The sequence below is a fragment of the Parasteatoda tepidariorum genome, chromosome 8, assembly GCF_982258835.1.
Source record: "Parasteatoda tepidariorum strain Cologne lab strain chromosome 8, Ptep-v5.0, whole genome shotgun sequence".
In the NCBI taxonomy this organism is placed as follows: Eukaryota; Metazoa; Arthropoda; class Arachnida; order Araneae; family Theridiidae; genus Parasteatoda; species Parasteatoda tepidariorum.
The window spans coordinates 64,306,889-64,378,977 of NC_141762.1; the positions used below are offsets into that span (position 1 = coordinate 64,306,889).

The 72,089-nt window shown below is 30.8% G+C and overlaps 3 protein-coding genes across 3 annotated transcripts; 1 reads left to right on the top strand and 2 right to left on the bottom strand.

Moving 5' to 3' along the window:
* Positions 1-18,201: 18,201 nt before the first annotated feature.
* LOC139427250 (uncharacterized) lies at positions 18,202-19,134 on the bottom strand. Its single transcript, XM_071188300.2, has one exon. It carries the CDS (start codon positions 19,132-19,134, stop codon positions 18,202-18,204), a length of 933 nt encoding a protein of 310 aa, XP_071044401.2.
* A 75-nt stretch (positions 19,135-19,209) lies between these two features.
* Positions 19,210-22,444, bottom strand: LOC147806201 (uncharacterized). The gene is made up of 2 exons (XM_087149587.1): positions 21,086-22,444; positions 19,210-20,991 (listed from the first exon to the last, which is right to left on the bottom strand). Exons 1-2 carry the CDS (start codon positions 22,442-22,444, stop codon positions 19,210-19,212), a joined length of 3,141 nt encoding a protein of 1,046 aa, XP_087005713.1.
* A 10,422-nt stretch (positions 22,445-32,866) lies between these two features.
* LOC147806202 (uncharacterized) lies at positions 32,867-33,400 on the top strand. Its single transcript, XM_087149589.1, has one exon. It carries the CDS (start codon positions 32,867-32,869, stop codon positions 33,398-33,400), a length of 534 nt encoding a protein of 177 aa, XP_087005715.1.
* The last annotated feature ends 38,689 nt before the right edge of the window (positions 33,401-72,089 follow it).

The following is a 72,089-nucleotide window of genomic DNA, read 5'->3' on the forward strand; positions in this document are numbered from 1 at the left end:
TGTAATTTCTTGAGTTATCGCGATTTTTGTGAATTTTCCTTAATATATGATAACCAGTGTATTTTTGTAAAATTCGCATTGGGTCAGCTAAGATGACAAATATTACAAAAAGAATAAATTTTAGAACATCGTATTTTTAAGAACTTTTTAGTAGTAACACTAGTCAATGTTTCACCAAATGTTAAAAAGAGCTTTTCTTTGTACTAAATGACGATTTATTTTGTGTACAATCAACAAAAAAAAAACAACAAAAAAAAACAGTTTGCACTTTTTACTTTTGAATGGTTGGTTTAAATTTTATTCTGTAAGGTGTTATAGTAGCATCTCAAAGAAATCTCTAAAATTGTGTATAATAGTTGACTGTAACTGAGACGAAATATGCTTATTTTGACCAACAGACGCACTTATTCCTTATGAACAAGTTTTTTCATCAAATTTGGGTTTATCACCGTCAAAATAGGGGAAGGGGAAGACGAAGTTTCGAAAAGCTGGATTTTATAGCTTAACCACCATAACGATTTAAAATTTTGTTACTCCTATGTTATTTTAATTTTTTACTTTTTTCATCATATCTTTTGATTGCTATTTTTAAATTGTAATAATTCTTTCAAAAAAAGTTGAACATTATATCTCATATTTATTTTATGACAGATTTATTTATCTGCGTATGTTGACAGGTTTACAAACGGAAACATTAAATTCTTGCAACCACTTTTTATTTATTTTTTTAAATTTGGGGTCACATTTACTTCACTGTATGAAATATCAAACTTAAGTAATGAATTACTTAAAGGTATCGCGATTCCCAAGTCATGCTGTACGTATATCTGTTTGAAACCGATGCTAAAAATTAGCGACATTTCATTTTTTATGCCAAATGCTCAGGTGACTTTTTAGGCAGCAGTCGCAGTCGTATCGGTTGGCCATGGTGCCTGAGGCCGGAGTGGCCCTTTACCCCTTCATCATCAGGTTAGAATCATTGAGGTGGAAACCTTCCAGTCCATGTAGCCTAGAAGTAAAAGTAGGAATTAATAGTGGGCACATTAACCGTGTAATTATCATCATGTGAGATGAACCTTGAAAATACATAAATATAGCAAATAATACACAAATAAAGATAAAAATAAGAATTTATAATACCTAGATATATTAATAGTCACAAATAATCAAAAATTAAACTTCCTAATCCGTGAAATTTTATACCGTAACTATTACAGAAATATTGTTTTTAATTATAGTGATTCATTGATTTTACAGTAAATATTACTCTATAAAAATTATGTGATATCAGGCTTTTTATTTCCCACATTTCTTCGGAAAAAAGTATTAGCACTCAGAATGCCAGTACTTTTTACAGTAATTTGAAATGGAATTCTTTACAGTGGGAAACTATACTGTAACAATTTACGAGTACTGCCTATTTTTATCCGCCTATTCTAACATACAATAAAAAAAATTGTAGTGAATTTGTTGTTATAGTTGTACTTATAGTCAATTTACGTCGCACTAGAGCTGCACAATGGACTATTGGTGACGGTCTGGGAAACATCCCAGAGGATGGTTCGAAGACATGCCATCACAATTTTGATCCTCTGCAGAGGGGATGGCACCCCTGCTTCGGTAGCCCGATGACATGCACGCGAAGTCGAGCACTTTAAGGTAGAACAGTTTAACGAGGGCCAATATAGCACACCCTCGGTCCCTACGCAAACTGATCCAAGTGGTCACTCACCCGCACACTGACCGCAGCCAGTGATGCTTGACTTCGGTGATCTGCTGGGAACCGTGTCTTAATGATCAGTCCACTGCGGGACACGCGAATTTAAAGTTATTATAAAATGTTATTTAAAGTCACCTTTTACCCATATAAATTTTCTAGTTTTTTGTTCTTTTTAAGAGTCCGGACAAGACAATAGTGTTTTTAAAGTTAAGAATGTGACAGTAAAGAAATTGATGGTTCCTTTATTTAGACTACTAATGTCTCCTAATTTAAGGAAAAAATTGTCCAGTTTAGCGGGAAAAAATTCTAAGTGACTTAATCTTACTTAACTCTCAGTTAACTATGCAACATAAATTAATTTTGCCGAGAATTTAAGTTTTGGAGGTCTCGAAGCACTAAGCGACAAAATTGAGTTTATTTTTCCTTTTAGTTGATTAAGGCTCTAAATCCATTTAATAAATAAAAAATAGTCGATGACAACTATAGAAAGCTTTTCTAAAAAATGCATAACTCTAACGAGGGTCTATAGGATTATAGATTGAACCAAATAAAAGTTTTGGAAATAAAAGCAAATTATAATATTTAGTTCCTCACATGTTTTGATTTTTATTTAAATAAACACGAAACTTTTAAAAAATTTCCTTTCACTTATAGAAGAAAATTATAATTCACGGGAAACGATTAGACACCTGATATTAAGAAGAAAATCATGGTCAAAACTACCAGAATATGGTAACATTTTCATGTTTCTGGCTCTATAGGTCGGTATGTCACCGAAGCTCTTTAGCTATGATTTTGGTAACATTAACAATAAAAAATTCAAAATAAAAAATAATATTTTTAAAAACTACGTTTTTGTAAAGGAGAATAATAATTAAAAAAAATTTGAAAAACGTGGGGTGCATGAAGTACATAACAGTAATGTTATATTAGTGTGTGCATGTGTGCTCTTGAGAATATGTGTATGTATATCTGTAATTGTAATTGTATCTGAATGTGGAATATGTTTATGTATATGCATATGTATGTGGATGTATATGTGGCTGTGCATGTGTATGAGTAAGAAAATGTGTATATGTATGTGTATATGTACTGTTATGTATTTTGTGCCCCCCACGTTCTTCGTTTTTCAAATTTTTTTTAATTATTATTCTCCACTACAGGAACGTGGTTTTTAAAAGTATTATTTTTTATTTTGAATTTTTTATTTTGATTTTTTTTATTTTAAATTGTAATTTTTTTAATTTTTAATTTTTATTTCATATTTTTTAAAAATTATTACTTTTTAATTATTATTCTTCGCTACAAAAAACGTGGTTTTTAAGAATATATATTTTTATTTCGATTATTTTTCTTAGTCAAGAGTAGTCAAGACTACTACAAGAACACTACTAAAATAATAGAACTTTCATTTTAAATTAGGGATACAAAAATCTTTATTGAAAAACAATTCGCGATCGCAACACTCGAGTACGCCGTCTAGCGGGAGCCTGTAAATATCAGACATTAATTTATCACGTTTTCATTCAGTTCCAGCAAAATCATTGACTGAATCAGACGCCATTTTTTAGCAGCAAGTAAGAAACAAAATTTCCCTAAGGAAAAGGCCGAAGAACTTGAAAAAAATCTCCAGAATATTAGTAAATCTTTCAGGAACAGAACACGCCAAACATTTGAAGAAAAATTCCTCAATAATTTTAAATTTCTATTATCAACAAACTTGCAACTGATGACTTCCGATTTCGGATAATGTTACAGATGTGTGTATTAAGGTAAAATGCATTTCTTCTGTCTTCAATTCATTACGAATTAAAGTGAAGTCAACATTGCTTTCATCATTCCAGTGAATAAATATGAATTCAGAACATACAGAATTGTAATAGTTATAGCATATTCTTCTTCGTTATAGAATAGTATATATTTCTGTATCCATATAATTCGGAAAACAACAATAAAAAATTATCCAAATTACTTGAAATAGTGCCATTTGTGCTGATTCTTAATTAATTTCAATCGTTTTCTTGGTAAGTATTTTTTAGTTTTGAAAGAATAAGTTCAATATGAATTGAGCTATTCTGTTCTTAGCTACATATTCAAATTCATATCAATTATAAAATTTTGCTGTGTAGTATGTTATCTAAAAGTAATGAAGGGATAAACTATGTATCTATTATTTGAGAATAAAGTTTTCAAACAAGGAACTTATCATTTTGGAATTCTCCGGGAATTATAAATCAGGTAAGTGCAATGATTTTTACAAAAAAATTTTGCTTGTAAATATTTTTTTTTCATTTGATGATGGTTCTCTACAGAATGGTTTTTTACGTCTGATTAAGAACTATAAGAATAATAAAAAAAAGAAACAATATGAAAGTTATTATTTCAATGTAAAGAATTCTTAAAATCGTTTTTTATCCTAAGAATTCTTTATTTTCCGTTTTTTAGTTTATAATTTTTTGATAAAAATTGTTCTCAAAATACTTTTTTTGAAAAATTAAATGGTATAACATTATGTGTTTATGTATACTTCTTGTATATTCCAATGTTTGAAGTAATATGATTCAGAAAAGTATGGAATAAAAATTCGGTACTTACGTATTCACGCCACCGCCGCTACAGATTTGGCGGTTTTTAAGTGCCGCCAATCTACACTTAAAATTTTGCGACAGTTCATAAAATAAAACACTTTATTTCAAAATAGTCAATCGGATTTCGGTGGAAAATGAGCCGATATAGAGTTTAGCATAGATTCAAAACAATCATAGCGCCATATGAACTCTGATAAATAAGATTCCAAATGAAATAACATTTCCAAAACGTATGTTTACCAAGATAAAGTTTTATGTTGTGGGAATTGGTAAATTTTCGTTTTTTCGGTAAAATATTTCCCTCCTGAAAAAATAAAATTGCATCTTGTTTTGTTTTTGGCAAATCCCAAAAACGAATTTTCGTAGCACTAAAAATGGCGACAAAAAAGAATTGTTTTTTTTTTTTTGTTTTTGTTTCGTCAGCATTCTTTATTTTACGTTTCTTAGTTTCTAAATAATGATTTTTATTGAAACTTGAAATTTTTTGATAAAAATTGTTGTCAAAAAACTTTGTTTACAAAATTAAATTTCATAAAATTATGAGGCTTATGTATACTTTTTGTTCATTTTAATTTTTGAAGTAATATGATTCTTAAAACTATAGAATGTAAAGCTTAAATGGGCCTTTCATGTTATATCATTAAATTTAGTAATACTATTTCTCGGGCATTAGGTTTTAACTCTTATAAGAATATACATATTTTTTTCTGTTAATGTACAAATATTTTTCCGGTGTGTTTTGGATATTCCTTCTCTAATAAAAAGAGATACCATTTTGTTTTCGTTTGCAATAGAAAGAATGTCAAGCATTTTTCTTTTTTAAATTTAATTAGCCACAATAAAGAAGGAACGTTGCAATGCTACGTGCTGCATTAACGACGTCTCTAGAGTAACTGAATGACTATTCATATAGAAATCACAGGTATTAGTCTCATACAACAACGCCCCCTATAGTTCGTTGCGATCGCGAATACCTTTACGACTTTCATTAGTTTTATGCTGATGACAACCAAAACAATCTGGAAATGAATGATTAAGAACTGGATCCTACCACGTGATTTTTCAGCCAATAAAAATACTCCGACAATAAAATTCTTTTCACCTGACATGCAATACTAATTTGAAATAATGGAATCGACAACAAAAGACAATCTCGAAAATATTTTTTTTTTTAAATTTTAATTTTATTTTACTTTGTATGTCTTTTTTGTCTTCATTTTCATGCATTGTCATCCAATTCTGAACTATGTTCCAAATTTGAAGTTTGTAGCTAGTCGGGAAGTTAGTTTAAAATCGATTACAAAATTCCACCAGGACAGACATACACGAAGGCAAGTTTATATAAACGTGGTAATAAAATATGGTTTTATAAAATGAGATAAAATATTGTAAATGTGGTAAAATTTGATTATTTTATTGTACCTTACAGCATGGTGTAAAAAGAATTTATTTCAGAAATTTACTTTTCAGTTTCATATTTTTACTGAAAGTGTGGTAATAAGAACAACAACTTTGAAAACCAGAATTTCGAACCCTGACCATATGAACGGAAAAATTACCAAACGAATGGTTTAAATGCCGTACATTTCGGTTTCAATAATAAACATTATGGGGGAAAGTTTAAAAAAAATGACATTATACCACAAAATACAATAATTTTACGACAATTTTTTTTCCTTACAATGAATGGGAGATATAAAGGATGAAGGTATTAAGATGGGAGATTACAATGGGATTTTAAATTTTAATGAATAAAGGTACTAAGTAACAGTATTTGAGTGTTTTTGGGTTAAAGTTCTATGGATAATTTTAGAAAAAGATAGTATAAATATTTCAGAAAATTATTTTATTTTAATTTTATTTAACATTATAATTTATTTAGTCTGCCACGTATAACGGTTATGGAAATCTCAGTAGATGATGGTACTAAATAGAAGGCTAATTATTTTGTGGTTCAAGAAGTTGTAAGAGGAATTTGTAAACCAAATAACATTTTTTCGAAAAAAATCAGATTTGACTTAACAATCTTAATTTTTTTCCCTGAGTTATTAAGTTTTGGAGATCTTATTGCTTGAAAGTTCTTAGTGATAGTCTTTGCTTTTAGTGAAAAAAAGTATTGGTGCATTTGGCAAAAAAAAATTCATTCAGCTTAAACACAAAAGTCGATGACAATCTTAGAAAAAGCCATTATTTATACATCATAATATATCACTAAGATTGTGAATGCCAAGGAAAGATTAACATAAATGAAAGTGAAGAATTACAGATTTTATCAAATGGAAGCTTTCCGATAAGAAATAATGGCAAAGCATAAACGTCATATTCTCAACTATTCTCATTTCTTTAACTAATAGGCTACACCCCATTGATCGATCTACCCATTCATTTTTGCATTCATTCATCTATTTATTCTATTCATTCATCTTCGAAATAGTCTATTTTAAAAAAAAATGATCACTTTTTTTAATTATTTTACATTTTTTAACATCATGTAAGCACATTTTGCAAATATTTTAAACATAACAAAATGAACGATTACTTGGATTTGAAAACAATTATTTTCAGCAATAGTACGACTATACGCTGAAGAAATAATTAGCATCGATTTTGGCTATAGTAAACCACTGTTCATAACGAACTTATGGCTAAGTTCACATTTAGTTCACTATAACGAGATTCAACAGAAAATTTTTCATGCATCTTCAAATTGACACTTTAACAAATTATTAAAAAACTAGTCTCATTTTATTTTATATTTACGTATAAATTATGAAAATAATATTACGTTATATAATTACGTATTATAACTTCATGTAAGTACATTTTGCAAGTATGTTAAACGTAGCAAAATGAATGATTACTTGGGTATGAAAAATAATCAATTGTACCGTAAACCGGGGCGAGTCTACCCATTTTAGTTTTATTTAATTTTCACTATTTTAAATGGCGAATAAAAAAAATTTTACCAACGGAGGACTTAGTTCAGATTCTAAGGAAGATGGCGCTGTAGTAGTTTGATCCGTTTTTATTTATTTGGTGTCTTTTTCACCGACCTGTTCAAACGTCTTTTGAGAGATTTGTATTGAAAATCAGTTGGTGCTCCGTAAGTATATTATTATTATTACTATTTTCACTTTGGTTAAGTGATAAACTTATCTAAAACTAAGATTATATTAATTTTATATGAAAAAAAAACAAAAAGAATGTAAGTTTTGCTGTTGTAAACAAAAAGCCAGATTTCGCGGGGCGAGTCTACCCATTCGTATTTAGTTTTAATAAAGCATAATAATATGATTTAGAACTTTGTTTACATTAAAATAAAGTCATTTTAAATGAATTTGAGTATATTATTTTAATTCTGCATTGATAAATTTATCATTAATAAGAAAATTTATAGGTGAAATATAAATGTAAATGTAAAATATGTTTATTTTACCTATTTTTTCAATTTTTATATTACAAAATTAACTTTTTTTATTTAATGCAAGTTAAATAAATTATTATTTATAAATTATTATTACCTCCCAAAAGAATGGGAAAAGGATTTTTCATGATTCCCAATGTTTGAAATTCGATTTTGTTAATAATCTTTGATTATTATTATTTATTAATTATTTAATTGTAAATTTATATTAATTTTAATTTATTTTTATCAACAATAATCAGAAAAAAATGTTATTTTATAATGTTAATGATTATAAAAACAAAACTGTGATCAAAATGGGATAATCGATCAAATACTCAATTTGTGTTATTTTATGAATAAAAAAATGGAATATATAATAAAGTTATGAATTTTACTTCATAAATATCCTATATAGTAACTAAAATAACAATTTAATAGTAAAATTTGATTATTTACAATGTTAACATTCATTTTAGTAGAATGGGTAGACTCGCCCCATACGAGAGATTTGTCAGCAGTTCTATAAAAATATACAGTAACAGCGTAACTGTTAATATTTTCTAAAATCGATTTCACAGCTTTAAAGAGGGATAAATAGCGATTCCGAAACACCTATTAAAAGCCTTTTTTCTTTAATATTTACAAAAGTTTGACCACTTGAATGTTGACAAACTGAAAAAATGGGTAGACTCGCCCCGGTATACGATACTTGAAATTCACAATAAGAATTATTTTACTGGTCAACAATCTATCTATCTATATTATATAAAACGCTAATACGTATGTATGTATGTATGTATCAATAAAACCGATGATATTTCTTTTTTCGCGCTGGCAACAGTTTTCATTTTTAATTGATTGGATTCGGCGCGCAAGAGCACGTAGTGAGCAACCAGATAACTATAACCAGAGTGAGCATTATCAGGTTGTTCAATTCAGATTCATGCACTAAAAGCATGACAATATTTAATTTGAACTCAATTAGGAATTAATTAAATAATTGAAGTGAGAATGCTTTAAAAGGCCGCTGTTGAATTGATATTTTTCTACTGGGAGCTACCTAAACGTCTAAAAAACGTTTAAGTGTTTGTATTGAATGCATTGAATTTTTTTATATTTCGCGTTTATTTATGCATTGAATTTTCACGCTTTAAAATGCAGAATATTAGTGAAGCAATATTTGATAATTTATTTTGCTAATATGTTTCTTATTTAGCTAATGTTTTGATTTTTTCACCATGTACAATCTAAATAGCTAATATACTTTTTTAAAAGCCAATAAGAACATTGGTAGAATTCTTCTACATAAGTACAATACTATGTCTTTGATGATAAAATACTATGTCTTTGATGATAATATATTATGTCTTTGTGCTAGAACATTGTGTTCATTGGCGAGCGAGCGCAGCGAGCCATGGTTCACGGCGTGAACCACATAGGATTGCGTAGCAATTCTCGGGGGATGGCGAGCGTAAGCGAGCAGGGGGCGGAGCCTCCTAGTATATAATTATAATCTCAGTTCAAATTTAAAAAAGTTTTTTTCTTTCTTGAGTCTTTAATATTTTTTTTAAGTTTAGATATAAACATTAATGATTATATCTGGCAACATTTGATCTCTCTGTTTCATTTTTTATATTTTATTTGCTCCTATTCTGGTTAATTTCGACAGCAATTCAAACACGAGCCTATAAAATGAAGATCTAGTGAAAGATAAATATTTTTCCCTGAAAAGAATAGATAGCCATTCTTTTAAGCAAAGACAATAGGAAACAGTGCTATATGTCCTATAGCAATCATTATTTTCAATAATAATAATACTGCCACATGTTAAAAAAAAGTTTTTCATCGATTTTGGCTATAGTAAACCCCCGCTCATAACGAACTTATTGCTAAATGCTCCTATAATTCACTATAACGAGATCCAACTATATTTAGGACACCCATAAATAATGAAAATATAGATTATTTTATAAAATAATTTTTCGTTAGTTAGTTTTCAATATTTAAGAAGTAAGAAAATTTTTCAAACAATTTCGAATTGACACTTTAAAAATTATTAAACAACAAGGACAATTGACAAATTATTAAACGAAAAAGATTATTTATTGTTCCATCATTTCAGAATGTTTCTGGCACTACAAGCTCGTCAATATTTCTCTTTTACAATATTTTTAAATAAAACAACATAAAATTTAATTAGTTGTTTCAGGGTAGATTTGTTAAGAATTCTCAGATGATTTTCTTCCTATCAATTCGTCTTAAAACTCAGGCACAAATAAGACGTGTCCCAAAAGAGAGCCAAAGCATTAAAAATCTAAACAGAACTAATTAAATCCAGATTTTTTTCCCTCTAAAATTCAATAAACTCTTCTGCTGCATTGTCAGATTCTGTCAGCTATTAAATATAAATAATTAAATTAGCAGTTTCTCAAAAACTTTTTTTTTTCAAACATTCTCCAGAGATATCAATACTTATCATAGTTGTCATAGTATTTATTTTCATTTATTCTTTGAATGAAGGCGTTTGTCGCTTTTTTCTCTTCAATATTAGACTGTTTTGGAAAATTGTTTGATAGAATTTATCAATGTTTTTCATAGTTCAGAGAATATTTACTTTCATTTATTCTTTGTGCAGAAGCTTTTGTAGTCTCCTTTTTTTCTTCAATAATTTGAAATTTTCTGGAAAACAAATATCGAATTTTGTTAAAGTTAGTAAATATTTATTTACTTTCACGGTTTTCTTTTCATGTTATATCGATTTAATTTTCCATAGTTTTTCCTAAATTTTTATGCTAAAATAAAATTTAAAAACGTTGTTGATTCGTAATTTGTGTCTTGGTTTTCGAAAAATTCAAGAATGTTTCGAAGACACTTTGGAAGAAACTGAACAAATTACTAAAAACTTGCTATCTACAAAAATTATTTATTTGATTAATTATAACAATATTTCAAGTTTCTACCCCTGACATCATTGCAAAAACTATTCCACAACGACGTAAAAATGATTTCCGAACTTGAATGAAGATGCCAGGTATGTTTTGTGGCGTAACTACCGCTGTAAATATTGAATACCAATTCACTAGTATATACGACATGTTAACTTGATTCTATCTGGAAGTACCTTTTGATAGATGAAGGTTGATAGTGTCGATAAATAAATCCGCTCATTGGTGACCTGCGGAAATGATATGAACTTGCCGACATTGATGGATGGTCCGCATTAAAAAGTTGATTTGCTTAAAAATATATAGTGCTCAGAAAAGAGAATCCGGTGAAGTAAATAAAGTCTCCCGTTTAATTAAACAGAAAAAATTAAGAAGAAAAACAATTATGAGCGAAATGCTATAAGCAAAAAAAATGAAGAAAATATAATGAGCAAAATTGATATAAATAAATAAGTAACATCGCCGACCAGGTTGCCGAGTGGTTAGCGTGTCTGACTGCGGAACCATTGGCCTCGGGTTCGAGTCCTGCTCAGGGCATGGATGTTTCCTTCTCTCTGTGTTCTACGTCCTTTCCTCTTTGTGTGAATGTGACCCACCTTATGAACGGGTTTGTGGATGCGTGGCGTGGGCGTCGCTGCTCCACCGCCGTGGCTTCGCCACTGGTGCCCACTGGGTAACGAGAAGAGAGTAGCAGTTCTGGCATTTCTGTGGCCAATGGGACAAACCCCAAGTGCCCGCCATTAAAGAAAAAAATAAACAGCATGAATCAACTAGTGGTATTTGTTCATCGAATTTTCTCACAGATAAAATTCTGGAAGGGGAGTAATATGGCGTAACTACCACTATAAATATTGAATACCAATTCACTAGTATATAAGACATGTTAACTTGATTCTATCTGGAGGTACATTTTGATAGATGAAGGTCGATAAATAAATCCCCTCAGTTTTTTATGTTTTCTGAGCGAATCATACGAGAAACAAAGTTATCTGAAGCAGAAAAAACAATCAGAAAAGTAGCTTATGGTCGTATATGTTTTTGTAAAATACTTCGAAATACTACTTTCTTTAAGCGAAAATGCCCTCTGAAACATTTTTTAAAAATATACAAGTTACTACTTTATATGTTAACTATAATGCTTAGTTGCTCTTAGTTTTTAACAAAATTTAAAATATTTTATAAGTACTTAAGCTAGTACGTAATGCCTTTCAATTAAAGTGGACTTGTTTCCTCTACACTGTAAAAAAAAATTCTATGTAAATACGGAGCAAAGCCCCCCGTTGAGATAGCCGACAGAGTCCGTAAAAAACCTTTAAACTTTAACTATTTAACTATTAAGCCATCTGGACATTCTGTGCTTAAAAAAATGAAGAAAAGGGTATCCAAAAGTAGTAAAATGAACAAGTTTTAAATTACATTAAAAAAAAGCAGTATGCTTTTGGGTTTTTCTTCGAGTTTAAATCGGTGAAAGCTAATATCAATTGTAAATAGAATTAATATCTTACTGAGGCTAACACTCAGCAGTTGAGGCTTCACTCTACTCGAAAAGTACTCCAATACTCTACAGTAATACACTAATGGCCATAATTTCACGAAAATTTACCATTTAATTTGAAAAGCGGGTCTTTGTTCGTGAAATTTTACAATAAATGCATTTTAAATAATATATTTTTGACAGTATATATTAATTTTAACAAATTTTTTGTTATAGATTCCTGAAATTTAGAAATTCAGTCTCTTTAAATGTAAAAATTATATTCCAATATGCATGTTTTATATTGTTCTGTAACATGTCCTTAACAAGTATATGAAAATACAAAAAAAAACTCTATTATTTTATCGGATTTCAGACTTCTAATTCAAGTTTCAAGCTAATATCAAAAACTACTGAACGCAAAAGACTTTGCTTTTAAATTTAAGTAAACGAAACTTAAGAATATACACTATTATTTCAACTGTTTGCAGACTTTTATTTCGGTTTGCATGCTATCTAGGAAATCAAAAACTATTGAGCATACTAAAAATTAATTTTTAACTTTGAGCAAAACCTAAAAATCTACTCTATTAATAATTTCTGCTCGCCGACTTCTACTTCGGGTTATGAGCTATCTAAGAAACCAAAAAACTATTTAACACAGAAAAGATCAATGTTTACATTTTTTTATTTTTTTTTAATAACAGTTTTTGAACACCGACCAAATATTGGGTTTATGACCACTAATGTTCACTTCCCTATCCTTGTAATTTTGAACCTAATCCAGAAGACAAGGGAACGCCAGGATAAAACATCGGGTGAAATTCGCCTTCGCTTAAATTTGAGCAAAGCATAATATTATACTTCAACTGCTCTTAGACTTCCATTTCAGGTTATAAGCTATCTAAGAAACCACAAACTTTTATACGCAAGAAAATATGTGTAAGTTTAAGCAAATCACAAGAAAATACTTAATTACTTTAACTCTCGACTTCTAATTCGGGTTTTAAGTTATCGAAATTTCTGGACACAAAAAAATTCTTCATTTAAATTAGAGTAAGCAAAACGAAACACACATAATAAAAATTGCTTAATTTTAGTAGATGCCTGGAAACCTGTTTTATATTCAACAAACTTCTGCTTTTTGTTAGAAATATCTTTTAAATAATCATTCCATCGTTCGAAAATTTTAATATAATCTTTCAAAAATATTTTTTGCCCTTATCTTGCTTATACAGTTTCCACCCAAACAGCTTTTCAAATACTTTAAAAAAGAATTTCAGAAAATTTAATTATTTTTAAACCTTCTTTCAACATCTTTTTAGTTCCCGTAAAATGTCGAGTTTTTCCTTTTTATATTTTTAGGATAATATGCACTTAAATAAAAAAAAGTTCCAGAAATAAACCACATTTTTTTTAAATCTTGATATGAAAAGTAAGTTCAGTTTTTCTTTTATATTTCAATATAAATTGCAAAATTGCTTTTTTCCCTTCAATATTTAAATTTATTTGCTTTTATCAATTATTTTTATCGCAGAAAAACGTGATGCTTTAACGTGTAAAAGCATAGGTTTTAAGAAAAATTTATGTTTTGTTAATAAAATATTATTTTTATACATTAAATTTAATGAGATTTTTGCTGTTTCCTCAAGTTCTAACTTTCTTACAAGTTCAAAAATTCGAAATTTGTAATATTTATTTAGAAGGATGTGGGAAATTATCTCATAAGTGTGTCAGTTTTTATTTTATATATATATATATACATATATCTTTATCTATATATATAAAAATCTCTTGTCACAGTTTTAGTGGTTAAACTCCTCCTAAACGGCTCGACCGATTTTGATGAAATTTTATATGTATATTCAGTAAGTCTGAGAATAGGTTTATAACTATTTTTTTTTCATTTTTTGGACATATTTAACGTATATTTTAAATATATCTTTATTTAAACGATTCCAAACTAGACATAGAAACATAATTAATCAAAAGTAACATTCACGCACGTTGCAACAAGTCATATTAAACTGTAATACTTATGCTCGCCCTTAAAAGAAGAGCATTAAATATATTTGCAAGCATGTGAATAAAGGCAGTATATAATATGGCAGTATTTCGAGTTGAAAATACTAATGTGACTGCTCTTCCAGTGAATAACAACGACGAAATAACGCTGTACCAAATTGGCCGGTCCATCAGCTCCAATGAAGCTGTTTGGCGTAACTTTGGATTCCCAATTCATGATCCAACCGTTAGTCATTTAGCCGTCCATCTTGAAAACGGTCAGAGCGTATATTTCACGAACGAGACAGCGATTGACCGAGCTATAAATCCACCAAAAACTACACTAGTCGAATTTTTTTGAATTGTGTAATCGTGCGGATGCTTTTGGTGCCTTTGCATGGACATTACTCTACTCAGAAGTACCATACTATTTCACATGGGCTCAAACAAAAAAAATGGACACCCCGCAATCAAGGCACACCGGTTGATGCATGTCCCGGTTTATTCAAATCAAAGCCTTGGGGAGAGTACAGTCAACCCAAGGCATATTGAGTGCTTTTATTGTCGACTGTTGTTGGTCAATGTCACCGGCTAATTGTCAATTCAAGATATACGTAAAGTCGATGAACATCAGCATCCATCGTATAAAGATGCATGCCTTGCACTCGGCTTGCTGGAAGACGACAACCAGTGGGAATGTATGCTTGCTGAGACTGTACCGCAAAACAAATTCGTCTACTATTTGCTATAGTATTAACTACATATCCTCCTGTCCGTATAGAAACGTTATGGGATAATCACAAAGATTCGATGACTGATGATATACGGTATCAACATCGCACACGTTGCAACGATCTAACGATAGCATTCAGCGATGCTATGTACAATGAAGCACTGATTGCTATTGAGGATCTTTGCATTATTATTGCCAACGTGCCACTCAGTCATTTCGGTATGCCTTCACCAAATTGAAGTGCATCTGATTTATTAAACAATGACATGAGAACTTCAATACAATACGATAGAAATGACAACGATTGTTACTCGCAATATTTCACTAATGAATGAGGAACAAAGGAACATTTATGACCGCATTATGCTCGCTGTTTCGGCAGGACAAGGAGGATTTTTTTTTTGGATGCACCAGGTGGAACTGGCAAAACACTTATTATATCGCTAATTCTCGCTGAAATACGATCAAATAATGGCATCGAGTTGGCCATTTCATCATCTGGAATTGTGGCAACTTTATTGGATGTAGGCAGAACAGCTCATTCAGTATTTTAGCTGCCACTAAATATTTAAAACAATTCAGATGCAGTGTGCAACTTAAAAAAGCAATTGTCTATGGCCACAGTGTTGAAACACTGTAAAATTATCATCTGGGATCTATCACTATGGCACACAAACATTCGCTTGAGGCGTTGAACAGGACATTGAAAGATATAAAAAAGAATGAAAAATTATTTGGCGGCTCTCTCTGTTACTCCCTTCAGGTGATTTCAGACAAACACTTCCCGTCATTCCGCGTTCAACGTACGCTGATGAGATCAATGCTGGTCTGAAATCATCTCCACTGTGACGTAATGTTGAAAAAGTTCAACTAAAAGTAAATATGCGCGTCCAAATGCTTCAAAATCTATCTGCTCAAACATTCTCAAAACAATTGTTAGATATCTGTGGTGGAAAAGTTGCTAAGGATGAGACTGGATGCATAAAATTACCGGACGATTTCTGCACAATCATTGATTCACAAGATGCTCTCATTATAACCTAATATTTCTCGATGTACACACACAATACATTCATCATGAGTGGCTGGCAGAAAGGGCGATTTCAGCAGCAAAAAACGTGAACGTCAAGGAAATGAATCTACAACAGTTATTGCCAGGTAACTTGGTGGCATATATATATATATCCGTTGATGCAGTTCGCGATCACATTGAAGCTGCAAATTTTTCAACAGTTTTAAACTAATTGGATTTACCAGGCATACCACCGCATAATTTAGTACTCAAAGTTGAATCTCCGGTTATTTAGCTTCGTAATTTGAACCCACCATGGCTGTGCAACGACGCGCAATTAGTCATTAAAAAATTAATGAACAACGCTATCGAAGTTATTATTTTAAGTGACAAATTCCGGGGTGAAAGTATATTACTTCCACGAATCCCTATTATACCCACAGATGTGCCAATTCAATTTAAACGCATTCAGTTCCCCATTACATTGGCCCTTGCAATGACAAGGCCAAACAATGTCCGTTTCTGTCTTAGGTTTGAGCCCACCATGTTTTTCACACGAACATACGTGGCATGCTCTCGAGTGGGCAAACCATCAGGTTTATTTGTGTTAGCTAAAGATGGAATGACAAAAAATATTATACACTAAATTGCACTAAAAGATTAATATTGTTGACTAATATTTTCGGAATTCGTTGTATATATAATTCATAAAAAAAAGTTACAATAAATTAAAAAAAACTATTATTTGGTGTATTGTTATTTTCACATTCTGTCATCGTTCACAGCGCTCCATGCCTCTTCCACTCATATACCACTCATATAAGATATATTTTCATACTCTAGAAATAAGAAATAATTCATATGGCAAAACAACGTTTGCCGGGTCAGCTAGTCTATACATAATAATAAGCGCAGCTGTGTGTGTGTCTGTTTGTCTGTCTGTCTGTAATCACAATATCTCGCCCCAGGAGCCTCGCCCAGACACGAAACTCGGCACATAATTGTGTTTTGACATAATGAAGAAGTATTTTTTTTCTTTTTCAAAAATTTGGATTAGTTTTTTAGTTATCAGCCATTTTGTAAGAAAATCTATGCTTTTTCGTCTTCAAAGAGCCATATTCAAAAAACTATTAAAAAATGCATATACTTTTCTCCACTCTTATAAACGTATGCTAATGCGAACCTTACAATTGAAATATTAATTTTCGACTACTTAAACCAATAATATACGAAGGAATTAATAATTTAATTGTAAGGTTCGCATTAGTTTACATTTATCAAAGTGGAGAAAAGTTTAACTTTTGTATTAAAAATGTGGCAACATATTCGATGCGTAAATAGAACGCTTCGCTTTGATATATTTGTCGCTGTTCATAATTGTTATAATAAGTTTTTCTTCTTCTTTCTACGCTGTATATTTTTTTTTCTTAAGCGAAGACGATAATTTTTGTAGCGATATAGAAATAGAAATTGATACCATAAAAAATTAATTCGTTTTCGTGTTCTTTTCATGTATTTAGCATTTTAGTTTTTTTTTTCTTAAGCGTTGTAGCTATATAATATATAAAATAGGAATTTAAAACAAAATTGCAGGACAGGAACACTTTAATTGTCCACTAATCTTCAGATTTCCTGCTATGTTTCAAAAAACTTTATTTGTGAAAACCTTTAGCGAGGCGGACAGCTAGCCGCCTTAGCCGGCTAGTATAATGAAAGAAGAGAGTGAAATGATAACAAATAGCCAATTGTTGAGTACGGCAAGAAATATACCCTATTTCTTCCACTCCTATATTTTATTAAACAAAAATTCTTAAAAGAAAATACAAAATTTCAACATATTTCTAAAACATAAACTCGAGTTCCATTGTATAAGTCAAAAGTTATTGGAGACAAAATAAAACGCTTTCACCTAACTCTCCATTATACAAAACCTATCCAATTCTTATTTCAAAACGTAACAATCCTCCCACCGTTTTGATTGGAGGTTTACTTTACTAATCAAAACTAATTATATTTCTATGAGTAAAATGAATAAAAATTATAATGTTAAAAATACTGTTCCGAAAGTCCAAGTTTTTCAGCTCAAAAGTTTAATTGGCACTTTAATAAGTCTTCCACTTCTCGTTCTTACTGTTTTTCCAACTACCTGCAAGTCCTTCTCTGGTTTATTCTTGCATGCTTCATTATTTATTAGATTAGGTTCAGTGGGTGAGGAAATTTCGAGTGGGAAAATCTTCTGCGCAGGCCTGACGAGTTCACAGGATGAAGTTTTAAGGCGAACCACTCGTACTTGCCCATCTTTACCAGGAAAAACATCTATTATTCTGGCCATAAAGTTCTTTTTTTACCGTCAGTTTCGATTAAAACAATATCTCCTACTTTCAAAGGTTCAATCGGTTTACTCTTTGATGGTCGTTGTAATAATTGCCCAAGGTACTCACTTCTAAATCTTTCTCTTAAAGCATTGCGCAAATTTTGCTGGTACCTTAATCTTTTATTCAAATTTACTTGATCAAGTTGATCTAAATCTGGCACTCCGACATCATCTATTTCTTTCAAGAACATAGCTGGCGTCAATGGAATGAGTTCATCCCCTTGTTCTGAGACATAAGTGAGAGGTCTAGAATTTATTGTTGTCTCACAATCACAAAGGACGCTCGTCATTTCTTCATAATTTAAAGCTGATTGACCTAAAACCCTACGAAGAAGTTTTTTAACCATCTGCACCATTCTTTCCCAAAATCCTCCCCACCATGGGGAAGCAGGAGGATTAAAGTTCCATTGAATCCTATTCACAGATGCTTCAATTTCGATCACTTTCCAATCCAACGATTTAAATAGGTTGTTAGCTCCTGTAAAATTGGTGCCATTATCGCTATAAATAACTTTCGGTCTTCCTCGTCTGGCTATAAATCGTCGTAAACCAAGCAAAAAACTTTGTGTTGATTGAGAAGTTATCAATTCCAAATGGATGGCTCTGTAGACAGCACATGTAAATATAATTATCCATGCTTTACATTTTTCTCTAAGCATCAAAGGTCCCGCCAAATCTATTCCTGTTATTTCAAACACCAATGCATTTTTGACTCTGTTTTCAGGTAACACTCCTGGATTGCATTCGATCCTCGTAGTTTGGTGTCTTTTACATCTCACGCAACGAGCTAAAACTTTGCGAATCGTCTTACGAGATCTTATAATCCAGAATCGTTCTCTTAATTTAGACATCAATATCTGAATCCCCGCATGGCACATACTTTTGTGCATGTAAAAAATCATGAATTCCACAAGTTTATGTGTGCTTGGCAGCAGTATAGGACTGATAAAGCTTTAAAGGTCTTTTCTTTCAGTTAACTTGGTGCTTACTCTTAAGATACCTTCTTTGTCTTTAAAGACGCATAAAGATTTTAACCTTGCGATATCTTCGTCATTAAATGACTTTTGCTGAATCTGCTTCATTAATACTTTTTCAGCCTCATTCAATTCGTACAATTTCAGCTCGCCAATCTCTCGTTCAGTTCTTGTTTTCTGAGCATTTTTGAGGAATCTTAGAATCCATGCCGTCATTCTTAAAATTTTTAAGTAACTCGAAAAATATGCTAGCATCCATGAATTTTCAGTGTTCTCGCAGGTAAGAGTTGCCACAACGGTTTTTCTCTGCTCTAAGTATATTTCCTCTTCATTTTCTATTGGGGTTGAATTAGGCCACTCTTCTTTAGACTTGGACAACCAAAGTGGGCCCTCCCACCATTTAGTTTCCAGAAGCTTTGAAACAGTGCATCCCCTAGATGGCAAGTCAGCAGGATTACTAATACCAGGAACATGTCTCCAATCCTTGGGATCACTACATTCACGTATTTTCTTCACTCTGTTACAAACGAATGTTCCCCAGGGTAGGTCATTCTTCTTAATCCAGAACAAGGCAGTTGTTGAATCCGTCCAATAATATGTTTCATTTATTTCCAGAGTTAAACTTTTCGTGACGAATTCAGATAACTTAGCTCCAATATAACAAGCTAATAATTCAAGTCTTGGAATCGTAATTTTTCGCAGTGGAGAAACTCTTGACTTCGCCTGTAAAAGTTGCACTTTTATTTCATCTTGCGATTCATTTCTACGAAAAATGGCAGTTGCGTACGAATATTTTGAAGCGTCAGCAAAAACATGCAAACTACTGGGAATTCTATTAACTGCTGTTGCTTGGCGAGGAATTCTCACTGATGATAATAAAGATAAATCCTCAAGCCAAACTAAGAATTCCTTTTTCAAATCTTCTGTTAATTCGGTATCCCAACTTATTTTTTCTTGCCAACTTTTTTGCAGAATTAATTTTGGTATCAATGTGACTGGACAACTAAATCCAATTGGATCAAATATTCTTTGAGCCACAGATAACACTGTACGCCGTGTGATTGGCATATCTTTCATCTTCATTTTTGGTACATCACAAAACAAGGAATCTTCTCGTTTGTTCCACAGTAATCCAAGTACTTTAGTTACTTCCTCTTTTTCTTCATCTTCATCATTATGTATTTTCGTATGCTCCCAGCATCTTAAGTCAAATTTTCCTTTGCCCATTATTTCTGTCGATTTATTGATGAAGTTCCGCAATTCCTCTTCAGTATTCACAGAAGTGACACAATTATCCACATAAAAGGAATATAATAACTTCTTGGCAATTTCAGAGTCAAACTGTCTCAAATGAAATTTGATAACTGCTCCAAGCAGAAACGGACTGCAGTTTACCCCGAACACAACACGACAATGTCTGAAAAGTTTTATTTTTGTTTTATTATCATCCTTCCACCACAAGAAACGTAAGTAGTCACGATCTTTATCATTTACTGAAATTTGAAGAAAGGCACCTTTTATATCGGAAATTACCCCAATGCTGTTTTCTCTAAATTTTAGAATTATCACGGGTATCAGTTTCAGCAAATTTGGCCCCTTGGCTAAGCAATCATTTAATGAAAAAGATCCTTTCTGTTTGGCAGATGCATCAAAAACGGGTCTCACCGGAGTTGTCAAGCTGTTTTTAAAAACTGCTCGGTGAGGAAGGTAATGTGCACTATTGCCTTTAAGTTGTTCAGGGACTTCTTCTATAACACCTTCCTTACACCAATTTTCAAAAATTGCATTGTAGTCGAAAAACTTATTAGCTTCGTTAAGTTTTGTTGTAGTTGATAGTAATCTTTTTTTCGGCTACTTTTCTATTGTCAGGCAAGATGTTGGCTTCTTTGATCCATGGCAAATGAATTTCATACCGCCCTTCAGAATTCAATTTAACTGTTCTTTCGAAGTGCACTTGGACTGCGTCCTCTATTTCCTTTTGATCTTTTATTTCACATGCATCTGTTATACCTATTGCTTCAAGCTTCCAAAGGTTTTCTATGTCAGTGGTCTGAGTTAATAGAGAAATCAAAACATTCGAAAGATTGGCGTCAATTACTGAGGGTTTCATTTTCCCCATAATGACCCATCCTAAATAAGTCTCTACTGCAGTTAAACCACACGCCAAATTGCACACTTTCCCAGTGTAAAGAGTTCCTGCTTCATCGGCTCCAATTAATAACTCAATAGGCTGTCGATGATTCCCAATATCCCTAAGTGAGATGCCCTTCAGTACCATTTCCTGCATCCAAGGTCCATCATGAAGTCGTGGAACAAAACTGCAAATTTTATGTTGATCCAAAACATGCATATTACAACTATAACTATTTTTCAAATCGGTAACTTTAATAGAAAAAAGATTATGAATTTCGCTGCTTGATTTTGACCCTCCAAATAAGCTATGAATCAATGTTTGAGTATCAATTTGGCGAAATTTCAGTTCCTCAACAGTGCTCTTCAGAATATATGAGCGTTGAGAGCCAGTGTCAATTAATGCTCTTATAGCACGTTTTCCTTCCTTACTCTCAATATTTACCATTAAAGTTTGAAGGAATATCTCTCCAGAACAGCAAGAATTCGCAAGTATTACATTTTGGCATTCACTCGAATCAATTACTTTTTCATCTTTTACTTCGTGCTTGTTTGGCGATAATTCTGCACACATGATCGACCAATGTCTCTTAGCACAAATTAGACATTTAACACTTGATTTGCAATATTTTGCTTTATGTCCAAACTTAAGACATATAAAGCAAGCTTTCTTATTCTTAATTAGTTCTTGCTTCTCATGGTAAGCCAATTTGGCTGCCGTAAAACAATCTTTACTCTCGTGGTTTTTGTCGCAAAATACACACCTTTTATCTACCACAGTCCTCGAGCTTTTACTTCCAGAAAATAACTCATTTGCTGTTGGTATAAATATATCAGCTTCAGTCTTCTTTTCTTTCTTAGTACCAGCAGCAATAAATTTGAATCCAGTTCTCACTAAAGAAATTCGTTGTTCTCCTTCCCCTTCGTTTCTCAGAAACAATAGCAGTTGCTTCAATTTTTCACAATACGTATTTTCTTGAACCTTTGTTGTTGAATAACTCCTTAACCAAACTCTTAAAATCTCTTCGGGAATGCACGATTCAACCAAAGGGAATAACATTGCTGCGTATTTGTCACTGGTCATACCTATTGACTCTAAAGAACGAAGGTAGGATTCCAATTTATCGTATAAATGAGTTACATTTATTCTTCTCGGTTGTTCTGTGGCATTTTTAATAACTAGACTCAATAATTCTCTGACATAAAATTCAATTAATAATTCTTCACCACCAAATCTATTTTTTTAAGCATTCAATAACCTTATCATAATTGTCAGCAGTGGCGGGGAAACTCTCCACGATTTCTCTAGCTCTGGAACCAACTACGGTTGCTTGATATAAATAATGGAATTTATCTTCTTTTTCCATTTCTAGGTCATCGTGGATACGCTTAAACTGATTCCAGAATGTAAGCTGTGGGGTTGATTGGTATCTTTGTTAGAGTCCCCACTTAAACTCTAAAAAGAAATATAACTCTAGGAAAGCGTTCCACATGAAAATGTTTCCGAGAACGGGTTATAGGTTTCTTCATGAATAACACTAAGTTTAAGTAAATAACTATCTTTATTAACATTTAGGAAAACTTGTAAATTTAACTAAAACATTCGAACATATATAAAACTTAACCACTTTAACATTGAAGCAGCATAGAAATAAACTGCGAAAAGGTAACCGGCGAGAACATGCCGGATTGCTAGCTAGAACCGACGGGGAGAGAGAGAGCGATCTGTGAGGATGCGGCCAAGTTATATCCAAAACATACTGTGCGCATTTTGCTGATTTCGCCCTTCACGCATATCTCCATTCAGGTATGAGGTTTACGTCAATTATCGGCTGCGAGCGACGCAGTCCAACGTCAGAGATTCGTAATTCGGACTTTGCATTTCAGACCGCAACGCCACAGGTACTCCCCCTCCAGTCTGAAAGACGAAAAAAAACAATTACAACAATGTAACAGTAACCATGTATGCAGTTATAACCATAAAATTGTGCATGCAACCATAACACGATATGCAAGCATTAAGGTAATAAAAAATGGACAGTGCGTTTTGAACGGAGTTCTCTGGCATTGTCAACTCCACTCAAAATGTAAGCTGGTTTTAGGCGGTTAATACCTATGTTGACCTCTTTATCTTTGATTTTGAGCTTATAAAATTTTTCATTTCGCTGTAACACTTCATAAGGTCCATCGTATGGTTGCTGTAAGGGCTTGCGCACGCAGTCTTGTCTAACAAAAACATGACTTGTCGATAGTAAATCCTTATGCACAAAAATGTCTTTGTGGCAGTGGCGAGATGTTGGAGCAGGACGCAATCTGTTCATATATTCCCGTAAAACCTTTAGGAAATCATGATACTGTGGTAAATCAGTTGTATGGCATCTAAAAAATTCTCCAGGCAGTCTTAAAGAACAGTCGTAAACTAACTCTGCTACTGAAACGCCGATATCAGGCTTCAAACTGGAACGAATGCCCAAAAGAATTACTGGTAGAACTTCACTCCAGCGATCAGTAGAGTGACATTTGATAGCGTTCTTGAGTTGCCGGTGAAATCGCTCTACGATTCCGTTTGATGCGGGATTATATGCTGTGGTGCGTCTCTTTTCGCACCCAAGAAATCGAGCCAATTCTTGGAACTGATTGCCTTCGAACTGTGTGCCTTGATCGGACACTATTACATCTGGTACTCCGAAGCGAGCTATCCACCCAGAAAAGAAATTCTCAGACACTGTATTTGCTGTCTGGTCTGGCATTGGAAATGCTTCTGGCCATCGACTATATCTGTCAACACATGTCAGACAATACCTGTATCCTTTAGATGGAGGTAATGGACCTACTATATCTATGTGGACATGACTGAAACGACATCGTGGAAGAGGATAAATACCAGGTTCAGACTTTGTGTGTCGTTGAACCTTAGACTTCTGACACTGCAAGCAGGATTTTGTCCACTCCGAGACGTCTTTTTTTAAGGAATGCCAGACAAATCTTTGTCGGATCAAGTCAACAGTTGACTGCACTCCTGGATGAGATAAGTTATGAAGATTTTCGAAAACTACTTTTCGAAATGCTTGAGGTACGTAAGGGCGTACCTTGCCAGTGGACGTGTCACACCATAGTTCTAAACCATCTGGCGTGAATACGAAAGGTTTGAGCTTCAAAACCTCTGATTGTCTAGCCTCATGCAACTCATCCCCAGAAGACTGTGCACGTGCCATTTCCTCATAATTAATATTATCAGATATATGAATTTCAGAAACTCTGGAAAGTGTGTCTGTCACTAAATTTTCGTTTCCCGAAATGAAACGTATATCTGTAGTAAATTGAGAAATGTATTCGAGGTGTCTTACTTGTCGAGGCGAGTTATTACCATTATTTTTACAAAACGCGTACGTCAATGGCTTGTGATCAGTATAAACGCAAAATTTTCGTCCTTCTAACATATGTTTAAAATGCCTTACAGAGCTATAAATTGCAAGTAACTCACGATCATATGTACTATAGTTACGTTCCGTAGTTGTAAGTTTGCGTGAAAAAAACGCTAAAGGTTGTACAATATCGTTATCAATCTGTTGCAAAACTGCTCCAATGCCAATATCTGAAGCGTCTACCATTAATGTAATTTCCGCATTGACTATCGGATGCGCTAATGTTACCGCATTCGCAACGGATTCTTTACAAGCGTCGAAAGCTTTAATGTTTGCCTCTGACCAAGTGATCGGAGTTTTATCCCTTTTCTTCTTAGTTTTACAAAGATCGTGTAGGGGGGACTGAATAGTAGCAGCGTTTTTTAAAAATCTATGATAGAAATTTAATATAGCTAAGAAACGGCGCAATTCCTCAACAGTCTTTGGCAAGGGAAAATTTTGAATAACAGTTACTTTATCAGGTAGAGGTGAAATACCTTGAGTATTAACAAGAAATCCCAAGAATTGTAACTCCTTTTGGCCGAACACGCATTTTTCGACGTTTAAAATAATACCGAACGAGTTCAACCGCTCGAAATCTTGTTCCAATTGCATCATATGCTCACTTTCAGTTGCGGAAGCGACTAACACGTCATCTAAATATGCATAACAAAAATCTAATCCGCGTAGAATTTGATCAATAAACCTTTGAAAAGTTTGCGCTGCGTTTGATAATCCAAAACACATGCAATTGTATTCGTAAAGACCAAAAGGTGTTATTACCGCACTTTTAGATTTCGAATCCGCGTCTAATGGAATCTGGTGGTAAGCTTTTACCAGGTCAATTTTTGAGAATATAGTTTTACCAGCTAAGCCAGATGAAAAATCCTGAATATGCGGTATGGGATAACGATCCTCTAAAGTGACCGAATTTAACTTTCGATAGTCACCGCATACCCGCCATTCATCATTCTTTTTTTTTAACTAAATGAATGGGACTAGACCATGGGCTATTTGAAGGAGAAACTATACCCTGTTCTATAAGAATGTCAAACTCTTTTTTAGCTGCTTTAAGTTTGTCTGGGGCTAAACGACGAGCCTTTGCACAAACCGGTGGACCTCTTGTAATGATAGAATGAGTAACATTGTGCTTTTTAGGACTCTTTAGAAAAGATTGATTTGTAATACCGGGAAATTTTGACAAAAGTCTATGATACTCAGTATTTCCGCAAATCGTAGTTAAACCTAACGATTTTCCGCGAACCCGTGTACCCTTAGCTGAAAATCTCGAAGTACTATCAATCAATTTCGATTTTTTATGTCAACCAATAAATCAAAAAATTCTAAAAAATCTGCACCCAAGATAGGTCGCACTACATCAGCAATAACAAACTTCCATTTGAATTGCCTTTTTAAACCAAAATCTAACGTTAATCTACGAAAACCGTATGTGTTTATTTTTGTTCCGTTCGCAGCGTAGATTGCTATCTCCATAGTCGGTTGCTTATGAATGTGTGGGTCGCGTGGAAAAACTGAAATTGACGCGCCAGTATCAACTAGAAAATTAAAACCTAATTTTCGGTCAAATATGTGGAGGCGACTGAACTTTAACCCACTATCTGTCGTCACCGAAACAGCAGCGGAATTCAGTTTTCCGAGTATGAACATTTACCGACACATTTTTTAGCATTTTTACCAAATTTAAAATGGTACCAACAATACTGTTTTTCCGAAGTTTTATTGACATTATTCGAATTCGAACGAGGCCTAGAACCAGACCGTTGACGAAATTTACTTCCATTGTAGCTTTTTTGTCGAAAAGTCAATTTTTCAACTTTTTTGGAAAGTTCAGAAATTTGAGATTGTAACTCTTTTAAATCAACGGAAGAAATATTATGTTCTGTACTTGAAGTACCGAAACAAGAAACTTCGTTTATTTTATCCGCGATTTGAGCCAAATCATCAAGTTTATCTTTACTAATTGATAGTATTTGCTGAATATTAATAGGGAGTCGCTGAATAAACAATGTTTTTAACACATCGTCAGATATTTGACTACCAGCTAACGATCTCATTTCATGTAATAGTTGTGTTGGTTTTTTATCACCTAAATACAATTCCTGTAACAAAGTCCTCAATCGCGAACTTTCGGACTGTGTAAAACGTTTTACAATACGTTCCTTAAGAACCGTGTATGGATTATCTGTAGGTGGAACCTCAACGATATCTTTTACGTAGGAAAGAACTTCCATATCTAACGCTGCAACGACGCAGTGGAATTTTGTTAATTCTTTTTCAATTCCCGACATCACAAAATTTGATTCTACTTGAAGAAACCATAAATTTATTTCGGTTTTCCAAACGGGTGGAGCTCGAAATGCAACTCTGGCTATTTCGTTTTCAGCCATTATACTATCAAGTTAACAATTTAAATGCCTTTGAAAATGTATTAAAAACTAGTACATTATTCAAGAAAAAATATGAATAGTTTACGAAAGCATTAATTCATATTTACATTGTACTTTATGAATTCAGAATCAAATTGTTTACAAGTCCATGAGAATTCAATTAAATTCAATACGTTAAAATTTAAATTTCACTAGTGTATAGAAACATTAAAACCTATAAAAATGGCACATGCACAGCTCTGAAAAAGAGAAACATTAACCAAGAAGTAACTACTCACTGCGTACCAGGTAGGCCAGCCAAGTTCAAGAAAAACAGTAATCCATAATTACACACATTCTTTGATTCAGAAGGGTGTCACAACTTCTAAGTCCAGGTCACCACTTGTGGGGTTGATTGGTATCTTTGTTAGAGTCCCCACTTAAACTCTAAAAAGAAATATAACTCTAGGAAAGCGTTCCACATGAAAATGTTTCCGAGAACGGGTTATAGGTTTCTTCATGAATAACACTAAGTTTAAGTAAATAACTATCTTTATTAACATTTAGGAAAACTTGTAAATTTAACTAAAACATTCGAACATATATAAAACTTAACCACTTTAACATTGAAGCAGCATAGAAATAAACTGCGAAAAGGTAACCGGCGAGAACATGCCGGATTGCTAGCTAGAACCGACGGGGAGAGAGAGAGCGATCTGTGAGGATGCGGCCAAGTTATATCCAAAACATACTGTGCGCATTTTGCTGATTTCGCCCTTCACGCATATCTCCATTCAGGTATGAGGTTTACGTCAATTATCGGCTGCGAGCGACGCAGTCCAACGTCAGAGATTCGTAATTCGGACTTTGCATTTCAGACCGCAACGCCACAAAGCCAATCCTTAATGTCACCTCCGAATTGTTTCAATTCAATCTTGGGTAACTTTAATTTTCGTCTGCTTAGCTTTGGCGACGAACTAAAGGAAGCCAAGGAAGGTTCAACTTTTTTATTGAAATAGTCTGCAATTTTTACGCGAGCGAGATCCATTTTTTCATTATACTCTTCTGTACTTGTATGTTCCATTTCAAATTCTTCATCAGTTTCAAACTCTTTTCCTAGTACTTTTGAATCGAAATCATTTAATATTCCATAGAGCCGTTCTAACGTGGCACTTTTAAATTTTAATACTTCATCATCTGGTAACTCTTTATTTAATTCTTCAAATAAAGTATTAAACGTTTTGGTAAAGGAAGCTCTAGTAGCTCTGCGTTTTCTTAATATTGCATCCATTCCTTTATCACGTCCGGGTCACCACAATGTTGAGTACGGCAAGAAATATACCCTATTTCTTCCACTCCTATATTTTATTAAACAAAAATTCTTAAAAGAAAATACAAAATTTCAACATATTTCTAAAACATAAACTCGAGTTCCATTGTATAAGTCAAAAGTTATTGGAGACAAAATAAAACGCTTTCACCTAACTCTCCATTATACAAAACCTATCCAATTCTTATTTCAAAACGTAACACCAATCACAGAAGACTTGCGGTTAGTAACGCACAAAATAGCCAATTAAAATTGAGAACGCATGTGTGGGAAAAAGTAATAGTTTTTAATAATGCTGCTTGCTAAAATGTTAGGACTAAACTTACCAGATAAAGCTGAGTAACGATTTTTATTTTATTTTGAGTATGTCCAATGATGGTGTCACAGTTTTCCATTGTTCTCCGTGCATTTCTATTGGCCTAAAAATCACGTGTCACTAAGGACGATCCAGTTTTTCCTCATTCATTTCAATATTGCTTTGTTTGTCATCAGCATAAAGTTAAAAAAAAGTCGTAAAGGTATTGTTTTCCTTTAAATATTTTTGCATATCCCTAATTTAAAGTTATTTTCCAGTACTTCTATTATTAGCGAAAATATTAAATTATGGTTGTGAACTCATCAAATTTGTTTGTACAATATAATGCTATAAGAATATAAATCACTTCTGTTCACCAAGAGATCTAAACGTTTTTAATACTAATAGATAGTAATATTTGGACGTGGGAAGTAGAAGCACAAGCGTTAAGCAAACAGAATTCATTTCAGTATATATTATATGTTAAGGGAATAATTTTAACTTTAGTAGGAAAACTGTTTTCTGCCAAGAAAAGACAAGTATTGCGAAGGGGGTTGGTGGGCGGGAGCGAGAAGGGGGCGTAGCCCCCTAGTATATATATATATATATATATATATATATATATATATATATATATATATATATATATATATATATATATAAATCTCTTGTCACAGTTTTAGTGGTTAAACTCCTCCTAAGCGGCTGGATCGATTTTGATGAAATTTTATATGTATATTCAGTAGGTATGAGAATAGGTTTATAACTAATTTTTTTTTCATTTTTTGGACAGATTTAATGTATATTTTAAATATATCTTTATTTAATCATATTCCAATCCAAACTAGACATAGAAACCTGATAAATCAAAAAGTAATATTCACGCACGTTGCAACAATTCACTTTAAACTCTAATACTTATGCTCGCCCTTAAAAGAAGAGCATCAAATATATTTGCAAGTATGTGAATAAAGGCAGTGATATGGCAGTATTTCGAGTTGAAAATACCAATGTGACCGCTTTTCCAGTGAATAACAACGACGAAATAACGCTCTACCAAATTGGCCGGTACATCAGCTCCAATGAAGCTGTTTGTCGCAACTTTGGATTCCCTATTCATGATCCTACCGTTAGTCATTTAGCCGTCCATCTTGAGAACGGTCAGCGCGTATATTTCACGAACGAGACAGCGATTGACAGAGCTATAAATCCACCAAGAACTACACTCACCGAATTTTTTTGAATTGTGTAATCGTGCGGATGCGTTTGATGCCTTTGCACAGACATTACTCTGTTCAGAAGTACCACACTATTTCACATGGGCTCAAACAAAAAGAAATGGACTTCCCGCAAGCAAGGCACACCGATGAAGGCCGTTGTCCCGGTTTATTCAAATCAAACGCCTTGGGGAGAGCATTTACAGTCAATCCAAGGCAGACTTAGTGCTTTTATCTTCGAATGTTGTTGGTTAATGTCACCGGCTCATTGTCATTTCAAGATATACGTAAAGTCGATGGACATCAGCATCCAACGTATAAAGATGCATGCCTTGCACTCGGCTTGCTGGAAGACGACAACCAGGTAGAATTTTATTTCTTTATTTCAATTAGTAGCAAAATGTATGCTTTCTATATATTCCTTGCATTTATAAACTTAATTTATTATCTTTTTGATCCACTACTATTTTTAAAAAAAATTAAGCATATATATTAATATGTAATACTATTGTAGAAGTACGCATAAGCTTGATTTAAATACAGCGAATATTTCTGTCTAAAATTATAATTTAAATTCCGCTTAACTACCGCAGAGTAAAATAATCCTCAAAAGGATTAAAAGTTGGCAGGTTTGCAATAAGCAGTATCTCACTTCTCACGCAGTTTTCGGAAAAATTTCGGCCATTATTATTGTTTGTACATCGAACGCCGTTGTGACGTTTACAATTATCATTTCCGTGTAATTATTATTAATTTGCAGCGCTGTAAATATTAATAATAATTATTAATATTAAGAGTATTTCTACTGTATTATTCTGAAGGAAAAATATTGTGAAAGGTAGGTTAAGTAATAAAAGATAAATAAACACATTAATACTATGCTGTTTTTCATCATACATTTACAAATATCATTTTACTATTTAAGTGTTATTCTCAAGTAAATTTTTATTAATTTATTAATCTGCAGAGCTGTCATTATTCATTCCTATTTTATAAATAATTGATACAATTATTGATTTTAAGAGTAATTCTGCTCTGTTATTTCAAAAGAGAAATATCATGAAAAGTATGTTAAATTAAAAAAGTGTGTGTGTACTTATGTATATGCGTTAGAAGTTATACTTTTTTGGCGTATGGAAAAAAATTTTAAATAATAAAAATGCTGTAATGATCAAATATAAATATTAAAATCAATCAAAAAGGTATTATTTAAGTAAAAATATATATTTTTAATTAATTTCATTCTATGGCTAACTTTATCCTGTCGTTTTCTACGCGCGCAGCTCACAAAGTTTACTCTCATCCAAACGCTCCAAAAGAATTATAACTTAAATAAAATATAAATAAATACATAATACTTTTTTTCATCATTAAGTAATTTAATTTTTTTTAACAGCAAACAATGCCAAAACGACGTAGAGGGGCTTCTTTGGGCCGTAAAACATGTCAAGCTACATTCATGCAGAATGCAAGAGCCGAAAGAAACGCAGAACAAATCCAGCAAGACAATACTGATGCACGTGAGAGCATGGCACGATTGCATCAAGTAGAATCAGAAGATGCACGAGCTGACCGAAATGAAGAAAGAAGATTGGAACAAAGACGATCGCGCCGACTCACATTTAACAGACTAAGAGTAAATGAACAACAACGCCAACAGGCACATCGATCTTTTAACTCTCAGTCTTTCCTGCGCCTAGCATTCGAGTATGAGCCTAATGTTGAATATTATGCTCATTCAAAAGTCATAATTGGTGCTATGGACAAGGAATGCCTGCATTGCAATGCTCTTAAGTTGAAAAATGAGCCAGCCGGGATGTGTTGCTCATCAGGAAAGGTACAACTACATGTAATTGATACACCACCTGAACCATTAAAGGGTTTATTGTTTGGCACGAATCCAGATTCAAATGTGTTCCTGAAATCAATTCGGACATTCAATTCCTGTTTCCAAATGACATCATTCGGAGCAACAGAAATAGTTAAAAATAATACGGTATATGGTCAACAATTCAATTCAACATTTAAAGTCAAAGGTCAAATTTATCACAAAGTGGGCTCATTGCTGCCAATGCCAAACGAAGCGCATAAATTTTTGCAAATCTATTTCATGGGCGGCAAAGATGCGCGCGTAGACGCACGTTGTGAATACAATCACCTCAATTCATTTTTTGCCAAATGCATCGTTGGTGAGCTGGACGCTCTATTGAATGAGCACAATGAATTATTGAAAATATTCAAATCACACTTGCCTAAATTACAAAGTGATCATCACGCTATTGTCATCAGCCCTGATAAAACACCTGTTGGAGAGCATATTCGTAGATTCAATGCACCTGTTGTTGACGACGTTGCTGGAATCATGGTTGGCGATTGAACAACTGCACGACAAATCGTGATTCGTAGAAGAAATAATAATCTCCTGTTCATTGCTGAAACACACCGTTCATATGACGCTCTCCAATATCCGCTAATTTTTTGGAAGGGACAAGATGGATATTGCGTAAATATTAAACAACGTGATCCCGCAACAGGTACTTCATTCATTGTGGACTTGAACATTACTCATTTAACAAAGAACTTAATTAATTTCAATTTATCAAACTAAACTAATGTTAATTAATTTCAATTATATTTATTAATGATTTATAATTATTCATGAATTATTTATAATTGTATTTTTATTATTTATTAATAATTATATTTTTATTATTTATTTATAATTATATTTATTAGTATATATTATTACAGGAGCCGAAACAAACAAGAATGTTAGTGCGAAGGATTATTATGCGTATCAGTTGATGAATAGACGCTGTCAGGACAACATCATTCTACGATATCGTGAGCTTTGTCAACAATTCATGGTCGACATGTACGTGAAGATAGAGAGTGAACGACTACGATACTTGCGATATAATCAACAACAGCTGCGTGCTGAAGAATACATTCACTTGCGAGACGCTATTGTCAGCAGCGCCGATGCCGCCGAAATTGGTAACTCGGTCATTCTACCATCATCGTATATAGGCAGTCCACGTCATATGCAAGAATATATCCAGGATGCTCTGGCTTACGTGCGCGAGTACGGACGACCGTGTTTGTTTATCACGTTCACGTGTAATCCTAAATGGCCAGAGATTACATCATTGCTTTTTCCCGGCCAAAATGCAATACATCGTCATGACATTACAGCACGTGTATTCAGACAAAAGTTAAAGTCTTTAATAAGTTTCATTACGAAATTACAAGTATTTGGTCCTACACGTTGCTGGATGTATTCGGTTGAATGGCAAAAGAGGGGATTACCTCATGCGCACATTTTGATTTGGTTAATCAACAAAATACGTCCTGAAGAAATCGATAGTGTAATTTCTGCGGAAATTCCAAATCCGTCTACTGATTAATTGCTGTTTGATATTGTTACAGTTAACATGATTCATGGCCCATGCGGCAATTTTAATCGTCTATCGCCGTGTATGGCAAATGGAAAATGTACCAAAGGGTTTCCTAAAAATTTCACTAACGATACGATCACAAATGTTGACGGATATCCAATATATCGTCGAAGAAATTCCGATAATGGCGGACAATCGTTTATTAAAAATATCAGCAACATCGACATTGACAATCGTTGGTTGGGTGGTGCCTTATTCACCTCTACTGAGCAAAACATTCCAAGCTCATATTAATGTAGAGTTTTGTAGTTCAGTGAAGAGCATCAAATATTTTTTCAAGTATGTGAATAAAGGCAGTGATATGGCAGTATTTCGAGTTGAAAATACCAATGTGACTGCCCCTCCAGTGAATAACAACGATGAAATAACGCTGTACCTACCAAATTGGCCGGTACATCAGCTCCAATGAAGCAGTTTGGCGTATCTTTGGTTTCCCAATTCATGAACGGGATCCAAAGGTTATTCATTTAGCCGTCCATCTTGAAAACGGTCAGCGCGTATATTTCACGAACGAGACAGCGATTGACAGAGCTATAAATCCACCAAAAACTACACTCACCGAATTTTTTGAATTGTGTAATCGTGCTGATGCTTTTGGTGCTTTTGCACGGACATTACTTTACTCAGAAGTACCACACTATTTCATATGGTCTCAAACAAAAAAATGGATACCCCGCAAGCATGGCACACCGGTTGAAGCATGTCAAACGCCTTGGTCAAGTCAAACGCCTTGGGGAGAGTATTTACAGTCAATCCAAGGCAGACTGAGTGCTTTTATCTTCGACTGTTGTTGGTTAATGTCACCGGCTCATTGTCATTTCGCGATATACGTAAAGTTGATGGGCATCAGCATCCAACGTATAAAGATGCATGCCTTGCACTCGGCTTGCTGGAAGATGACAACCAGTGGGAATGTATGCTTGCTGAAGCAGCATTGAACTGTACTGCTAAGCAAATTCGTGTACTATTCGCTATAGTATTAATTACATGTTTCCCGGGCAGAATAGAAACTTTATGGGATAATCACAAAGATTCGATGACTGATGATATACTGTATCACCATCGCACACGTTGTAACGATCTAACGATAGCATTCAGCGATGCTATGTACAATGAAGCACTGATTGCTATTGAGGATCTTTGCATTACTATTGCCAACTTGCCTCTCAGTCATTTCGGTATGCTTTCGCCAAATCGAAGTGCATCTGATTTTTTAAACAATGACATGAATCGTGAACTTCATTACAATACAGTAGAAATGGCAGCTATTGTGACTCGCAATGTTCCACTGATGAATGAGGAACAAAGGAATATATATGACCGCATTATGCTCGCAGTTTCGGCAGGTCAAGGTGGATTTTTTTTTGGAAGCACCAGGTGGAACTGGCAAAACATTTATTATTTCGCTAATTCTCGCTGAAATACGATCAAATAATGGCATCGCGTTGGCCGTTGCATCATCTGGCATTGCGGCAACTTTATTGGATGGAGGCAGAACAGCTCATTCAGTATTTAAGCTGCCACTAAATATTCAAAACAACCCGGACGCAGCGTGCAGCATAAAAAAGCAATCGTCTATGGCCACAGCGTTGAAACACTGTAAAATTATCATCTGGGATGAATGCACAATGGCACGCAAACATTCGCTTGAGGCGTTGAATAGGACATTGAAAGATATAAAGAACAATGACAAATTATTTGGCGGCACTCTGCTACTCCTTTCAGGTGATTTCAGGCAAACACTTCCCGTCATTCCGCGTTCAACGTACGCTGACGAGATCAATCTTGCTTGAAATCATCTCCACTGTGGTATAATGTTGAAAAAGTTCAACTAACAGTAAATATGCGAGTCCAAATGCTTCAGGATCCATCTGCTGAAACATTCTCAAAACAATTGCTAGATATCGGTGATGGAAAAGTTACCAAGGATGAGACAGGATGCATAAAATTACCGGAGGATTTCTGCACAATCATTGATTCAAAAGATGCTCTCATTAACCTTATATTTCCCGATTTACACAAGCAATACATTAATCATGAGTGGCTTGCAGAAAGGGCGATTTTAGCAGCAAAAAATGTGGACGTCAACGAATTGAATCTGAAAATACAACAGTTATTGCCAGGTAACATGGTGACATACAAATCCGTTGATGCAGTTTGCGATCCTATGGAAGCTGCATATTTTCCAACAGAGTTTTTAAATTCATTGGATTTACCAGGCATGCCACCGCATAATTTAGTACTTAAAGTTGGATCTCCTGTTATTTTGCTTCGTAATTTGAACCCACCACAGCTGTGCAACGGCACGCGATTGGTCGTTAAAAAATTAATGAACAACGTTATCGAAGTCATTATTTTAAATGGAAAATTCCGGGGTGAAAGTGTATTACTTCCACGAATCCCTATTATACCCACAGATGTGCCAATTCAATTTAAACGCATTCAATTCCCCATTAGATTGGCATTTGCAATGACTATTAATAAATCTCAAGGCCAAACAATGTCTGTTTGTGGCTTAGATTTGAGCACACCATGTTTTTCACACGGACAATTATACGTGGCATGCTCTCGAGTGGGTAAACCATCCAGTTTATTTGTGTTAGCAAAAGACGGAATGACAAAAAATATTGTACACTCCATTGCACTAAGAGATTAATATTGTTTACTAATATTTTCAGTATTAGTTGTATATATAATTTATAAAAAAAAGTTACAATAAATTTAAAAAATTATTAATTGGTGTGTTGTTATTTTCACCTTCCGTCATCGTTCACAGCGCTCCATGCCACTGCCACTCACATACCACATACGCACACACTTACAATAAATAAGATATATTTTCATACTCTAGAAATAAATCATATGGCAAAACAACGTTTGCCGGGTCAGCTAGTATATATATATATATATATATATATATATATATATATATATATATATATATATATATATATATATATATATATATATATATATATATATATATATATATATATATATATATATATATATATATATATATATATATATATATATATATATATATATATATATATATATATATTTTTTTTTTTTTTTTTTTTTTTTTTTTAAAGTTCCTCATACTATTGTATTAATATATTTTGCTTTGGCTATATTGATACAATATCAGAAAGCACTCTTTTTTGCGGATATAATCGTGTGAGCTTAATATCTTTGATTTCCCGTTTTTTTTTTAATAATTGCATCCTTTTTTTCCTTTTTAATCAGTTGTTTGTTATTTTTTCATTAATTATTATTCCCCCCCCCTTTTTCATATATCTATAATTATTTTCCTTTGTTTTATCATTTTTTTGAACTTATATACATATATATATATATATATGTATATATGGGTCATTCTCACAAAAACAGTCATTTTCATGTCCCCAGTATATTTTATGTTTGTTTTACAGCTTACGAAAAAAAAAATTCAGGGAAAGTGTCCTTCAGAATGCAAGCTAACAAAAGAATGAAAATAAAATTATAAATTTTTATTTTTTATTTATTTTAGGTAATTAAAATATACCAATATGTCATTTCCTCACTTGTCCCCACTGCTGATTTAAAAAAAGAAAAAAATTGTTTCTGAAATAAAAATTTTTTTTTTACAAATTCGTGTTTTTTATTTCAGAATACTGAAATATAGAATTCAGAAAATCAATTTTAAGTTTAATTTCTGATAAAAATATTAACACAGCACTATTTTAAACTTTGTCCCCAGTGTTTCGTGTCATTCCCTCACTACAATGTTCTTATCACCTGCAATCTTCTTAGAATAAAAATATTTTAATAAAAACTTCAGAAGTTAACAACTGGCATCATAGAACAAAATTGCAGTATGTTTCCATCTTCAACTTAAGGAAGCTTTACTGTGGAATAAATTTGAATGAATCAAACCAGGTAAAATTTTTTACATTCGTCATTCCCTCATGTCATTTTTTAGAGTAAAATAAAATACAACTTCATCGAGAAAGTGGATAATTATATGTTGCTTTCTTGTATGAATATAATTGTATGTGATTAACTTCAGAAATTAATTAGGCCTAACTGCTATTTTTAAATTTTATTGAATTCGTCATTCCCTCACTAGTGTATAAAGTGAGGGAATGACGCTGAAGTGAGGGAATGATTCAAGATGAGTATATTATCAAATATTTTTTTGTTCAATCGTGCCAGCCAATCTTATTTCCCAAACCTGTAAAAACTATTAAATATATAAGACTAAATTATAATAAATATTAGATATACTTAGTATGTTATCATTTTCAAACTTTAGGTAGATGTAACTTAGATAAAAACATGTATTAAAATAAAATATCATTCCCTCACTATTAGTGTCATTCCCTCACTTTTTAAATAGTGAAAATAATTAATTTACTTATTAATTAATTTGAAAAATAAATTAAAAAATTAATAAATTAATTTATTAAATTAATTAAATAATTATTAATTATTATAAATTAATTAATTATAAATTAATTAATTATAAATTAATTATTTAAAAAATTAATTAATTTAAATATTAAGTATAATTTATAGGATATATGCTTTCTTTATAATGCCATTACATATTTCTATTAATATAAAAAGTTTCAGAGCTTTTTATTCACGTTACTTTTTTGGGATTTTATGAACTGAAAAATGACAGTTTTCGTGAGAATGACCCATATATATATATATATATATATATATATATATATATATATATATATATATATATATATATATATATATATATATATATATATATATATATATATATATATATGTATCTTTCATCTTGGAATTAGTCTATTAACATTATTAACTACCAATAATAAATACCTTACTTATTTTTAAAGAATTTCTTTAACAAAATGAGTTATCATTAAAAAAAAAAATTATGCATGAAACAATGCTTTTTTTAATAAAGTAGAGCTAAAGGTGTTGTTCATAAATAACTTCAGTGACAAAAAAGAATATATAATTTCACTCGTATATAGTAATAACATGACAGTAACAAATTTAATGTATCTGATAACATATACGAGTAATACTTAAAGTCAAAACCATACAAAATAAGGACAAAACTTATAGTAGCAGCACTCTGATATAAAACTGTTAACTTTATTATGGTTTTTATCAATAAAAATAGCTAACTTTGTTATATAAAACTTAGTATTTTTTTAGCTATAAAATGAATAAGGTACTTTTTCAATGGTTTAGCTCTAGCCGCTCCTATTCATTTTGAGATATAGAGCCCAAAAATTTAATGAATTATAATTGTTCTTTTTTATATATTGTTTATTTCTTGATGCCCTCTGCCTGACAGATGAAATAGCTGGAGTTGTGCAACTCAAAATAAGATACAAATTACTTGCCTGGAAATGAAATTAAAGCTAACTACCTTCATACATGAGCGCAATAGGCCTATCATTAAAGTAAGGGCATCGGCATCAAATACGAATACAACTTCAAGGGTGATTATTAGGTTCCATGACTTAACTAATAACTTTTGATAGATCCGTGGGGGCTCAGGGGATAGAGCGTTCGTCTCCCAATGAGTTGACCCAGTTTCGAATTGAAACGGTGGCTGGTTGGGGCGAATTCTTCTCCCGACTCACCCTGACCACTGTGCTGAAGAGAAATATCCTCAGTCTCAGATGGATCCTAGGTTAGAATCCCTTTGCAATTGCGCTAACCAAAGAAGTCTTCATGGTTTCCCTCTCGATAAAACTTAAAGATGGACCATGTTAAAATATCTGTTGACATACATGTTATAACAGTCATTGAATGGCCGACCCAACCTTCTGGCTCATGATCCCCAATGTTCAACTCCATAGCCTTGTAATTTTGAACCCAATCCGGAAGACAAGGGATCTCCTGGATCAAGTATTGGGAGAAATTTGCCCTCGTGGAGGACGTTTTGATTGAACTAGTCCGCATTTGCGTTACATGGAGAGGAAGACCATGAGAACCTCCCACGGTTAGTCTGACGGCAAGAGGACTCTAACCCATGATCCGTCTACCACTGAGGATATTTCACGTCAGCACTGTGGTCGGTGCAAGCCGGATGCGGAATTCGTATCGGTTCACCTCATTGGAAGGCGAACGCTCTTTTCCCTGAGCCATCGCGGCTCACAGGAGCTCTCTTATCTTCTTGGTTGGGCTCAAAATTTCAAGGCTAGGGAGTTGAACAATAATAAGTCGTAAACTCGAATGGGATCGGCTGCTCAACGCCGGTTAAAAAATAAAATACCTTCGAAAATCTATATAAATAATGCAGTATCTTAATATGTATGTACTTCATACAAATCCGCAATTTTGAACCAATCTGCACTAAATTGGGTGCAAATACATTCCAAAACAAGGATGACCTGTCTACTTAAAAAAAACTCCGATCACCTCACCGCTTCACGAGCTACATCCCAAAAAGTGAGTTTTCCAAAAAATTTGTTACATATTTTATAAAAAAGAGTTTTGCTAGCTTGTAGTTCAAATTGATCAAAAACTAGTTTTGTCGCACGTTTTTAGGAATTATTTTGTTTTCATATGTTAATGTATCACAGGTAAAATCAGAGGTGATGACGTCACCGAATTCGATTTTTTTAGTCATGTGAAACCACCAGTTTCTTTTATTGATACACTTGCTGTCTTAAAGCTTGTCTCTATAAACTTATGCAAAGGAAATTCCACAAGAACTAATGAAATAGAACTGAAGGTAGCTAATGAGTCATAGAAAATTTATAGCTAGTTCTCAATATCACAATTTAAATGTTCCTATATGTATAGTAAATTGTTGTTTTTTTTAGTGAGTTGACCGTCTAACTCAGATTATGGTATATCTAATATCATGAAGCTGCACTGCAAAATACATCAAATAATGAAAAATAAGGCTTGTGTATTAGTAGAATGAACCATGAATGTGTAGGATAGTGGTATTAGTTTATGTATTTGTTTCGGTGGGAAATAAATCTATATTATATAAGACGCTAATACGTATGTATCAATAAAACCAATGATATTTCTTTTCTCGCGTTGGCAACAGTTTTCATTTTTAAATGATAGGCTTCGGCGCGCAAGAGCACGTAGTGAGCATCATATGTCTAATCGGGTGAATTCTCACCGAATTATCAAAAAAATTCTTACAAAATTATCTTCATCGAAGCCGATGCTTTACATCAGGCGTTCAGTACTATTTCATATTGTTTTACAACAAAAAAAATTGTACTGTTTAGCTTATTAAATTGTGACGATATATGTTTTTCTTTGTGTATTTATTGATCATTTACTTTTTTTCTCCCCATAACAGAAATTGGTATACAGGTTGTATTATATAAATTATATATCCATTAAATATGCCTTGAATTAACCTCCACCTGTCGTAACGCTTTTCTATACTCCTGTGTAACAATGTCAGAAGCAACTTTTAAAGTCAGTTTTTGGAATGCTTTTAATTTCTGGCCACAAGGCTATTTTAATGCTTTCAACACATTTAAACTTTGTTTCTTTTTAAAAAATTTTCAGTTTCGATCATTTATCACATTATTTGGATAATTTACAAACAATATTTTTTTTAAAAATTACAGTAAAATAGCTTTAACATCAGTATTAAAGAGCACTCCAAAAAAGGATTTTAAAAGTTGTTTCTGAAAGTCTTACAGCCAAGTAATGAAAAGCATTATGATAGGTAGAGGTTGTTTCAAATCATATTAAATTGTTATATGATTTACATAATATTTTCAAAAGTTATCACACAAATCCTAGAAATTAACAGTCGCATTTTGTCAAAATATCATTTTCAAATATTAATAATTAATGTTACTGTTATCTTTAATGAACTTCTCTTATAAAGAAAGTTATATACATCATTTAAAAATTATTTCTATGCGTAAAACAATGTTTTTCACTGAAACGTAATTTTCACAAATATTTTTAAAACAAAATGCTTTGTTTTGAATTATCTTGATTGTTGACAAATATAAAAGGATTGAAATAGAAAATTTGATGAATTGTTATTTATAATTAATATTTCTATTAAGTTTAAATAATAATATTTTTAACAACAAACGATGAATTCATAAATGCTCCATTTCGAGAGGTATAAAAATTAATAATAATAAATTTTAATGCAAATATAAATTTTATCCATTGCATAGGTAGCATTTTTTTTTCTCTGCAAAACAAAAGGCAAAGTTAAAATCATTTGAAAAGTAGCGACTTTTTAGATACGCTTTATACGCCATTATTTCTTTCTCCTATTTTATGCCCTTTATAACCTTTATTTTTTCTAATTTTCAATAGTTTTTATGGTACTTAGTCTCTATTCAACGCCGTTTCAAGTATGTAAAAAGAACGCCAAATAATAAATAATACTTTTAATGATGAATTGTTCTTAGAATTGCTTGAAAACTGGATAAAAAAATTTTATTTAAATAAACTGTATTCATTTTACATTTTTTTTAAGAAAAAAAATACAATTTTTCAACATTTTGTAAAGGCAGTTATCTTCTTATAGTTAATTCAAATTCAAAAACTTTTTTCTAGTCTTTCCATTAAACAAAGGTGTGCTCTTCTAATAAATTAAGGGATTTTCTTTTGAAGACTACCTCTAAAACGGTACGTGCCTATTAAACTTTTGAACAAACACTCCTTCTGATAAAGGTTAAAGTTTTATTGTCCCTTTATTATAATTATTTTAATTGTATGCTTGTATTTTAAAGATGTTTTTTAATTTATAGCACTTCAATATATTTTTAAGACTTCGTTTGACTTTATATTATGCATTAAAAGGAAACATTTGTTTTGTTCGTTTCTATAAATATGATGCATTATATTATATAAAATTTTAATTATTTTAATGAGTGCATAAATATATGATATATAATAGTAGATCTACCATAGATTTCGACACATTTTCTTTAAAAAAATTTATTGATACTATAATAAAATATTTTTTATTTCCAATTTATGTGAAATTTCATAGTGATTTCATAAATTTTAGTTTGTTTTATTTTGTTTTATTTTACGTTTTCTTACGAACAAATCAAATTGTTTTTCAAGAGAAATAGGATAGTTTGATTTTGCTGAAATTTTCAGGATTTGTTTTTCGTAAAACAATTAGGCATGTATTACTTGATTGAAAACTTCATTCATTTCAAAAATATACAAATAGGAAATAACAATCGACATGTTTCAAGCGCTCAAAAACAGGTACCCACTTTAAAGACTTGCCAAACGTGAATGAGAGGAACTAGTAAAATATGGAAATTAGAAAAATGTGGTTTGCAGCTGTGGTTTCTCTAGTTTTGTTTCTCACCTTTATTTTTTTATTTTTTTCATTTTTCATTGGCAACTTTGCGTTTTATATTCCAAATCAATTTTGTTTCTTCTCACTCAAATCCGGCAAGACTTGAAAATGGGTGCCTGCTTTTGAGCGCTTGAAACAAGTCAATTGTTATTTCCAATTTGTATATTTTTGAAATGAATGACGTTTTTAATAGTATAATCGAAAAATAATGCATATTGTTGAATCTTACGGGAGAAAATTATTAATAAAAACAGAAAGTGTTTAAGTTTTAATTATACTGCAATTTAATCCAGTAATATATTACCCGCTTTAGTTTCGTGGGATTATTTATCTAATTTATTAGACATTTTTTTCTATTTTCATTTTCCTGAAAAAAAATTCTTGACGTTTTTGGGTCAAAAATATAGAACTTCTCAAATTTTGACAAATTCTCAAATTCCAAGAAAAAGACATCAGTTTACATACATCAATGCTTTTTATAAAACGAGTAAATCAGAACATCGACCGAATTTTATATTCTACTACACTCACACTAACTATTAAGACATACACTGAAGAGCCATTACATTATGACCACCTTTCTAATAACATGTAGGACCACCTTTAGCCCTCAAAACTCCACCCGCCGTGGCATTGATTCCACAAGGTGCTGATAGGTAGTCTGAGGTATCTGGTACCAAGCGCTCACCAACTGGTCCTGCAATTTCCTCACATTGCGAGGGGGTAGCGTGGCAGCACGAATTTGGTTTTGACCACAAATGCTCCATTGGATTAAGGTCAGGTGAATTTGGGGGCCAAGACATGACTTGAAAGTCACTGGAATGTTCCTCGAACCAATCCATGACGATTCGATCCTTATGACATAGTGCATTATCCTGTTGGTAAACACCACCCTCCGCAGGAAAAACTGTTGCCATGAATGGGTGAACTATGTTCAAAAAGCTTACAGACGTCAGGGTTTGTTCCATGAGGATTATAGGTCCCAATGTGCTCCATGAGAACATTGTTCCTGGGCGAGAAACCATGGCAACCTGGGCGAGCCCATTGTTATAGATGGATGGTGGTCATAATGTAATGGCTCTTCGGTGTCAATACTATCAATAGACTTCTATAGAACGGATCTACAGAGTATTCTGTAGAATATATCATAATTAGATCATGGGATTAAAAAATGGTTAACCATCCGGAGGCATTATAACGCAGTGTAAAGAAATGCATCAGTTATAAATTTCCTTTACATATTTTATTAATTTACGCACTTGTGTACTTAATAGGCAAATCAACGCCATAGGGATGAACAATATGCATATGGTTGCAAGTATGCCTAATCTACATATGGTATTATTAGTACTATTGGCGAAATTTCAAACTATATTTTTTTACTAAAATTTGGTTCCCAATAACATATATTCAAAGATTCATTTGTAACCTTTACCATTCCTAAGAATTTTATTCATCCTCTTGATATTAAATTTATTTTGCAGTGAATGAAAGAAAACTGCCATATATCGTATTTTTTTCATTAAATAAATAAAAATATTTCCTGTACTATTTAAAAAAAAGTAATAGTATTATTTTATGCAAAAGAATTATGAAAGAAACAATATAACTTTGATAATTTTTGGATCATCAAAATTATCAAAACTCTGACTAAATTTCCAAAAATCTTTCTTTTTTTATGCATTTCGAACTTAATCTTATCTCCTGTTTGTAGTTTTCTTGAAACTCTGAGTTATTCAGGATAGAGAGTCTAGACATTTCCATATTTTTTTTATTTTTTTATGCTCTTCCATCTGCCAAATAGCTGCCAGAAATCTTTTTTTTTTCTGTTTGAAATATGCGGTTGCTTTTCCCTGTCCACTTGCTTCATTTACAGAGTGAGATATGTTTGCTAAAATTCTTCAGAAAATCCATAAAGTATATTCTGTACATAGCGACAGATGCAGCGTACAAAATAAAAGAAAAAAACATAAAAACTTATTAACTTTTGATATAGTTATAGCATTTTCACGTAAAGATGCAATCTTAAAAGTTCGCCGGGCTAACGTTCCACTTGCTAATTAATTTGTGCAGACGATATACACAAAAACATACTTTCTCTGAATAAGCATATGTTTTCAAAAGATTTCTTCAAGAAAAGAAGATTTTTTAAGTTTTTTTGAGAAGTCATTAATTTAAGATTTAATATATAATAATAGTCTTGTATATATAAATATAGTCTTTAATTTAAGATAAATTAAGGACTTCTCAAAAAATTGAAATCGTTCGGAACATAATTATTTCTTGTAATCCTCAGCTCATTTAAATGTTTTAATGCTTTCTTTTCTGCTATATTGAACTTAAATTCAGTTCAATATTTATGATCCGCCTTTTAAAGGTATTGGATCAATTGGAAAATTAGTGCCAATTCGAGTTCAACTGATTGCAGCTCATTTAAATTTCAGTATAAATTTTTAAATTATATACATGCCATCCTACTACACAACATTTCTACCTTATTTAAAAAACTTGAAATTTACGTCTTGAGAAAAAATTTTTTGGCTAAAAACTTTTTACGAGGAGTCAATTTTATTTTTTTGCTTATTTCGAAATATCTCGGAAACTCTTTAAGCGTATCACAAAATTTATGCTCGCAACTATAAAATTCGTTTATTCAAACGCAATTCAAAGTAAATAACAATTTTTAATAATTATTTATTACTATTTTATTCCATGGGAATTGAAAAATTTAGAATTTTAAGGTAGGCAGTTTTTTTTCTTTGTTTTAAACGATGCAATTTTGCAAGGCAAAATTCAAAATTTAAAAGAAAACATTCAAATCATTTCTTTAGCTATAAAACTTGAAAAACGCTGTATTTTTTAATTCCTCAAGAACCATTCGACTGATTTTATTTAAGTTTCATATTTCGTCATTTAAAATTACACAATTTAAAATGAAGTAAAAATTTTCTCAATTATGAAACTTTCTACCTTTATTAAATAAAACAATAAAAAATAATAAATAATATTTAAAATCCATCACTTACACGTATTTTTACATTAATATTATAGTAATATTTAGATAAATGAGTTCCAAAAAGATGGATTTAAAGCCTTAAAAAAGACCTCCTAATTTAAGGGACCAAGAAGTGGAAAACACTAGTGGAAAGACTGGAAATGTCCTCCAGAAGGCCAAGGCCCACCATGGGTGTCAAGTCATTGAGGAAGAAAATGAATTTCATTTCTATACATGCTTCAAATCATATAAAAACAAAGTATTTGTTTCTTATATTTATGAACATTAGGAAAATGTTGTGATAGTTAAATAAAATTTGCACTGACCATAGCAGCCAAGTTAAAATTCTTTGCAATAACGATTCAAAAAACTATTTAAAGTCTTATAAATCTTTCCATATGTTTTGCTTGATAGATTTTGCAACACAAAAAATTATTAAAAAATTCCTTAAAATCTCAAACTAGCTTTTATTGTTTTGTATCGGAAACTTAACTTTATTAAATTAAAACAATTGACATTGACATATTTTGACACCGGGACTCATACCATCAAATGTATGTTTTTAAAAGCAATTTCTTAGTAAACCCGGAACTTACATCTTTAAAACAATGTTAACTTAATTTTTCTAGGATTATTTTGAAAATCTTATTACAATGTAAATAACTATTTTAAGTAAAAAATTTTTGGTTTTGTAATTGATGTAATGCGTTTTTTTACGCTTTTAATTGATTTACAGTTTATATTTGTGTACTCTGATTTTTTTTTACAACAAATTAGTTCAAGGTATTTTTTCAAAAAAAAAACATGAGAAATAATTGAGATGTAAAGTATTAAAAACTTAAATGAGCTTTATTACAGTATTTTTAGTGTTTCTTAAGCCAAATAGTAATGTAATTTAACTATTTTCTTTCTTAATATAAATTGCTTATTTTTGTTTAATAAACTGAACAGTTTAATGAAAAATAGTTCAGGGCTTTATTTCTCTTTTAAAAAATATAGTATTATGATATGAAAAATATTTTATTTATGTTATAAAAATATCTATTTATGTTTCATGTACCAAAACATTTAAGAAACAATTCACGAAATCGTTTTTACAAAAATATGAATTAAGTTATTAAAAAAATTGATTTATTAAATCTTGTCAACTTAAATAGAGTTGTATACGTTTATTATTTTGCGTAAATACTATTATCTAAACTATGAGCAAATTCAATAAAACATCATTCTACGCATTTTGATCAGAAGTTTGAGTTATGTCAGTTTCGTTGTCTACAAAGGTTAAAACGTTTGCAAATTGAACTCAAAAATTCATTTAGATAAATCGTATAGATAACAAAAACTTTAAAAAAATCTCTGGTTAATGTTTTGTACTATTAGAGATCATTAGTTGAATGTAGCACAATTTTCTAGTTTCAATAATGATAAAAGTCAAATTTTTTAAAAACATTTAGAAAATTCCTTTCTCCGAACAATCTGTAAGCAATTAGGGTGCAAGTAATAGGATTGGGTCAAAAAGGGTACGAGCTTTCATTTAATGAGAATTATTATCGTAAAATATTTCTATGCGTACTTCGACTGTTATCACTACTTTTTATATAATTTATTTCTTAATGATCCTGACTAAAGTCAGATTTATCTAATCTCAATTTTGACTTTGTGATAATTATTTAATGAATAAGCATAAATGCCTTCAACATTACACAGCTTGTCATACGTTTAAAATTTCATCGGAATGCTATTTTACATTAATTTTCTTCCATCTTTTGATTCTGCATGATTAAAAAATATTTACATGATGAAAAAAATTTAATTGTTGTAGAAAAATCTAGCTCTTTATCCCTTTTAAATGCCATGAAAATGAGCACCTTCTTGATTTCATTCTCAAAAAGCCAATATCTGGCGAGCTTGGCTTTTTCAAGTATCGCTAAGAGCAACAACATATCAACTGAGTTTCAACTTCAAAAGAGGAGGAATTTGATCTCAAGCAATGATACTTTGAGAGTCGCGATGGCTCAGGGGATAGAGCGTTCGCCTTCTAATGAGGCGAACCAGGTTCGAATCCCAGTCGATACGAATTCCGCATCCGGATTGCACTGACCACAGTGCTGACGTGAAATATCCTCAGTGGTAGACGGATTAAAGATTAGAGTCCCCTTGCCGTCAGGCTAATCGTGGGAGGTTCTCGTGGTTTCCTCTCCATATAAATTAAATGCTTGTTAGTTAAATTAAAAAGTCCTCCACGAGGCAAATTTCTCCCAATGCTCGATCCAGGAGTTCCCTTGTCTTCTGGATTGGGTTCAAAATTACAAGGCTACGGATTTGAGCTTTAGTAGTCGTAAGCCCATAAAATTGGGTCGGCTGTTCAATTACGGTTATAAAATAAAATAAAATGATATTTTGAAATATAAACTAAAAATTGGCTTTCTTGATTATTAAAATAATTTAATTAATTGTCCGCAATATTATAATCATCTTAGACCCTAGATAAATCTACATAATAAAAAGACAAAGATTTTGTAATATACATTATATTGGCGTTAACATATGCTATTCATTCATATTTGTAGACATTATAAAATAAAAATTATTATTATAAAATGAAATAATAATAACTAAAATAAGAAATTTTTTTAATGTTTCAAATTTCAATTTAAAATTTTATTTTTGTTGAAAACATTATTAAACGTTTAAACGTTAACAGACTCAAAGAGTTTGTAACATACGTTACATTGACTGGATTGTAACTATTAAAGAGGAGCAATTTGATCTCATGCAATGATGTTTTGAAACAATAGGTAAAAAATTTTTCATATATTATTTAAGCTAACTCTCTACAAATTGTCAGTATAAAAGTTGGTAACATAATTTTCTTATATGAAATTATTTTTCACTACAAAAATAAAAACCAGTTCAGTTTCTATCTTCAAATTTTAAACATAGACATAACGTTGTTCAGTCTCATTTATATTTCCAGATTATTATAAAACATAATTACAGTAACGAATAAGATTTTTTTTTAATTTTCAGATTCCAATTTAAATTCTTATTCTTCTTACAATTACTAATTTAATAAACATTTTAGTTTTTCTAATCTAGTAAACAAATAGACAGTTACTACATCCATCTCTTTTATTAAAAAAAAACTAATTAACAGGAGAAAGTAAAAAGAGTGTCATATGTAAAACTTAATGTCACAAACATGTAAAAAAAAATTAAAAAGCTTGAACATAACTTAGTATTTTAACAGTAAATAACTGAGAAAAATTCCAAAGAACAGTATTTGCGAAAGCAAAATAAATATTGATTTTGAATACGCTCTGTTTGATGTCTGTTATGATTAAGTAATGCCATCGAGACACAAGCTTCGTTAATGAAAGATTTTTTTTTTTCCTTTCGTTAATCATACATTTCGATAAATTAAATAACTATTTGAAAAAAACTTTTCTCCCAGTACTTCATTAATATTTAATTTCTTATTTCACAATGTTCAGTAAGACTTCAGAGTTTCTATTAGGCTCTAAAAATAATTGAATAATATCGATTAAATTATTAAGTTTAAAAATCGTTCCCACTTTTTATGATAGTACAGTGTGAAAAATTTCAGATTAATCTACGACAATAAGTACTTGCACTCTGAATGCAGCATCCGTAAAATACTTTTTATTGTAAAGTCTATTTTTATCGTAAAATTTTCTACCCCATTTTACAGAAATATTTATTTAACTCCAGTGATTAAGTGATGTTACACACGTAAAAAAAAAATTCTGCTAAAATTACCGTACTGTCTAGTAATGGCATTTATGGTAATAAAAGCCACAATTCTGATGACAGTAAATAGTTATGGAACATAAAACCTATTCAGTTGCTTCATATGGTAACGTTTTACCGGAAATTCTGGTGTTCAGAATTATAGTTCCTATTATCACATACTTAGTAAAAAAATGTAAAAGTAATTCGCCCCGAAGTGGACTGATCGTAAAGACACGATTCCCAGTAGGCCACCGAAGTCAAGCATCACTGGCTGCGGTCAGGAAGTGGGTGGGTGACCACTTTGATCAGCCTGCCTAAGAACCGAGGATGCGCTGTATCAATCCTCGTTAAACTGTTCTACCGTAAAGTGCTCGACTTCGCATGCAGGTCGTCGGGCCACCAAAGCAAAGGAGTCATCCCCTCTACAGAGGATCAAAATTGCGATGGCATGTCTTCTGATCATCCTCAGGGATGTTTCCTAGACCATTGTACAGCCTTAATGTGACGTAAATAAAGTACCTACCTCCTACCTACAAAAGTAATTTTAACCTAATAACTGATTCGTGTGCCCTTTTCTAAGGTATCATGATAAAATTACCAACTTCTATCACCTTTACCAAATCTTATTTCATATTATAAAACCATATTTTAACGTTAATTTTGCCAAAGTGTTCCTAAAGCGCTTCGAAAAATAAACGAGCTCTTTGGTGTTCTTATAAAGCCAGAAACTTGGTATATTTTACCATATTCTGGCGGTTTTCAACTTAATTTTTCTCCGTGTATCATAAACCATAAAACCAAACGAGTTTAATACAGTTTTAATAACGTGAAAAAAAAGTCATATTTTCGCGAAAACTGAACCACAGTATGGTGGGTTACAGTTTAAGAAGTAATATAATGCTGTTCTATTTAGCCCTATTTTAAAGTTGCCCCAAAGTTGAACAAAGTTCCAACTTTTTAATAAGTATTTTGTTATATAAACAAGAAACAAAAATCAATTATAACATTCCATTCAGATTTATATTTCATGCCAAAAAATATTCCGTTATCTTGCATACCCAACACTGCGGAAAAAATAACTGAAAAAAGTCTAACGAGTGCTTTTAGACTTTTATAAACATCAAAATAAATTTTTTTATACTAAAAATCAATCAAGTATTTGCTGTTCGAAATGCATTATAAAAGCATAAAAAATAAAGGATGAAACTTTTTTTTTCAAGCATTCTTTGGTTTCTTCTTTCGTTATTATTTTCGATCATTTTTTAGCAACAAATTTCACAGTTTCCTGACTCCGACAACATACAGCAATTGTGCCTTATGCCAGCAGTTTGATAAGAGTCACTGCCTTCCTCTTTTTTCATTTTTTCACATTTATAAGTCTCTGACTTTACCCCTGAGGTATCAAAAATTCGAAACGTGCCAAGAAGAGCGGAACACTAGCTTGAAGCTCGCTTTTTCCAAGTTTTAGGTCCGATACGGTGCCTGCTTCGATCGCAAAACTTACAACCAAATTGAATTGAGGAAACTTTGAGAAAATAAAGAACCGATATTTTCGTGAAATAGGAGCTTTAGGCTCGATATTATCACAACAGTGCATTTACACATACCTCATCAGCTGAGGAATTATCTACAAAAATATTTATTTTGTTAAATGTATTCATTTAGATTATCGTTCATAAATTCTCAGATACAAAGAAGTAATATTTTAAAAAAGCAAACTTTAGGAAGAATTTAACACTATCTGAATTAATTTATTTTTTACATATAGTTTAAATAGTTTTTCGTTCCGAACATTCAAGAAAATTACTATAAAGTTTAATTAATTTAAATTAAAAACTAAAAGTAGCAAATTAGTTAAACATGAATTAGACAACGGAATAAAATGTGGTGAAATTTAATTGAGAAAAAGATTTATAGATTATTTAAGAGATCCTGACATAATAAGTTATATTGCTATTCAAAGGATAAAATAGGCCGGATATTTCACAAGAATGAATGATACTCCAATCACAAAAAAGCTCTTTTTGCCTAAGCCAATTACCACTAGAAAAAGAGGAAGGCCAAGACTTAGGTGGTCTGACTGTTTAAAAAAGGACTTGTAAACTATGAAAGTAATAAATTATAAGTCCTTGTCTAAGACCATTGCGGAATGGGATAAAATCCTGCTCATGGCCAGTGCCCACCCGAGGCTGTCACTCCAGTGAAGAGGAAAAGTTGAATAATACAAATGTTTCTTTTTAAAGCTATTTTCTGTAAGCATAGTTCACATCACCCAAATAATTAAAAATGTCATCTAATTTTAATGACTTGCCTATCAAATAATACATTTTATAAGTTAAATTCTATCTTAGCTTTTATTAAGATGTTTAAAATTAAAAACATTGCAATTTTTAAAAGCATCCTTGTTTTGCAAAATTTTGCTTATCAAGCTCGCAAATGTAGCTCGCTGGATGTCAATTCCAAATCCGTGCTTTATCTGAAATTTAGAAAAATACAATAATATTAAGGAACACTAATTATAAAGTTTAAAAAAATTACTTTAAAATGGTTGGAACAGGAAGCTAATGACTTATTAAAATAAAAAATTTGCTGGCAAACAAAAATGAAACAGGATAAAATATGGAAACTCTTCAAAAAATGAGCTTTTTATTATCTCTTATTATCTTTATTACCACTTCTCGCAAACTGAAATTAGCAACTGATATTTTAGTCATAAAAAACATTTTGTATGGATGAATCTATTACTAAAGTATTTTTGTTTAAAATGTGAATAAATATAGCATATATTTTTAAGCATATTTATCAAAAATCAATGTTGCACATACCTATTATATCAGACTGTACAATTTGTGACGCAGATAGATAATAATCCAATAATGAATAAAGTGTTTATTAAAATAAGTTTACAAATTTTGTCACATTATGAAAACTCTTCAAAAAAAACTTTTTATTATCTCTTATTATCCTTATTATCGCTTCTCGCAAACTGAAACTAACAACTTAATCTATCAGTGCATCAAAATATTAACTGATATTTTAGTCAAAAAAAACATTTTGTTGGGATGAATCTATTCCTAAAGTATTTTTGTTTAAAATCTGAGTAAATATAGCATATATTTTTAAGCATATTTATCAAAAATCAATGTTGCATTACCAATTATATCAGACTGTACAATTTGTGACGCAGATAGATAATAATCCAATAATGAATAAAGTGTTTATTAGAATAAGTTTAAAACTTTTTTGCTGCTTTGTTTTTCTGTCAGAAAATTTTGTTATTGTTTATCATTCTAACAAAAAGATCATAAAACATTAATATTTTTATAAAAAAAAACTACTTTTATGGAGTTGTAATTGTTTGCTTATATTACCCAAAAATAGTTCTTAAAATTGAGAAGCATTGAAAGTTGTTTTACCTAAATTTTGTATAATAAATTTCTATCAGAGTAATAGATGCTTCTCTGATAGAATTTCAACGCTTAGAAGATCGATTTCATTACTAGATTACATAACAATTGATTTAGCTTTGCTACACTCTTATCTTAGAATTCTACACAAAACCTTTGTAAATGAGCACGAAACCTCTGAAATGGAAAGTTATTCCACTTGAAATCCCTTTTTTAGGGATTTTCTTTTTCTCTGAATTACTTTTGTTTTCCCTAACTCCTCTTTCGACGAACTGCAGAAGTACGATTTGCCATAAGGAAAACACTTAATGCGGGATTCCATGAATGTTTGCTGAAATATTTCCTTCCCGGACGGTTTTTATTTCTGAAACTTTCTGTCTTGCACTGAAACAGCAGAAATATATTCATAATAAATTGGATGAAAGGAACAAAAAGAACTAGAATTGAAGGAGAAAAAATTTAAACCTATGCCTATACAGTGCAAATAATAAATCTGTAAGATACGAAATATCTTGTAAACAAATGAGTTAGAAAATTTCAAATCTTTTGCTTTTGAAGTTATGTTTTGTTTCATTTTAGAAATTTTAAAAGAATTGGGGTCTCAGAAGTCTTGTTATTTTTCATAAATTCTATGCTGAAAACGTTATGTTTTGATTTTCTGGTGAAATACTTGATTCATACTTCGGAAGCTTTTTGAAACAAAAGACTTGTGTTATGGATTAATGTATTTTTAAATTTATTCATTTCCTTTGCTCAATTATGCCTATGAGAATGGTACTTATATTGTTTCTGATTTAAAAATCATGGTAAAATAAATTTTTGTCTGCAAAAACAAGCAAAGCTAGATTGCTTTTTCCCTCTTTATTCTTTCTAAGTATCATTTATCTCGAAATAAAAACTTTTTTCGATTGTATTGCGTTTGCGTTACTCTCGGTACTAATATAAAAAGTACCTTTTTGAAAATAGTAATAGAGAATCAGAGCTTAAATTAAGATGAAAAATCCTAACGTGACAATTAATTCTAAGAACAATATTACAAATGCATATCATATTCAATTGTATTTTATTGAAGACAAATGTCTTTGCTTTACAATGAAAAAATTTTAGTACTAGTTTTAATTATTTTATTCTTTAAACCACATAGCAGGGTACGAGAATTTCACGGAAAAGGTTTTTTCATTCTTCTGCATTCAAGGGATTTTTTAATAGAGGGAATTAACTATATTAACCCCCTAACTTGTGCGCTCGAGCTAATTCGAGGGTGCTAAACAGGTCAAACTGTGCACACTCCAGATAACTCGAGCGGCGTTGTATTTTATGCTGCTATAATTTTTCACACTCGAATAAAATCGAGAATTGAAAATAACAATGTGAAAGCTAAGGGGAAAAAATCGTTTTATTGATATTTATCATTTACATAGGATTGTAAGCTATAAAACTTATTTATTCAAGAATAAAATATAGCCCTTTTTCACGGAGCAAAAACGCAGTATATCGAAATTGTCCACCGAAGGAAACAGGAGCGGAAACAAATGGAAACCTTTGAAGAGATGAATTTTTTTACGTAAAAAAAAAATAGATTTTTTTTTTTGACCGGTTTTTTTTTCAAAAAATCTTTGCCTTAAGGGGTTAAATAAACGTTTGTCTAGTCAACTAACATAGCTAAATCGTAAAATCTTTCAACATTTTTTTCTTGTGTTATCTTTAAAATGAAACCAAAATTAGTAATTTTGAACAAGATAAATCGCAAAAACAAAATTTTCTATGTGGCTGATGTGGTTTAGAACATTTAATAACTATATTAATTATAGTTATTACCATCAATTGTATCACTCTCACAAATTAAACTGTCGCATTTGACGATTCCGCAATCCTTGAGTAGTATTGTGTTAATTTGGAGAATCATTTCGTCATGAAATCACGTGATTTTTGACGAAAAGCGAACTCTCAAATCTATGATGAAAATGTTTTTTCAACTCGAAATCTTATCGCAGGGCATTGAGGGAGATTATTAACTAGAATGACGAAACTAAAAGGAAATTTAGACAATCGAGGATAAAGTGTGGAAACAAACGATTATCTTATATGGTGGTGAATGAGTTGGTCTAATGCCAGGAAGATACCGGTTTTTAATCCTGCTGTGTTGTTGCTGTTGTTGTTTCTAATGCCACTTGCCATACTAGCAAGCCTGCTTGGTGAAACCGAACAAATTTAAGGCAAAGTGTGCGTTTCTTGTTTTTCAGTGGAGCCATCTATGGACAAGAATTCGATTTCTGCCACACCATACGTCGCACCCGTTTATAGAGCGGACCCATTCATACCTCCATTCATCCACAGATCGTAATTTTGACCTGAATCAGAGAACGATCGATCTCCAATCCAGTACCACCAAAGGCATTTATTTGTTATGGGAACATGGAGGACTTTGGAGACTCGACAGATTTAACGTGCATCAGTCACTTTACTACACGAGAAGTCTTCAGCCGGCGGGGTTCGAACCCACGAACTCTCGGACATGGGCCCAGTGCCCTACCGACCAGGCTATCCCGACCCTGTTTTTTTTTACCCTGTTTCGGGCATAGGTGTAATTTATCTCCTTGATCAACGTGTCTTTGATTTATTGGAGGGACATTAGTGAACCTGTATGATGCCCACAATAAAGAGATTATTAGAAAAATTCGATGCATTAACTACAACGAGTGACACACGAGTCGCTTTGACGAGATTGTTTTGCTTTCACTTTGACGAAATGTTTGTTCGGAGCATAAACCAGGAAGCGGTTTGGTCAAAAACGAAGAAAGTTTTGCAATATTTGAGTATCCATTTTTTGGCAGAAACAGAGTTGAAAACTATGTAGCGGAGGACCTTGGTTACAATTTATTGCATTGAAAATTAATCATACGTTACAATATGTGCAATCTGTGAAACAGAATTTTTTAAATCGATAAAAGTTTGTTTTTTTTTATATTTTATTCACGAAAAATATAGAATATTTACAGCGTATATTTGGGAAAATTAAACTAACAGAAACATACATATCTGGCGAGGGAAACTATCATTTAAGCGAGGAAAAATATTGAAACTTCATCAAACTTCAAAGAAGCATTACCATTAAAGGTGAAAAAAAATCACAACCCATTTAGTTGCCGGAGAAAATAAAGGGGCAGTCAAAACAAACTGTTAAAAATACTTTCAAGCAATGGCTAGACATCAAGCTGGTTTTAATGTTTTTGATTCTTAAAATATATTCGCCAAATGTTTAAAAACTTTGTTCTTTCTCCTTACTTAAATATTAATTTGTAACTCTGAATGTATGCGTTGTTTTGACTAGATTTTTGATAATGATCTAAATAGATTATTAAAAGGGGATTACAATATACCCTATGCATTCTTAGAATCCTCAAAAGAAGTATATTAGTGTTAAGGTATATAAAGATTAAATTTACATAAATATAAATTGCAAGAAAAAGAACATAAATCTTCATGTAAGTTTGTAAGTAAAGTTATTAAGTGAAAGCTCATGATTTATATAAATGCCTGAAACTTCAACTCAGAATATTGTTAAGTCCCACTTATTCCTATTCTCGAAAAACATATATGTCAACAGCTTACAGATGTGGAATAAGATAAAAGTTTATATTAGTAAACTTTTATTTCAGAAACTCTCTCCTTTTGTCACGTTAATAAGAATGCCAAGATTACCAAGTATGCTACTTTCATAAATGAAATATTTACATAAAGCATAACTATATGCATTGTTTCGACCAAACGAAATATGAATGTTTAATGAAGATAGATTGCTTTGCATAGTTATATAACTAGTTAAAGCATTATCGCCTAGACAGACAGTTAAAGTCATAATACAATTATTTTCCAAATCATATATTTTATTTTTATTGTTTGAAAGAAAGTTTGTTGTGAATTCGGATTTTTTTGAATTAGTTATTTCTTTGATATTAAATGAAGTTAAAAAATATGCATTTATGTATGAATTGCAATTAAACATTGCATTAATTGCAATAAAATTGCAATCAGGGTGAATTGTCATAAAAAATAATGTTTAATATTTAACTATTTCGGCACTAATTCAATCTATTTATATATTTCTCTTACACGGCGACAAAAAAAAACCTCATTATAGCTCCTCGAATGGCAAGGCTAGAAAATCGACCAATGATTGCCGCTAGAAATATCGCATCCCAAATCTAGCTGAGGTGGCTCAACATATAGCTCTTTTAAAAACGAAAACTGAAATAACCTTAAGCTAAGCAGAAGTGAGTAGTCTTCGTCGATAGATCTCTATTTTAGTATTTTGTCTAAAGCGCTTTTTTTTCACGAATTTATATATTACGAATTTATTTGACGATTTTTGATTTATATCACGAATTTATTTGTTTTATTATTGTTATTAGCTATTCATTGAAAAATGAGTCTCAGTCGTGCTGTTACGCTTTAAGATTTTATAGTATAGCACATTTCTAATAGGTCTAACGAATTACATGTCATTTATTTGAATTCAAATTTATTTTAATGACTTAGTATTTACTAAAAAGATTTAATTTTTTTAAATGTTATTATATGGATTTGAATGATTGTTTTGAATTCTTAGAATTTTGTGTATTTGCAATGTGCCTAAGTCAGTAGCGAGCGAAGTGATCTTGGTTTGCAAAGCAAACCGTATAAGATTGCGTAGCAATTTTCGATGACTGGCGAGCGTTAGCTAGCAGGGGGAGCAGCCCAGTTGTTTTAAAAAAAACATAAGACAAGTTAAAATTGTAAGTTTGTGCTCAGTAAGACATAAATAGGTATAAACCTAAATAACCATTGATCCAATAATCAGTTTTTTTAAGTACGAAAACTCGATTTACGAGTATATACTTGGAAATGTAGTACTATGCTGCAGTTCAATTTTGCTCTGGAAAATGCAGTTATAATGTAGTTTAATTTGGTTCCATGAAATGCAGTATTATAATGCATTTTAATTTAAGTCCTTAAACTGCATTTTAGCCTATTTAAAACAGCATCATAGTACTGCATTTTAATTTGAGTCTTTGAAATGCATTTTTAGACAGAAAAAAATATTCTGGTGAAATTACCATACTGAATATTAAGTACATTTCCGGTTAAAAAAAAAACTTTAATTCTGGTTAATAAGAGCAAAATATACGGTATTTAAACCATTCCTCTTTTGATTTTTCCGCTCATGTGGTAATGGTTTACCAAAAACTTTGGTTCTCAAAATTATAGTTCTTATTACCACACATTTTGCAAAATATTCAAAACTGAAAAGTTAATTTAACAAAATTAATATTTTTTATCTCATGCTCCTGAAGAAATTTCCAAAGTTTACCAAATTTTATCACATACATATTATAAAATTATATTTTATTGTTAATTTAACCTAGAATCATAACCAAAGCACTTCGATAAAAATTAACAAGCTTTTTTATTTTTCGCGTACAGCCAGAAACACGGTAAATTTTACCGTATTCTTATAATTTTGCCTCAGAGTAATTTATGTATTTGTTATAATTCAGGAACTATAATCCATCTCGTAATAAGAATTTTTACGATTTTATTCACTCATTTATTTTTAGCTATATTATACAAGTTTAAATCAGGCTTTAACAGTTCAATCACTCCCATTTTTTTTCTAAATCTCTGAAAAGGATAATGACGAAAATTAAAGAAAAAAATAGCCTAGTCCCTTTCTAAACCTTTTCCGTTTTTCTTTATCAACATTTTATCTTGCTCATTTGCACATAGCAAAGAATCCCGGTAATAGGAATCAAACGAGATTTATTCTCTCCTAATTGGGTATTAGTTTACTTGATCTGAATTTTAAAATGCCAATTACTGCTCCAAACATTGGATCTCATTGTAAAAACTATAAAACCAAATTATATTCTGTCTTCCCAATTTATTTTCAATGCTCAGACAAAACATTCAGCATAATAAAATTAATAGCGAAGATTTAAAATGCTCCAATTAGTGTTTATTGCTGTTTTTTCACCACATTTAAAGAAAAAGCAAACTTTTCATACTTGAATCTATAATATGAAAAGGTAATGCCGCAATGACTCAGGGGATAGAGCGTTCGCCTTCGTTTTGCAGTTAATAATTGTTTCTGAGGTGAACCGGGTTTGAATCCCAGTGATGGCTGGTGGATACGAAATCTGCATCCGGCTTGCACCAGCCACAGTGCTGACATGAAAAATCCTTAGTGGTTGACGGATCATAAGTTAGAGTCCCCTTGCCGTCAGGTTAAACGTGGGAGGTTCTCGTTGTCTTCCTCTCCATGTAATGCAAATGCTTGCTAGTTAAATCAAAAAGTCCTCCACGAAGGCGTATTTATCCCAATACTCGACAAAGGAGTTCCCTTGTCTTCTGGAGTGGGTTCAAAATTACAAAGTAATGGAGTTGAACATTAGTAGTCGTAAACCCGAAAATTGGGTCAGCTGTTCAACGAGGGTTATTATGTAAAAAAAATATAAAATATAAAGAGGTAGGTTATACGTGATTCTATAATATATAATATACAAACTATTACGAAACTCTTTAACATTTCTATAACTACTACACGGCATAGACTACTTTTGTATAACATTAAAATATGACTAGCAAAATTTAGAAATAAAATTTTATCCATAGAAACGTCCTTTACGAAACACTTACCATGAAAAACATTAATACCCCATATTATAAAAACTTCGTCATTTCAATTATTAATAACATCGTTGTTGTTGTTTCTAATGCCACTTGTCACACGGGCAAGCCTGCTTGGTGAAACCAACCAAATTTAAGGCAGAGTGTGCGTTTCTTGTTTTTCAGCGGCGCCATTTATGGCAAAGAATTCGACTTCTGCCACACCAAACGTCGCACCCGTTTATAGGGAGGGCCCATTCATACATCCATTCATTCATCCACAGATCGTAATTTTGATCTGAATCAGAGAACGATCGATCTCCAATCCAGTACCCCCAGAGGTTTTGATTTGTTATGGGAACATAGAGGACTTTTGCGACTCGACAGATTTAACGTGCATCAGTCACTTTTACTACACGGAGAGTCTTCAACTGGCGGGGTTCGAACCCACGAACGAGGGCCCAGCGCCCTTCCGACCAGGCTATTCCACCCTACCGACCGGTCATAAAAAAAATTCCAATGACGTAAAGAAATTAATTCTTTCTGAAAAATATTTCAGCATTACTTAGAATCTGTCCTTTTGTTTCCTGAAATATTATTGTAAGTAGTTATTTTAATAGGTTGCTGATTATCTTCTTGAACTTTCCTTCTAATTAAAAATTAGTTGCTAAAGATATTATTTATGATTTCTTTAAGCTAATCTTTTTAAGATTAAGTAACATTTGATTTAGCTTAAAGTAACTTAGCTATTCAATATAAAGTATTATATATATGTTTTTGTTTATAACTTTTCCTTATAGCCATATAAAAAAATCTGCACTACAATTTTATAATGTTTACAGAACTAAATTACATTTCAGGCATTGCCCACAAAAAGTATAAATATTTTTAAATGCCCTAATGTGACAGAATTTCAGGTAGATAAATATTGTTGGAAGTAATTTATTATCAAATAACTAGAAATAGTTGTTAAGTCACAGTACAATCAATTCTGAATGATAATGGATATCTATTATTGCAATATAGTGCTATTTCAATATTGACCAAAAAAATAATTTATTTAAATTTTTTTTAAAAAAACTTAATAATTTTGTTTTTCTTTCTCTAAAAAACTTCATAATTTTTTTCATAAATCAATTAAGTTTTAGATAGGAAACTCCCACTATTAATATTGATCAGAAAATAGAAACCAATGCTTGTCCTATTTATTTTCCTGCTGTTTTCCTGAGTAAAATGACATTTGATAACTATTTTTAAATCAGCAACTCTTAAGTTCAGCTTACGTCAGAACTATATTTTGCGTTAATGTTAATAACCTAACAATTATTTCATAATAAAATAAAATTTTTAATAAAAATTTACGATTCATTCTCCATCAATCCTACCATAAAAAACACGAAAAATATGAAAAAAATTAAATTTTTAGAGTTTTAAATTATTTTAAGGCACACTCTTTTCCACTTTGAATAGTTAATAAATCGTAATTAATTTAATGAATATAACAGAAAGAAAAAAATATTTCTCAGATAAATTTTATATTTTTCCTCGGTATTTATTCCTTTCAGTTAGTTTTAATTAAGAAAAATAAATTATTTCTCTTCTTAAGTATATTAAAACAATTAAATATTTACTTAAGGAAAACAGAAACACATACTAACATTGTTTAAACCTTAACAATTATCAAAATTTAATCATCAATTACTAAAAAAGCAATAAAAGTAATTTTCTTTCATTGTATGAATTAATGATGATTCAAAATACTTAATTAAGGCTTTAACAATTTCTTGTTTAAATAAAATATTTTATTTTTGCTTCCATTTAAAATTCAAGATAAAAGCATCGAAAGTTGATGCTTTAAGCTAATTTTTAATTTTTTCTTTTGTGATTAGTTAGAAAGAGATTCAATAAACTTTTTGAATTTCCTCTTACTATAGGAATTATATTAAATTAATTCAATATAAACTAGTTTTATTTTATTTTTTTAAAATTGTATTTGCCAAAATTAAATAACATCCAATTGAAAAGAAGTTAAAAAGGAATTTCGAAGGTATTGTTTGTAAAAGTTACTTACACAATATAAAATAAATATTGAATTATTTTCAAAAACCGTATTGTTGTTTTCTTTTTAATGACAAATCGAAAATTTAAAAACTGTAAGGAGGTGGCAACATTTCTCTTTCAGAAGTTTCATAGAACGTAAAGATTACTTTTCAAAAAAAATATATTGAAACATTTTTTATTGTTAATGGTATTCACTAACCGTTTACATCAATATAAATAAACAGCAGTATTTTTTCCAATGTTTTACGAATTACAGTTTAACACTAAATCACCACGAAAATTCTGATCACTGAAAAATGGTTAAATGATTATAAAAATAATAAATCATCGAAAAAAAATTTAACAATTTATTTAATTTTTATTTAACCATTTTTAACCAAAACAGTCAAATAATGAAGGAAAATATGGCATTTAAACTGTTAACTGAGAGAAAAAGAGTTTATTGACTGTTTCCACCTAAAAGGGTTAAAAAACCAAAATTTTATCAGCTGCAACTAGGCCCATTTCATGAAGACACATTGTTTAATGCAGTTAGGTACATGCTATGACCGAGAGGGCTAATCTATCATCATGATGTCATGAGTAGGACTGGGCGATATTAGAAATTATATATCGTGATATATCGTCAGTTTTGCATCGCGATATAGCGATGTATCGCGATATAGTATTTTTGAATTTCATTTACTTTAAGGCACAGAAAGTCAGATTTCTATCAAGACTTCATACGCATATTGATATAAATCAATTTATAAATTTGAAAATATATATGTTTTGCTAAAGAAAGATATTAAATAAATTGACTAAGATGTACAAATCTTACTTAAAATATTTATTGAAAAAATGTGTGTAGATACAGAATGAAATATTTGCACTTCTTTATCGTTTATAAGGTATAAGCAGTCTTAATTTAAGTTAACCCCTAAAACACCCTTAATGAAAAAAAATATTGTTATTAAACAAAAGCTGATTTTAAAATTTCAAAATATATTTTAATTAAAATAAAAGTTAGATTGACTAAAAGCCGAAGTTTAAAATTAAAAATGTTCGAATTTTAAACTAAAAAGTAAACATAAGATTTGTAATAATTTCTTAAAATTTTCGTTCTCTGAAAGATTTCTCAGTTTAAAAATAAAAAGGGAATTTTATAAAGATATCTAGCTGAAATTATTGAAAGAAAATTTAAAAAATTAAAAAAAAGTTTGTTAAGAAATTCATTATACACTTAAAACAAAGTGTTAAAAATATTTTTTTTTAAAAAAAAGAAACTTTTTTTAACAAATCAATATTTGCTTGTACTATTATGCGTAAATAATTACAGAATTATTAAGTTCGATCGTAATGTTCAAATTCTTATTGAAGAAGTAAACACAAGTTTTGTTATATTTTCTAAAAATGATCACGCAAATAACAAAAGATTTCTTAGTTTAAAAATAAAAAAATAAATAAAAGTGAAATTTATCAATATATTTACCTAACAGCATAGGAACAAAATTTAAAAAATAAGTTCGTTAAAAAATTATTTGTATGCTTAAAACAAAGAGCTAAATAAATTTAAGGAAAAAAAATGCTTCTTAAACACTATTTTTATTATTATTTCATATAAATAATTAAATTAAATTAAATAATAACCGAATTATGAACGAAAAACAAAGTAAGGCAAAGTTTCTTAATTAAATTCTTAAAAATAAAAAAAGAATTGCGATATTCGGTAATATATTTAGCTAATTAACTAATAATATAAGACGAAAATTAAAAAAAAATAATAATTTTACTCTCTAATAAAACGAAGTAGTAATTGATAAAAAAAAAAAAAAAAATGAATAAAATTCGCAAACTTTTCAAATTCTTTTGAACAAATAAAGTTTATTGACTTATGTCCAAAAAATAAGTTTTGTTTTAACTTTATTTCTAAAAAAAAATTTAAAATAAAAAGTAATATTTTTAAAAACCACGTTTCAGTAGTGGAGAATAATAATTAAGAAAAAAATTGAAAAACGAAAAACGTGGGGCGCATGAAATACATAACAGTAATATTATATTAGTGTGTGTATGTGTGCTCTTGAGAATATGTGTATTTATATCAGTAATTGTAATTATATCTGAATGTGGATGTGGAATATGCTTTTGTATATGCATATGTATGTGGATGTATATGTGGCTGTGCATGTGTATGAATAAGAAAATGTGTATATGTATGTGTATATGTACTGTTATGTATTTCATGCGCCCCACGTTTTTCGTTTTTCAATTTTTTTCTTAATTATTATTCTCCACTACTGAAGCGTGGTTTTTAAAAATATTACTTTTTATTTTAAATTTTTTCATTTTGAATTTTTTTATTTTAAACTATGATTTTTTTATTTTTTAATTTTTATTTTATATTTTTAAAAAATTATTATTTTTTAATTATTATTCTTCACTACAAAAAACGTGGTTTTTAAAAATATATATTTTTATTTAGATTATTTTTCTTAGTCAAGAGTAGTCAAAACTACTACAAGACCACTACTAAAGTAATAGAACTTTTATTTTAAATTAGGGATACAAAAATCTTTATGATGACAACCAAAACAATCTGGAAATGAATGAGGAAAAACTGGATCCTACCACGTGATTTTTTAGCCAATAAAAATACTCCGACAACAAAAATATTTTCACCTGACACGTAATAATTTGAAATAATGGAATCGACAACAAAAGACAATCTCGAAAATAATTTTTTTTTTTAAATTTTAATTTTATTTTACTTTGCATGTCTTTTTTCTCTTCATTTTCATGCATTGTCATCCAATTCTGAACTGTGTGCTAAATTTGAAGTTTGTAGCTAGTCGGGAAGTTAGTTTAAAATCGATTACAAAATTCCACCCGGACAGACATACACGAAGGCAAGTTTATATAAACGTGGTAAAATAAAAACAACTCAAGATTTATAAATTTAAAATCAGTAATAGAAGCCAATTAAATTATTAAAAGTTTTATCCGAAAGGTTTTTAATAAATTAAAAGAAAGTAAAAAAATAACCTAACAAATTTATTTACTTTGTAATTTAATTCCTTATGGGTGCCTTAAATTAGATTTCCGATAATTTTCACATTTAAAAATATAAAAAAAGTTTTGTCAGAAAATAAATAAAAAACTTACCTAATTAATGAAGAAACTTTTCTTTATAAATTCTTTTCAATAATAGATTGCGTTCAGAACAAGGTTACGACGGCGATCACGAAGTTAATCCCATTGAAAATAATCTACAAGAAACGATTTCAAATCGCGAAGGTGCGAAAACGAACATGTGATATAACGATATAAGGTCTCAAAAGTGATTCTGATTCTACCGCTCATCAGTCAAGGCCGTCTCAACATAACGAAACAATATCGTCTTCCACAGCGCGAGTTGGCATCGGAACGTAAGAGAAAGTCCTTGCGTGTATCGCTATATCGTTATATCGTCTTCTTCACTCGACGGCTTAAATCAGATTTCTGATGCATCGCTTGGAATGAAAGTTGCTGTATCGGTTTGCCGATATAGGCGTTAAATCGATATGTCGCGATATATCGATTTATAGCCCAGTCCTAGTCATGAGGATTCGCATCCCACTTTTGACATCACACTATTTCTTCCATTCCTTCAACTCATGAAAATTTTTTGTTACCCGCACTTGTCAATCGTTGATCCTGGACTATACAAAAACGAAACTCTTACGCACGCATAAATGGCAATACTACAGATTTGCTTGAAACAAAATATAGTATTTAAAATATCTCACGATAGATGACACCACTAGGTTCACTTGACAAAATACAACTCAGTAACAACCTAACTCAATAAAAACATAACCTAACTCCAAGGATAAGTTGCATTTTATTTTTAAGGCTTAAAGACCATGCTAGTTGAAAATGGTTACAAAATCGTATGGTTTTGCATTCACGGGTTTTTTAACCACATTATTGTTAAAAGGCTTCACAACCATAAAGGTAAAAAATGTTCGAAACAGTCTTTATGGTTCATTGAAAGACAGACTGCCGCAAGTTATTTTGTCGTAATTTTAGAATGAAAATTCGAACAGTGTATTTTAAAAAGTGTGAAGAATAATCAATACTTTTGAATCAATGTTTTTATATGCGTGTTTATTATGACTTAAATAACTGACCAGAAAAATCTTTAAAAACCTGAAAAAATCAATTAAATTAGCTCAAACTTTCATTTCAGCAAGCCTTTTTGAGTGTTAGCAAGCAGTTACGTAAACAAAGAAAGAATGAGTTCATAACTACTCATTACAATTTACATAATCTTAAAAATTCCAGTCAAGTATTTTTGATAAAATAAATTTTGTACTTGAAAATAATTTTTTTTTATTTAATTCAAACTTCTAAGCTGAAAGCAAAATATTACAGCTCTTTTTTAAAAAAATTGAAGGTATAATTAAATTATGTCCTAGTTTTAAAGTTTTCTATCGAATAGGAAAAACTTTGCTGAACTCCTACCTCAGTCATAACGATTTGGAAAACTCTTACATTATAGTTTACGTAATCTAATATTTACTATACTTTCTCCAATTATTTGCAAATTACTTACTCCAATTTTTACAAAATTTACAATAAAATTTTTTGTATAATAAAAACTCACACTTTTAAATATATTGCCAAGTTAGAACTCATTTGACAATATACACCAGCTTTTCAAAATAGCAAATTAAGATAAAGTACTTTTAAAAAATTAGTTAAATATTAAAAGTAAAATGCACATAAAAATTGGTTTACCAATTGAAGCAATTATGTCGCCGATAATTCAGTTATATCGCGATGATTTCCACAATTTCGTTACTTCCTTGCAAAAATTAGTTAAATTTTTAAACTCGATATAAATCAAAATATATTTATTTCCTTAACCCTATGAAAGCTTTTTCACCAATTGAGGTTAAATTACAGTGAATTTGTAAAGCTGAAAGGAAAATTTGATTTCTTTTTTAAAGAGTTAAATGTGATCACCAATTTAAAAGTATAACTGCTCTTTTTCCCCCTTTTAAAAAAATAAAACAAAGCTAACTAATTAAAGGCAATTTACAGCATGCTCTGAAATCAGCAAACTTGGAATACGAAATAGAAACATATAGTTCACCATATTTGCAATATATAGTTAATCTACAAAGTATGCCTATATAGTATATATAGTTAACTCTATAGTATCTATGAAATTTCAAAAAAAATTGTATTTGCAGAGCAAATAAGATAAAGCAAGCATACATTTTTCTTCTGAAATTACGACTTTGACATTTAAAGATAAGGCCAAAAAATTGCATATAGATGTTTTTCATTGAAAAAATGAATTGGTCGGAAATGCATAAAAATGTTGATACTGTACAACGATGGGAAGCATAATTGCCACTACTTTTCAACAATTTTAAAGTCTATCGAGACGATCATCATGGAAATTTTTAAATATAAGTCTATTTTGGAATAAAGAGAAAAAAAATACCAATCGACTTCCTTTTTTAATTATTTGCTTGCTAAGCTAGTTAAATAAATAAATAATATTGCTTTTTTAATTTTTTCAAAGTGCACAATTTAAAATCTTGGAATCAAAAATTAACTGAAAAAACCTTACAGTATATTTCATTACAGCGCATATTACAGAATATTTTATTCTCACTCTTAAAACCAAACTAAAAATTATAGGAATTAATTTATGTGATTAAAATTATTGATAAGGAATTCTTTAATCAGTGTTGAGAATTTAAACACTCTAGTTGATACTTAAGAATTTAGTCCCTCGAGGTATTAAATCTCCACTATTTTCCCGATAAAATAAAAACAAGTACAAACTCATCCAAAAATAAATCCAAAATTTTGAATTAAACAAATTTATATCCTTCTGAATTATTTAACAGTATATGTTTACTGTATATCATATAACAAAAAGAAATAATACAAGATGTATAAATTCAATTGCAGAAACATATAGTTGAATGTGTTTCTTCAAAACTTAATCTTTATCTTAGTTTAAAGAACTTCGATGAAAAATAAATTTATCCTCTTAGCGATGAAAAATGAATCTTGAAAAGCTTAGTGAAACTTCAACATTCAATATTGGCCCTGTAACCAAAAGTGCTTATTCCCCAGGCACTATTTCCTTTGAAAGAGTCCGCTTGCAATAAACAGAAACCTTATCCTTGTGTGGTTTTAATCCAATTTCAATATTCTTCCGCTAGACGAACTTTTATGCTTACGATACTTAAAACTATTCTCTTTTTATTTATAACTTGGGCGGCAATCACTTTGTATGATAAAATTCTTTTTTCTTCTAATCCAGGAATGTTCTAGATTGTTTTGAAGTGGGAGTAATTGAGAGAGCTTCTTTATGCCAAGGATAATACTTATAAAGCTATATTTCTGAAACTGTTTTAATGTTAAAAAAATATTCAGAAATTTTATTGTTTTATAACAAGTTTTAATTATTATTGCAATAGCTTTTATCTAAAATTTAAGAGGAAGAATTACAGATAAGAACTTAGTGTTTATTTATTTAATTATTTAGATCCATGCATGTAACGTTAGCTGACAACGTCTTAAAAATTTATATGAAGTGCTTATTAGATATTTGAGAGTGTTTATAGATATTTTTGTTTATAGATATAGATTAAGAGTTTAAGATAGTTATAGATAGAAGTGTATATAGATATTTGAGCTTCAAAAATTCAGTTCTTTCGAGGTTTAGAACACTCTTCATACAATTGTACTTGAAAAGTACACTTATATTAAACTAAACACAGTGGCACGGCAGCCCATAGAGGGCCAAGGCCAACTGCACCCATCTCAGTTTTCTTCACCTTTCGCTCTGGGGTGCAGGAGCAGATGTTCCGGTTAGGTGGTCAGTCGAACGCGGATCCCCCAGTGTTTAGTTCCCAAGCATGCTTGGTACTCATTTATCGACCCTCTGACGTGAAAGGCTGAGTCAACCTTGCCCGGCCCGAGGATCGAACCCAGGACCTGTGGCACGGGAGCGTGAAGCCACCGGGCGTCACACTTATATTACTAATATGTATATTATTATTATGAAAATGTACTTGAAAAGTACTATGCTACTTAAAACAAAAAATATTTGAAAGATCTTGACACTGTAGATTTTTTTGTTCCATAAATAGAATGAAAATTTTACAAAATTTCTAAACTCAAAATACCAACTCACAGATGCTAACTCAAAACCGTTCTCTGTTCTATAACCCTTCAACTCTTCAATATTCGAGCTTTTCTTTTTCTGATTTCATGAAATGAGCAAAGTATTGGGTTAAAATTATTTTTAAGTTGAACTCTTAAAGCATTTCAGTGAGCAATTTAGAGCTGTACGAGGGAAAGCACGAATTTGGCGTTTCTCAGTTAACCATATGTCCAACAGTCCTCACGAGACCCCGTAATCTATTCATCCGCTTTTTATTTTATTTTTATTTTCAACATAGTTTTAAAATCTTTTGCAAACAGCAAAATACAACATTTGAACGAAATCTGTCGAATAGTACCTGAGAAATCATATTTTAAATATACGACATTTTTTAAAATTCGATTTCTCAGGAATGCCAATTTCGTCCAAATTATGAATTTCTTTATTTAAAATTACGATAGTTAAAATGAGGTAAAAATTTTTATATCTTACAATTTAAACATTCTTCGACTATAATGAAAAAATAATATATGACTACAAATTATCTTTGCATGCTTTACCTTCAAATAAACGAATTTTATAAATTGTGTGAAAAAGTTTCTGATTCGCTTTTGATTAGAAAATTCTCTAGGCATGGCGAAGTACGGCATAAAATAAAATTACCATTTAGGTGTCAAAACTTATGACTATCCTGACCAAACTATTGAGATCATATTTCCCAGATTGTGGCTACCCCCATATTTTGAGGGTAATGAATCTAAATCCGTTGAAAAAAAGATTTTTTTTTCAGATAAATAACGTTTTTTAGTCTGATTTCGTAACTTAAAACATCAGTTGCACGAATTAATTAGCATATTTGAGGTCATAGCATATTTTACGTGCAGACTATATTTTTAGTTTATCAAAAATTCGAAAACAAACTTAGAAAAATTCGTTACACAACATTGTAAATTTAAAGTATCAAAAGAATAACAGGAAAATTAAAATAACTTACGAGGTCAGATAAATAAATTGCAAAATATTTTTAAATAATACATTCCTTATTAAGTCTTCCATCATTATTAATTGGTTATTGTTAATCTTAAATATTAAAAGAATAAGTCATTTGTTTTATATTTAAATAATTTATTTACATTATTATTCTACTCATTTTGATTGATTTAACGTTACAACTATTAAAAAGATTTAAAAAATGAATTTTAAATTATAATTAAATTAAATAATACTTAAATTAAATTCAATAATTAAATTAATCTGTAATTGAATTTAAATTACTTAAACTAAAATTTATTTATTTAAAATACGAAAGGAACGTGGAAAAAAAATTAAATATTTATAAGTGTCGAAATAGCTGAAACTCGTTTTGCATCCCTTTTTTGTTAGTCAAGCCCTAATAGTTAGATTATTAGTTAGACATTAGTAAAACCATCATCAGGTTTACTATAGTGAAACATAAAACAAATTTAAAATTTTGGTCATAACAAATTTTAAGTAATAATTTCGTTATTAGAGCCAACTTAAACTTATTACATTCGTAAGACTAAGTCCTTAATTAGAAAAATCTTCGTAGCAGAGAAAATTGAATAGAATAAAGGAATAATTCACAAAAGTGAAAAAATAAGATGTATAGATGCAAGTTAGTTAAAAATACCGATAAAAAAAATTTAAAATAAAGTCACAAGTAAAATTTCGGAAAAAAAGCTTATTTTTTCTGTTGCATGCTTTAATTACATTGTATAAAATGTAACATTTCATTTACTTCTACGTTTTACATTATTTATTTATGCGTTGTTTTTTTTTCGTATCTCATACAAAGTACTTTAGTACATTTTTTTATGTGGAAAAAGTTTTTCTTTGTTTTTATTTCTTCGGAATAAAATGTATCTTAAAAACTTAGCCATTATATTTCACACTTTCACTAACACTCTACTATGATATAAAGAACACAGTATAGTGGACTTTAATGGCACAAAAGCCACCAATATTTATAAATTCTGATTCAAACAAACAGTAACTACAGCAGCTTCAGTGGGCTACTAAAAGGTTTTATAGTTTCCTTGTAAATATCAAATATTTATTAGGAAAAATTTGTTGTAGTACCCGAAAAAGAAGGAATATATCATACTCGAATCTCTTTCGTTAAGGAAATAAAATTTCATTTTCGCTCAATATTCTTTTTTAAACTGTAATTTCTAAATTTGTTCATTTTACCTGGAATAATCTTCATCGCACCTTAAAAAAGGGATAATATTTTGTAAAGGGATAATATTTGTAATTAAATAATATTTTGAATTTGACGCAAAAAAATACAAGATTTCCTTAATTCAACTCATGCTTTTTTAATATTTATAACAATAAAACAAGTTAAATTGTGTGTATATATATATATATATATATATATATATATATATATATATATATATATATATATATATATATATATATATATATATATATATATATATATATATATATATATATATACAAGAAGACATGAAGAAAGTTAAGAAAAACAATGAAGTCCATTTATTGCGCATAAGCTGCAAGTAAACAGAACTCATTAGTTAAGTTCAAAATGAAGATAAAGCAAAGGAAAATTATAGACATATGAAAAGGGAGGGGAGAAATAATAATGAAAAAAATAAGATGAAATTTTTTAAGAAAAACGGAAAATAAAAGATATAATCTTTTCATTAGCCCACACGATTACATCCGTGAAAAAGAGTGCTGTCTGATATCGTATCAATATAGCCAAAGCAAAATATATCAATACAATAGTGTGAGGAGCACTCAAAAAAAAATTTTACAAAAATTACAACAAATAAAATAGAACACAATAAGTAAAAATAACAAGTAAAAACAGAAAATAAAATAAAATAAGAACAAAAAAACAGTATGAAACAAAATCTATAAAGCGAGTAGCGAAATCAGATGTACTTACATGAATGGGAAGTTTTTCAAGAATGATTTAAAAATATTTTCGCACAAGATTGCCAGATTACAAAATATGAAAACAAAAGCGCAAATTGAGCGTAACTAGAGGAATTTAAAGTGCCGTTCTTACTGCATTGCTGAAGTGATTTGTTATAATGTGCATTGATTTGTTAGTTACCAAGGATGGGCCCGAAATGGATGTGCGCAAGATAATATTATACTGGATAATTTTAAAAGTTGCCCATAAATAATTTTAGAAAATAAATATTTTTTTAAGAAAAAATATAAAATAGAAAAGAGAAACATAAATTGCCTGTTTTGCAATTAATTTTAGCCACGGATTATATCTACGGATTATATTATATTATATCACGGATTAT

What these genes read in the sequence shown, in the direction of transcription:
- LOC147806201 (XM_087149587.1), bottom strand. Translation starts at nt 22,444, where the DNA reads ATGACCAGTGACAAATACGCAGCAATGTTATTCCCTTTGGTTGAATCG. An exon ending in TCTTGCCTGACAATAGAAAA is followed by an intron (nt 20,992 to 21,085) that starts GTAGCCGAAAAA and finishes AATTGGTGTAAG; the next exon opens with GAAGGTGTTATAGAAGAAGT.
- LOC139427250 (XM_071188300.2), bottom strand. Translation starts at nt 19,134, where the DNA reads ATGTGCCATGCGGGGATTCAGATATTGATGTCTAAATTAAGAGAACGA.
- LOC147806202 (XM_087149589.1), top strand. Translation starts at nt 32,867, where the DNA reads ATGTACGTGAAGATAGAGAGTGAACGACTACGATACTTGCGATATAAT.